Source organism: Cibotium barometz, chromosome 38, assembly GCF_041138505.1.
Source record: "Cibotium barometz isolate CiBa-2024 chromosome 38, ASM4113850v1, whole genome shotgun sequence".
NCBI lineage: Eukaryota > Viridiplantae > Streptophyta > Polypodiopsida > Cyatheales > Cibotiaceae > Cibotium > Cibotium barometz.
The window spans coordinates 26,150,385-26,222,473 of NC_141083.1; the positions used below are offsets into that span (position 1 = coordinate 26,150,385).

The 72,089-nt window shown below is 39.1% G+C and overlaps 2 pseudogenes; one reads left to right on the forward strand and one right to left on the reverse strand.

Moving 5' to 3' along the window:
* Positions 1-8,332: 8,332 nt before the first annotated feature.
* On the reverse strand, positions 8,333-10,131 carry LOC147616527 (AAA-ATPase At4g30250 pseudogene; annotated as a pseudogene).
* A 23,993-nt stretch (positions 10,132-34,124) lies between these two features.
* LOC147616528 (AAA-ATPase At5g57480 pseudogene) lies at positions 34,125-36,465 on the forward strand (annotated as a pseudogene).
* Positions 36,466-72,089: the final 35,624 nt, after the last annotated feature.

Sequence of the window (72,089 nt, forward strand, 5' to 3'; positions counted from 1 at the left end):
GGCTTGTTTTAGGGATTCACAAAATGGCTTGTTCCTATTCCAAAAATTTTGAGTACCAACTTGATTATATTTTGATGCGATATGCAAACGTCACAGAGCGATTTGCGATTTGCTACATCGAGTTGATGTAAAACATCAACTTTTCCACACAACTTGATGTTTTGCATCAAAGTTGAATCAAAACATCAAGTTTTATGGAAAATTTGATGTTTTACATTGAGTTGATGCAAAACATCAACTTTTCCACAAAACTTGATTCTTTGCATCAAAGTTGACGCAAAACATCAAGTTTTGTGGGAAAGTTGATGACATCATCTTTTGTGGGAAAGTTGATGTTTTGCATAAAGTTGATACAAAACATCAAGTTTTTAAAAAAATTGATCTTTTGCATAGAAAGTTGACGTTTTGCATATAAAGTTGATGTTTTGCATCAACTTGATGCAAAATATAAATTTTTCATAAAAGTTGATGTTTTGTATCAATTTGATGGAAAACATCAACTCTTAGCTGAAAGTTCTTACCCTGCATTAAGTTGGCCACAAATGTTGTAGCTAAAAGATCCTTACCATGTCTAGTAACCAATTTGATTCGAACCCAAGTCCCTGCCAGATATTTTATGTTGGTATAGATAGCAATGATTATGAGGAACCATAACTATGCTATAATCTATATGTTTAAACATGGCTTCTTTTTATAGTTGTATCATTTTTTTCCTGGATTGAAGATGTAAATAATAAACAATGTCTCTATTTTGGCATGTTTTTTGAAAACTTATTGTTAGATTTTCAATTATAATCTCAAAAAGTAAGCAAAACCAAGTCTTTTTTTTCATGTCAATTTCTGTAAGAAACGTGTAAAGTGCCCAAAATATTATCATTTTTTGGCAGTGTTGTACACATGCGTAGACCACTTTTCAAAAAGAGGTAAAAACTGAACCTTTTTTTATGGAATCTTTGAAAGATGCTAAATGTTTCTCATTTTCAAGAAATATTACCTACTTCATCTGCAACAATGTTTAAATGAGACCAAGTAGAAATCCTTATGTTATTGATACACCCTATCCAATTCTAACAAAGGATGCAAATGATAAGTTAGAAAATACTGAATAGTGATTTTTTTAGTATCAATAAACAAGAGGCAGTCAATTATGCTAAAATGCTTTACAAAAGATTGAAAGAACACATACATGAGGTGCAAGAACCATGCATTTCTATAATGTGAGCATGACATTTAATATTTCAACTCTCAAAAATAGTAAAATAAGAGAAGCTGTTTTGACCAATTGGAAGCACAACAAGAATGAGTCACTAGTAGCTCATAAGCTTCTCTCCAAACTCAAGTCTAGAAAATCATGAACATAAGGATTGGCCAAGAAATCCTTGATAAACCAAGAACATGAGAAGGAAAACAAAAGGACAATCTGAATTGGATATCCAAAAGTAATCTAAGCTATCTAAGTGTAGTCAAACAAAAGATAAGTCACAAGAGTCATCAAAGATAGTTTTGGCAAGGAAAGCAAGAAAAGGATAAGTATTAATGAAGGCTTGCAAGATTAGAGAATTTCTAGAGAAGTAGAATATAAAATAAACATACATGAAGGACATCTAGTGAAGCAAGTGCAAAAGGAAGATCCAGGAGCTAGCAGAGAAAAATTAAGAAAATGCCATGTTATAAGAAGAATTAGTAAAGCAATAGGAAAATTATCCAAAATAAATAGAGAAACAAAAGAAGCAATAGAAATAGAAGCTCAGCTTTGCAAGGGTGTATAACAAGTAGAGTAAAGAATAAAATGGAAAGATCAATAGTTGGACAAACCAAGATAGCAAAAAAAACACAAGACAAGCCAGAGGATAATACAAAAAACTCATGCCCTTAATTTTAAATTTTAAGGAATCATTCTTATTAAAAGTTTGGCAACACTTTTGAATCCCTAGGAACTAGAGGAGGACATCCAAAGATTAAACTTAAACTACTAGAATCACTCTTGTTGAGCAACAGCTTTGAATACCCAGTAAGGAGGACATCCAAAACTTAAACTTAAACTACTAGAATCAAGAGATTTGTGCAAGCAATCCTAAGTTATGAGGCTAAGGAAGGTGTAAAAATGACAAAGAGCTCATGTTGGAGAAAAATAAAATTGCAATGAATACCCTTACTAGACATCTAGCAAAAAGAATTTGAAGTCTAAAATAACAAACGAATACCCTTGTTAGACACCTAAAGACCATAATATTAGGAAGTTTGGGAAAATCCTAGCTCCCATTTTGGAAGATTAAAAAATGGGGGCACGGTGAACCCTTTTATGCTTTTATAAAAACTAGCTCATCTGAAATATTTTTGCAAATCTCTTGAAAGTAGGTTCTAAATCCACATTCTCGATAACTTTGGATTTGGTATACTGAAGATACACTAAAAAGTATATTGAAAAGCAAATTTTTAAGTAATGGGATTTTCCTAAACTCCTAATATGGTCTTCCTAGAAAAAAGAATTTGAAGTCTAATGACTCAAAGGAAAAATTATGAAATAATTTACACGCCAAAAAATAGCACAAATAGATTATAGAACTTTAAAGATGGATCCAAGAACACTATCACTTAATAAAGAAGATTCAAGAAACTAAGTCGAGAAAAACATAGTGCATGAGTGAAGAAAATAGAAAAATCAATTGAAGAAAGCCAGCAATAACCTTGAAGAGCATATTAGGAAAATGAAATAGAGAAATAAAAGATTGTAAGAACTAATGAAAGGCCAAGAGGAGCATAAGTAGTACGAAGATTGGAATAAAGGGGTGTTTATAGAAGAAGAAGGAATACCATACAGTAAGTCATGCAAACAATCTTTGATAAACAATACAAGTTAGTTAAAGAAGTAGAAAGGAAAGAAGAGTAACTGATGATGATGATTAAAAAAAAGAGAACTAGGGTAATTTAATGCCTATGATGTAGTCTACTGGTAAAGAAGCAACACAATACTAGTAGTGCACTAGGTGTGGTCATTGTCAAATCTAGTAAAACAAAGGTAGAATGATTGGATACTGGTAGTTAAGAGGAATATATGAAGCACTCATGATGTCAAATATTTCTTTATCGGTGAAGTCAAGTCCACTTAATAACAAGTCTTGGTAATGTTAGGTGGTGGGAATAATCCAAAAGCTACATGATCTCAAATTCTATAAATAGGGATAATTTTTAGTCACATCGTGCATGTTGGAATGTTGGAAGCAATGATAAGAGAGTGTATACAAATGAACCACGTTTCATTTTGTAAAATTATCATGACATGATTATAAATCTCTTTTGATAATCAATGGAAATCATTCATTTAGTTAAATTTATCTTTGTCTTCATGCACAATTATATAGTTGTCCAATCATTCCTTTAGTTAATTTTATCTTTGTCTTCATGCACAATATCGTTGTTGTCTTACTTTTTCTAAGTGTACTTTTTGGTGCACTTTCCAGTAGCTAGTGATATTACTACTCTTTGGTCGTGACCGTATATATTTCTTCTTGATCAACGGACCAAGTCGTCCCACCTAGTAGATGTATCTATTTCTGTCACAGAATGTCCACCCTTTAGCTAAATAGGGATGCTCGGACGCTAGTGTGCCATCCTAGTGAATTGGTATCATGGGTGACCCCACATTAAATACTAGTTACCTATAGTGTTATTGGTATAGCCTTAGACCATGCTTGATGGGTGTACGTTGTTTTGAGGTGTAACAAGTAGTGCTATGCTTGATGATTGTGTTGTGGGATTGAAGTGAAACAAATGGACTTATGCTAGACAATTACACGCGATCAAAGTGTAACAAATGGTTTATGCAATCAATGTGCCATGCTAATTGAAGTGTAACAAGTAGCAATACATGCCATGCTAGATGATGTGTATAATGATACTCTCAGTGTAGTGAAACAAGTTGTGAGTGTATAATGATACTCTCAGTGTAGTGAAACAAGTTGTGAGTGTATGTTGTGTTTGTGCCTATCAATGTTTCATATTGGGATTAATATTATAGAGAAGGTAATTAATTGGAACAACTAATGTGTTTATGTTTGTGAGATAGGTGATAAGCAGTGTGTGTGTTGCACATGGAGGATCTTGTCTATATCAATTTATCTCACATTACCATTATTTTGTATTATTATTTGTGATTTGATGATGAGTGCGAGGGTCACCAATTTAGGTGCCGCACGAGTTTTATTGATGTAGGTTATGTCATCTTACCAAAGACGAACACGATGTTGTTGAGGAGCATTTAATGTTATTCAATTTCTTCTACACAACTAAGGACAGTTGCTCTTCAAATGAGAGGATTGTTAGAGGTATATATTTTATTATATTTTTGATGCACAATAGTCCTAGAAAAATACACAAAAACTAGCTTAATAAATGGAATGCGCAAATGTGCACATGGTTATTATATGTGCGAATGCGCACAAGGTTATTTTATGTGCGAGTGTGTATAAAATTATTTTATGAGTTATTTTTGCTGGCCACATGCCAAATGATCGTACAAATTATTTATGCACGTTTGTACATGGCATTGCTATATCACTAATATATATGTTAGAAGAGTTTTGGTGGTTATTTTACACTTAATGTGTGAACAAGCTTTAGTGCTTGAGCTATTTTTTTAAAAAGTAAAAAATCAAGCTCAATTTTGTATGCACAACTATTAATAGCTCCTTGGGCTATATATTTAATACAATTCTCAAAATACTCATGTTGTGAAAGTAGAGCTACACACATGAGAGCGAGGAGATTGCACCCAATAGTGTGTTGATGGTGATGTCTACTCTATCTTATGTTTTGTTTTGCGCTATGCTCAATATTGTCAATTAGATTCAATTATATGGTTTAATCCTTGATGTATATGTGAGTTTTGATGATTAATTCTTCAAGAAGTACATGAGGTCCCATGAGACCGTGGTGAAAAATTCGTGTATCTTTTTTAGGGTAAAAAATAAGGACCATATCCTATAGTCAAAGTAGAGATGGGTTGGTGAATTTTTTTTGATAAAAGGTAGAGTCTGTAGGAAACTTTGGCGAATGTTTGAAAATTTTCAAGATATATGCTCACTTTTAGTATAAATTTGGTGATTTTTCCTCTAAAATTACCCAAGAATGCAACCTTGGGCTAATATATTAAAAAAGCCACCATTTTTAAAGGTCTAAAATAGCCCGACTTTTGGAAGACTGCGGCTAAATTTTGCCTAATTTTTTCCTTGACCTTTTTTAGCCATTATTCATATCCTTACGCTTCCCTCTTGTGCTCCAAGATTCCATCTAGGCTTCTTGAATGTATTCATGTAAGCATGGCCAAGGATTGAGTGAATCTTGGATGATTTACTCTCTTGAATAGTTCATGTGCATGCACTTTATGAATTTTTCACTATGTATTAGTCTTGTGGTATTGGGACACAAAGATTAATCCTGTGTAAAGGATACCGATGTATACTTATCTCTAGGTTTACGTGGGATAATTTCTGGTGGTATGGGACACTAGAATTTATTTCACATAGAAGTCCTTAATAAATGTCTTTTTATCATAATTAGGGAAGATACTAGAATTTGTATATTAGTAAATTGGAGTCGTTTCCAGAACAATACTTCCTAATAGCTAACACGTGTCCAACACATGTGGGAGGGATGTTACATAATGTCCACCCTTTAGTTAAATGGACATGCTCGGACACTAGTGTGCCAACCTATTGAATTGGTATCTTAGGTGACCCCACATCAAATGCTAGTTATCTAGTGTTATTGGTATAGCCTCAGACCATGCTTTACGGGTGTATATTGTTGAGGTGTAACAAGTAGTGTCATGCTTGACGACTATATTGTGGCCAAAGTGAAACAAGTGGACTATGCTAGACAACTGCACACGATCGAAGTGTAACAAGTGGTATATGAAATTTATGTGCCATGCTAATTGAAGTGTAACAAGTGGCAATACATGCCATGCTAGATGATGTGTATAATGTTACTCTCATCTTAGTGAGACAAGTGGTGAGTTTATGTTGTGTTTGTGCCTATTAATGTTTCATATTGGGATTAATTGTAGAGAAGATAATTAATTAGAACAACTAATGTGTTTATATTTGTGGGATAGAGGTGATGAGCAATGTGCATGGCACACATGGGCACACATGGAGGATCTTGTTTATATCATATCATCTCGCATTATTATTATTTATTATTATTATTTGTGAATGAGTGCGAGAATCACCAATTTAGGTGTTGTACAAGTTTTATTGATGCAGTCCATGTTCACCCAAGCCTATGAACCATGCCTTTGTGTCTCTAAGCCATGCTCGATGAGTGAACCTCAGAGCCATGCCTGATTGGCCTATAAGAATCTCATAGCCATGGCTGTTTGTGGTATTCCATGTCTATAAGAACCTCTGAGCCATGCCTGATTAGCCTCTGATCCATGTTCAAACCTCTGAGCCATGCCTGATTAGCCTCTGATCCATGTTCAAACCTCTGAGTTTACCTTGCAAGTTATGTCATCACCAAAGCCGAACACAATGTTGTTGTTGTAGCATTTTTTGTTATTCGATTTCTTTTACAAAACTGAGGACAGCTTCTCTTCAAACGAGAGGATTGTTTACATGTATATTTTTATTATATTTTTTATGCATAATAATCGTAGAAAAATATGCTTGATTAATTGTGTGCAGAAACTAGCTTAATAAATAGAATGTGCGAATGTGCACAAGGTTATCTTATGTGTAAATGTGCACAAGGTTATCTTATGTGCGAGTGTGCACAAGGTTATTTTATGAGTTATTTTTCTGGCCACATGCCAAATGATTGTACAAATCATTTATGCACGCTTGTGCACGATATTTCTATATTACTAGCATATATATTAGAAGAGTTTTGGTTATTTTACACTTAGTGTGTGAACAAGCTGTAATGCTTGAGCTTTTTTTGTAAAAAGTAGAAAAGCAAGTCTAATTTTATACGCACAACTATTAATGGCTTCGTGGGCTATATATTGAATACAATTCTCAAAATACTCATGTCGTGGAAGTGGAGCTACACACATAAGGGGAGAGATTGTACCCAATAGCGTGTTGACGGTGATGTCTACTTTATCTCATGTTTTGTTTTGTATACTATGCTTAATTTTGTCAATTGGATTCAATTCTATGGTTTAATCCTTGATGTATATATGAGTTTTGATTAATTCTTCAAGAAGTACATGAGGTCCCATCTCGATCTCGTGACAATTTGAGTACTTCATAGTTTACTTTTGAGATCGGTGATCCAAGACCCATATCGCAGACTAAACATGTTGCTCTTTTTGCTCATTTTGAGAAGATGTGAGTGATAGAAAGGTGAGTCATGGTCACTGGCAAAAAGGTAGATAATAACTCCATTAACTTTATTGTTGCTTTTTATTATTGCTTCCCAACAAAAAGCAAAGCCAATTGAGTGATCACTTTGAGACCACACCACTCACAACTTATGTAAAAGGTTAATAGCATATGCGATCATCCATATGCTAGATCACATCTTTTTGCCATCATAGATGAGAGATGAAATGACATCAACAAGACAAATCAATTAATTAGTGGGGCACCTTTACGATACCCTCTAAGGCTCACAATAATAATGTGGTGGCTTAGAAGAATGCAATGGTGTCTTAGAGGGATGATGTGGAGACTGACATAACCATTGACCCATAGACTATTCATGAAAATCTTCATGGACTTGATTTTCAAAGACAATCTAGTCCAAAAAGAAATTTATTTGAAGGTTAAGGCCCTTGCATTGCACGGACATCGACACTAGTTTAGGTAGATTTGAACTAAACAAGTGCCTAATTCATATGCTTTTTTTCCCCTACGCGCACAAACAAGCTAGCTAGGGACAAAGGGATGACCAGCTTATACAAGTTCTTGCGATGCATGCTTCTTTTTTGGGGGGAGGCTTCACGTATATGCATCACATGCATGCTTTCAGGCCAAAAGGTAAAGTACGAGGAACCGAAACATCTCTCTCCTCTTGTCAAACCTTGATTCATGTATTTCTTCAAGGGTTCTTGGCACTACGAAGTTAAAATACTCTTCTTCTTTTCACACTCTCTCACACACACATTGCACACACGAGGCTAGCAGTAGCAATTAGGGGATGACCTTATACAAGTTCTTTCGATGCATGTTTCTTTTTTTTTGGGGGGAGGGGATGCTTCACGTATATGCATCAAATGCATGCTTTCAGACCAAAAGGTAAAGTATAAGGAACAGGAAATCTCTCTCTCTCTCTCTCTCTCTCTCTCTCTCTCTCTCTACCGACGTTAATACCTCTCTTGAATCAAAGGTCTTGAGTTCAAATCTTGTCGGATAGATCAATTTGGTCTCTTGGGATAGTTTCCTACGACTTTAAAAAGTTCTCTTCTTCTCTCTCTCCCTCTCTCTCTCTCTCTCTCTCTCTCTCGTCAAACCTTGATTCATGTTTGCTTCGGATATTTCTTCAAGGGTTCGTGGCATATCTCTCACACACGGTACGCGCTAGCAGTAGAAAATTCAGGAGATCTTCACACCAGGGACTGATCTTCACACCAGTGACCTAACTCGAGCCTCTTCTTTGCAATCCTTCCGTTTGAATCGCAATCCTGTGCGTGGCGGCCTCCTCATCCTAAGCAGAGGAAAGCTCTGTAGAAATCAACTCTGCAGCAGCTGCTGGGCGTGTTGCCAAGCCCACGAGGTTCATTCAAAACCTGCTCCAGTGCTGCTGTGGGATCATCCCTATTGCGGATGGGAACCTCACTGACTTGTGCGGGAGTGATATTATATGCATCATCATCAATAATCTCTTCAATTTTGGGTAGCAGATGATGATCCTCCTCTAAGCCTACGTAATTGCTTGCTAGAATTTTGAAGGCCGCAAAGCTACAGTAAGACATAAGGATGTGCATGTCCATCCTCCCCGGCCTAAGCAAGGCCGGATCAAGCTTATCCAGGTGATTAGTAGTAAACACAAATATCCTCTCATCCCCACAGCAAGACCATAGGCCGCCATCAGTAAAATTGAGCAATCCAGAGAGTGTCAGCATGGAGTCCCCTGCATCGTCCTCATCCTCATCATGGCCATCACCTTTATTCATGCCTTTCCCTTTGCGTGATCCTTTTTTGCTTGATTTCTCCTTTTTGGCCCTCTTTGTAAGATTCAAGGAGCAGTCGATGTCCTCAATTACAATTAAAGACCTGCGTGTTGTCGGGGGGCCATGCAGGAGGTAGCCCCTCTTCCAAGCCCTGCCTGCATTCTTGTAGAACTGCTCACCATTGGCAAAAGCTTGCAAGTCCGCCATGATTCGGGCTTTGAGAGAAGGCAGGAGGGCCAAACTGTGGAAGGCAGATGGGTGGGAGAAGGTGACAGAGTCCCAATATGGGTTATAGGAGCTGGGGTCCTCGGATGAGTTTGTGTAGAGCAATCTCTCTCTGGTTTGGGCTTTGAATTCTCTAGCTTGCTTGAGGATGTGATCCATGTAAGAGGAAAGAACCCTCTCTCTGTCTTTCTTGTGCATTTTAAGGATGTACATGCGTTTCTCATTGTAAGGCCATCCATAGCGTTTTTGGAGGAGTGTAATGCTCCCACCACACCTTCGCATTGCCAAAGCTCATGGGGAGCCTCTCATCATTGGATGGACTGTACAGGAAGCTCTTTGAATCAGAACCTCTGCAGAGCTTCAATCTCTTAGCCTTGGTGTAGTCGGCCTTGCTGCTCAAGTAGAGCTTTATAGAGCTGTAGAGCTCGTTGGCGGTGGTTTTATCATACTCCGGAATCTCTATAAAACAGTAGCTGGTGAAATAACCAGCCATGCTATTGAAAATGGTGAAAATCACGTCTCGGAGAGGAGGTGGGAGCAAGCTTTGCAAGAGGGTCTGAGAAAAGGTGATGAGGGCAATGAGGGAGGCGAGGAGGCTCCATAGCTCAGAAGCTTTGATCTCCATGGACGGTTTCTATGAGGCAGGTTAGCTAAAGCGGAGGATGCGATGAGAAACATAGGCAATGGAAGCAGTTGCCGGGATGACGGCAGAGTTAAGAGCGATGGCATGGAGAGGGGGGAGGCGAGGTGTGTGTGTGTGAGAGAGAGAGAAAGAGAGTCTAAGGGGAGAGGGGGGGAGAGAGAGAGAGAGATAAGGAAAGAGGCGAGTGGGGGTGTGTATGTAACGTTTGGCCACGCAAAAAAGACACTTTCTGGAATGGGCGGGGCGCTGTAAGGGGGAGACTATGGGCGGGGGAGATCCTCTCCTTTTCTAGGCCTTTTCCTTTTTTCACTATCTGTATAGTATTTTGGACCTTTCAAACAAGAGGGGTCTCAATCTAGCCTAACTAGCTCCATTTTTTTAAAATTAATCTTTGAACATCTACACATAATTAAGGAGCAAGGAAAATCATGTAATAGAAGCAAGCAAGCTTCTATTCCTTATGTAACCCCACATGTGTTAAAGGAAGTTGGTACGGCCAATGGGCCCTACCCCAAGTGGATTGTTTTCTTTGCTGATGCACAGATGGTCGGTTCGAATCTTTGAAAAAAAAGGCAATACTCATGGAATACAAGAAAAAAAATGTTGGTATCCACCTACCCAGTTGAAGTTCTCACATAGACTAGAGCCCTAAAAGTGTATTGTTTAGTGTTTTTAAACACCACCTTAACCAAAAATGTATTTTTTCAAACGCCACCTTGACCATAAATTTGTTTAAAAGAGATGGTCCTTCTTTACATATGCACCCCAATTCTCTCATTCCAAGAGGGCTTATAACCTTCACAATTGAAGAATCATGGCAATGTACTTTTTATTTCATTGCATCCACTTTGACCTCATTTATGCTGTATGATGAACTATCAAAGCCAAAAGTTGTTTCCTTTTGTCATTAGTAACACTCACTTCTTATGTAAAACATATTATCACACTCATTGTTCAATATTCAATTCTTAAAAAGATTGCACAATAGAGGTCTCTTCTACCCAATTGAGTCCTGACTTGTTTTAAAGCATCTAAGAAAAATTTTCCATTCATTTTATGGTATTATCTAAAGTTGCACGTCCAAAAAAACATTTCATTTCTTACTTAATTATTATGATAAGGCATGAAAAAACTTATCAATCTCCACCTTCTGTTTTACGTGATAAAGCCTTTTGACAACAAGTGCATTCTCACTTCTGTTTTACACGGTAAGGCCTTTTGACAACAAGTGCATTCTCACTATATTCAAAAAAGAAATGCAAATGTCCAAAAAAGATGATGCCATGCATACCCAAATCCATCAATCAATAATAAATTATAGTACAACTATTGGATCAGTTGTGAAAGCATTAAGTTCAAGTCATTAGGGCACTTAAAGGGTTTAATAGCTCCTTAGGGGGTACACTTTATAAAAACCCATGTACAAGCATATAACACCCCTAGTTTTTCATCAATCAATAATAAATTATAGTACAATTATTGGATCAGTTGTGAAAGCATTACGTTCAAGTCATTTCAATTAGGGCACTTAAAGGGTTTAATAGCTCCTTAGGGGGTACACTTTATAAAAACCCATGTACAAGCATATAACACCCCTAGTTTTTCATTTTGGCATTTTAAACATAATTGTTCACCCTCCTTTGGTAAGTATATATGTTTGGATTTTGAATTTTAAGCCCCTCTCTATAAACTTACATAAATTAATTACATTAAATAAGTATTTGTTTAATCCTTATTGCATATATTCTACATGTAAACCCCCTCCATCCACTTAGGTGTTGTGTTACATATGTATAGGGTGACTCCCACACCCCACCCCAACGCACATACACACACACACATGGACATGCATGCAAGTGTACAAGTGTGTGGGAGGTGGGTGGGCATTCATCATATGTGTGTGCACGGTGTGCATGCATACTCTCAGGTGTACACACATGTCCATGAAGTGTACATATCAGCACATGTGGCCAAAAGGAAATATCCAAGCTATACGAAGCCCAACTACACCTCTTACACTTTGTTTATTTTTATTTACATGAATAGAAACTTTGAATTAATAAATAAATCTTAACATGAATCTAAGATTAACAAAACAATTCTTTGATCTTTTCTAAAATTTTTCATGGAAAAAGCATGTAAAAACTTGTTGCATAACACATTTACACTCAAGTATCATTGAAAAAAAAGTAAAAAATAATACATTTTGATGTGACATGAACTCAACTACTTTTGAAAGCTTCTTTGCTAATAGATACATCTATTTATTAACTTCTTAAGGCTTAAGAAGTTCATAGATCTCACTTTGGATCTTGGATTTACCTTTATTTTGAGTTTATACTTTAGAAAATTAAATAAGCATACATGTTTTTAAACATAAGTGCCCCCACCAATAAAAAACGCACCTAGGAAGAGGCGCTTATATTTGTAATCTTCTTAAGTGTCCTAATCTTGACTAAGGATGTCCATGTTGTTTGATCAACGTATGGATTTTTACAAATATAGATTTTAGAAATTTACGCAAGAAATATTCCATCCCCTTTCTTGATGTATTAAAATTTTGAAGCAAGAGAGATTCCACCCCCCTTGATGTACCCAAAAATGTTGCTACCCACCTACGCATCATGTAAATGTGTGATGAACTATAACCTCAAAAGTGCATCCTCTAAAATCTTTTAAATGAGTTGTTAGTTGCACCATAAAACTCATACATGAGATGATGTTATATATAGTCATATCTCGACCCAAAAACATTTTCTAAAATTATTTCTTTCAAAGAAGGTTGGATAACTTTTTACTATTAAGAAAATCATGTGAAATAATACCCCTCAAATTCCAGTGTATCTCCTCTTTTAAACTCATTTATTGTAACATACCCATCTTCACTAATAAAGAAATGTCCATGTAATAGATAAATTTATGAGTTTTTATGGTATAAAAATCAATGATTTTATTATTTAAGCCATTTCTACTTAGAATCTTCAAATTCTGAGCCCAAATTTGGAATTTGCGCACGATTTTACCCTAGTATAGGATTTTACACCATCCAAAACGGACACTGGATCAAGCTTATACGTAAATTTCAATCATTTTTAGTTAAAAAGCGATTAAACCTTAATAAATGCACGACTGAGCATCCGATTGATGAACGGTGTGAACCCTAACGACCAGGAGAACCTCTCGGACAAAAAACATTTTTGCCCCCGGGGGGTCCGACACGCAAATCGAGGCTGGCGTCCCAAATTTGGGGATCCCGTCCCAAAATTTGGATCGTACACACTTACCAGGGTGCCCGTATGATGGCCGTACAAGAACCAAAGGACGGTCGCCCACTGTGTGGTCCACATGTACCGTTACGTGAACACCCATGCTGCCCTCTTGACGAGATAAGGCACATGCGTACCACTCCTTTCCTTGTTAACCGACACCATACCTTTCCCCATAGACCCATGCAGGCCACTGATCTACAGCCTTTGTTGGTACACGGTCCTTTTGTCCTTGCTTTGCGTAGCGGCCGCACCCGTATCCCATAGTTATATAAACCCCCGGGGTGCTCCATGGGTAACACGCATTTCTGCGTAGCCTATGCTCTGCTGTGCCGCCGTTCGTACCGCTGTCCATCCCTGTGTAGTGTACTTGCTGTAGTACAGCCGCCCCTTGCAGCCACCCCTCTCACACCCCCTCATTTGCCCCTTTTCAGATAAGGCAATTTTCCTCTATCCCCCTCTTGCTAGGAGGCAGTGTCCTTAACTCTTCTCCCCTCCCCCCCAGTGTGAAGAGACTTACAGCAGCCCTCAGCCCTTCTCCCCTTTTGCAAAATGTTTTTGTGTTAAGGACATCTCACAATTCCCCCCCCCCATTTGCGTGGACTTTAGTAAGAGGTTTTATCCTTAAGAGAGGGTTCGTGCGCTGTGGTCTTTTACTCATATGGTGAGCAAACGATCTCAGAATTGAGATCCGACTAAAGCGTTTTGATCGCGACAGCGAGCCCTACAAGACGACATCCAAGATGACCCCTTCCCGGAAATGTCAGAATATTACCTCGGGAGGAGCGCACAACAACGAGATTAGGGAAGATGCTCCCAATGCGGCTCCAACCTTCCCTTTACAAGCTTCTCAAGGAAATGGTGGCTAGGTTAGCTTGGTTATCTTTTAAAAAAGAGTTTTTTTAAAAATATTAGTGTTAATAAAGGTGTATCTTTTCCTTTTAAAATAATGACATAAAATTGTATGAAGTTACGAATTGTGTGATGCTGTATTCAATAAATTGCATTGAAATTGTTATCTTTAAAGAGTGCAAGTTTTTCCTGGCTTCGATGCTAACTCCGTTCCGTGCTTGTGTAGCCGGGCGGTGTCGTTAGCAAAGCCCGGGAATGGCTTAAGGTATCCCTCATACCATTGGGAGAATAAGGTTTGTCCATTGAGGCAAGAGATTATGATGCTGCCTAGTTCTGAGGGCTCAGGCTAGTGCGGTGAATAAGCCCACCCTAGCGTGCAGACATTCCTCTCAGGGACGGGAGGATCGAGCGATGGAGCCTGAGAGGGCGATAGGCTGGCTTGAGTCCTCGCCCCAGCGGGCCGACGATGAGATGTATGGTCCCGTAGGGTTTTGCCCAGCATGTAAAGGCTGGAAGGCCGAATTCTAGATCATCGGCAGTATACAGGAAAAGAATAAGAGCCGGTTTGGCTTGTATGAAATTGATTCATGTATAAACTTTTTTATAAATCTTGTCTTTGGTATTATTGTACTGTGGAAAAAGGCTATTTTAACAAACCTTGTGAAAAGGGCCTTAATTAAGAAATATGTTTATTTATATCAAACAGTGTGGTAGGATTAATTAGAAAACAAATTGACGTGTGAGTAGGGTGAAAAGTGGGAGGATGGAATACCCCGACGGCACCATCCTACGGACGGGTGGATCCAATTAGTCGGGTAGCTTTCCAATACATTAAGTGAAAGCCCTATGCTAGATAAATAGGTTCTTGGGCAACTCTATTCTAGAAGACTAGGCCAGCGGCTGTGCCTTTCATGGATGAGGAAAAAAGCGTTGCCTCTAGAAATCAAGTCTAGTAGTTGCCTAATTTATGATCAATTACCCTATGGGTGATTTGATTTTTAGAAGATCACGCTCCCCCTGTGGGATAGGACTAGGTCTTACTTATGAGTCGTATCCTTAAATCTCTACATGGTCAAGGTGATGATAAATAGGAAATTTTCTCCAAGTTAAGACTTAGTGGACTATCTTAAGTGTTTCCCCTATTTTAGAAGGGGGGAACCTTACAATTGGTATCAGAGCCGATGTTAGCTCCTAAGAATTGCCATTTAAGGATTGTTTTGCAATGAATGTTTTACCTAACATATTGCTAATTAATAAAAACATCCTACTAAAACAAACAAGTTGAATTGATGTTTGAATGATTGTAGGAAGAGGAAGATGCCTACTCGAAGTTTCTAGTTTTCCAATGCATCTTTGAGACTGCTAGTCACTCCTCAAATTTCAAGTTCCGTGACACCATGGTGTAGATACTAGAGAAGATGTCCCTCCCTCATTTCTCTCGTATTGAAAGAGGATGGGGTAGAGATTTGTGGAGTCATGGGCCGAGATATTTCTTCATCCAAGAAGATCGAATTGGGAACCTTACCACCGACCTAAAGTAGATTCATTGGATTGAAAAGTTGAAGATGATCCATTTATTTTGGTTCGTCGGTACCCCCAGGGCCGACACCTCTGTGACTATAGATGGGATTCGTATACCTCAGGATCATTGGGTGTATGACCAAGTGATGCAGGTCTTACCTGCTGTGTTGATAGAGTAGCTGTGTTGGGACCTACCCCAATCCAGAGTCTACCACCCTTACCATCAGTTTTTAGAGTCTTAGAAACTACAGCGAAACCCCCATATTTCACCTATGTTGACCGTTTTACCCTTATGTCATAGTCAAGCCTAAGAATTTTCCTTGATGGAAAATAAGACTAATTATATTAGTCTCAGATCTTTGTAATAAAACTCGTCCTTGTAAATATTTGGAAATAAAATGATTTCAATGTTTTACTCTCCAAAATAAGCGTTGTGCAAATATGAATCTTGTAATCTTAAAATTGTTTTTACAATGATGGCCAGGACGATCACCCTCCACTTCCCAATGCACTTTACACTGATATCCAGGAGAAGAAGCTCTTACTCAAGCAAATGTATCCTCCCTCCTTTAAAGGAGAAGGTTCAAAGATTGAGAAGGATGCTGAAGTCTGGATTGAAGCGATGGACGATTATTTCTCTGCCGCCGGTACTGGAATAGCAAATCAGTCTATGCTTGCATGGTTTTGCATCATCGAAGATGCTAAACTCTGGTGGAAACAGTGGTGCCGTGACAAGGGAGTCACCGAGCATTCTCAAACATGGGAAGACATCAAGCAAGCCGTGAAGGAAAGATATCTTCCCCCATTCCATGAATCCATAAAGATGAATGAGTTTTTTAGTCTTAGGCAGTGCAGCTTAACTCTTGAGGACTACTATTCCAAATTTATCACTCTTCGAAAGTATGCCCCAGCTATGACTACTTCCCAGCAAGTGGCTCGTTTCTGCCAAGGGTTAAATGAACCCTTAGATTCTCGCCTTGAAGCAATGAGGCCAAGCACATTACAGGATGCTCTCATACAAGCAAGGCCCCTTGTGAAAGAAATGAGGACTAACAAACCTAAGCATCAAAAGAGATTTTACCCTGAGGCAAATCCTAAAGATCAACCCTACAAGAAACCCCAACAAAATTTCCCCTACTACAACAGAGGGCGACAAGGCAACTCTTTTGTCCCCCGCTCGTATGCTGCTTCTTCCAGAGAAGGCCCTCTGTGTTTTGAGTGCAATGAGCCGCGACACTTTAGGGCCAACTGTCCCAAGATGGCAACATCATTTCCCCAAGGTGGCAGAGGAAATCAAGGCCGTGGAACCCCTATCCACCCCCCAAGGTGCAAGTGGCGGTGGACGTGGCAGAGGCTGCGTAGGAGTAGTTGTTTTAGGACCGCCTGTATTATAAGTGAAGAACCGACCTTGGAAATGGCTGAAGAAGAGCACGCCACCGTCCATGCGACAATAGAACACCAAGGTCCGAATAAACAATTTGGTATAATCCAAACCCTAGCCAACCCCAGCCACTCATCACGGTAAGCCATTTCAGCTTTTGATTGATTGTGGCAGTACCCATTCATTTCTTTCTCCTAGGTGTTTGCAAAAATTAAACTTGGGTCAAAAAACAACTAGAAGAATGACTGTAGAGTTAGCCAGTGGGAAAGAAGTAGTATCTCGTCACTCTATAGGAAACCTTGATTTTGAGCTGGGTAATGAGCAAACTCATGGCCACTTTAGAGTCTTGCCATTAGGAATTTATGATGGAATCCTTGGGATGGATTGGTTAATTGCAAACAAAGCTAACATTCATTGTAACCAGCGGAGTATCACTTTTGAAAATGAGCATGGCCAAGTAATATCCGTTTAGGGGATAACAGGAAAACCTAAATCTAGGGTAGTCAAGGTAAAACATCTCCTCAAGGGAAAGGGTCGGCAAGTTTTCTTAGTCAAGCTCAACAAATCCATTGAACCTAGTAAGGAGACAGAACCCTCTTGGCTCCAAGAATTCTTTGACATCTTCCCTGACGATCTTATAGGGCTACCACCTCCTCGAGAAGTCGATCATGAAATCGAAGTGATCCCTGGGCTCAACTCGTCTCAAAAACGCCCTATAAAATATCCCTTACTGAAGCCATTGAACTTAAAGAGCAACTTTCCCAACTCATTAAGCAAGGATTCGTACGCCCCAGTAGCTCTCCTTGGGGGGCACATGTTCTTTTCTAAAAAAAGAAGGACAGAACTCTCCGCCTTTGCATAGATTATCGAGGACTAAATCAAGTCACTGTCAAGAATAAGTATCCTATCCCTCGCATTGACGAACTTCTTGAAAGGCTTCATGGGGCCAAAGTCTTCTCAAAAATAGATTTAAGGTTTGGTTACTATCAGATCAAAGTCAAGGAAGCAGATATACCCAAGACAACCTTCAATACCCGTTATGGCCACTATGAGTTTACTGTAGTGTCATTCGGGTTAACCAATGCTCCTGCAGTGTCATTTGGGTTAACCAATGCTCCTGCAACCTTCAACCGCCTAATGCAAGATATATTCCATCCTTACTTGGATGAATTTGTGCTTGTTTTCTTTGATGACATCTTAATCTACTCCAAATCAATGGAAGAGCATGAGGAGCATGTGCCTAGAGTTCTACAATTGTTGCGCAGACACAAACTCTATGCCAAGAAGAGCAAATGTACCTTCTTTACTCATCAAATTGAGTATCTTGGGTTCATCGTCTCCAAAGATGGCATTTCAGTAGACCCCGCCAAGGTCAAAGATATTCTGGAGTGGCCATCCCCTAAATCAGTTCGTGAAGTTCGTGGGTTTTTGGGAATCACGAGATGGTATAGGATTTTTATCAAAGATTATGCCTTGGTAGTTGCACCTTTGACGGATCTTCTTAAGAAGGATTGCAAAATAGTGTGGGTGCCAATCCATCAAACTAGTTTTGATCAGCTCAAGGTCATTACTTGTGCCCCAATCCTGAAACTTCGTGATTTCACCAAGGAATTTGAAGTGGTTATTACTGATGCCAGTAGTCTAGCACTTGGTGGTGTCTTAGGCCAAGAAGGAAGACCAGTCGCTTATACTTTCCGCAAGCTGAAGCAATATGAAGCAAATTATGCCACCCATGATTTGGAGCTCTTAGCAGTTGTTCATTGCCTCAAATTATGGAGACATTATCTCTTGGGGGACAAATTCTATCTTGTAACTGACCACAAAAGTCTAAAGTGGATCTTTACCCAACCTAACCTCAACATGCGGCAAAGGAGATGGATTGAAATTCTACAAGAATATGACTTCGACATCAAATTCCCCCTGGGAAAGATAATGTGGTAGCAGATGCACTTAGCCGCAAATCTTTCTTGAGTGCAATTTCAATGCCAAATAATCCCATACTCGTCAAGGTAGAAGAAATCTCATCTCATGATCTAGATTATCAGAGGATGATGAAGTTAGTAGAAGAAGGGAAAAATTTAGAGAAAGAGAAGAATCTTATCAAGGGATACTCCACTCATGAAGGAAGCCTCTACTTCAATCCACAGGTTATGTATCCCTAAGGATCCTGCTTTAAAGAAACTAATCCTCCATGAAGCTCATGATAGTCCTACTGCGGGACACCAGGCTATGAAAAAACATTAAATGCCATAAGAAGGAGCTTTCATTGGGCAGGCTTGAAAAATGATGTCCTTCGGTACTTGAAGCAATGTCTCTCATGCCAAAGGATCAAAGCTGAAAGGGTCAAGATGCCTGGGAAACTTCAACTCTTGGATATTCCCCAAATGAAGTGGGAGTGCATTAGTATGGATTTTGTCACAACTCTCCCCAGTGTTCAAGGAGGGTATGACTCCATTCTAGTAGTAGTGGACTTACCAAAGTAGCTTACCTTATACCACCAAAGAAGACCTTCAAAGCTTCTGATGTTGCTCGAATATTCATCAAAGAAGTCCTCAAACTTCATGGTCTCCCAAAAAGGATAGTAAGTGACCGGGATTCGGACTTCACTTCAAAGTTCTGGCAGTCCTTATTTCAAGCCCTGGGAACTCAACTTTGCTTTAGCATAGCTTATCATCCAGAGACCGCCGATGGTGGCCAGACTGAGAGAGTCAATCAAGTAATTGAAGACATTCTCAGAGCATATTGTGGATGGGAGCCAAGAAGGTGGATTCAATACCTTCCTCTGGTAGAATTTGCCTACAATGCATCTTATCATCAGAGCATAGGAATATCACCATTCAAAGCACTCTATGGGCAAGAATGCTTGTCTCCTCTAAATTTCTCTGATCTGACCATAAGAGTTGAGGCATCCAGGAAAATGCTCGAAGAGATGGAAGAACAAACCAAGGCAATCCAAAAGGATACTAAAGCTGCCCAAGATCGACAAAAGCATTATGCTGACACCAAGAGGTCTGAAAGGATCTTCAAGGAAGGAGACAAAGTTCTTCTACAAGTGTGACCCAAACGAAGTTCTCTATCACTTGGGAAATATAAGAAGCTCAGCCCTAGGTATTGTGGTCCCTATACAGTTATCAAGTGTCTAGGTAAAAGTGACTATAAACTCCAACTCCCAGCCCATATCAAAGTCCACAATGTATTTCATGTAAGTTTGTTAAAACCTTATGTACCCAGTCTCGATCATATTCTTGATGATCGAGACTGGGTAAAAGTGCCTATAAACTCCAACTCCCAGCCCATATCAACTTCCACAATGTATTTCATGTAAGTTTGTTAAAACCTTATGTATCGAGTCTCGATCATATTCTTGATGATGAACAAGTTGTAATCCCTACTCAAGGAGTCCTTGAATTACAGCCCAGCAGCATCATAGATTCTAGGGAAAGGCAACTCCGAAATAGAGCTCTTGTAGAACATCTAGTACAGGGGGAAGATTACCCTGAAGAGGATGCAACTTGGGAAGATGAAGCTACACTCTTAAAGGATTATCCCCAATTCATGACGAGATGAGGACATCTCGATTTCTTTAAGGGGGGAAGGATGTAACATACCCATCTTCACTAATAAAGAAATGTCCATGTAATAGATAAATTTATGAGTTTTTATGGTATAAACATCAATGATTTTATTATTTGAGTCATTTCTACTTAGAATCTTCAAATTTTGAGCCCAAATTTGGAATCTGCACACGATTTTACCCTAACATAGGATTTTACACCATCCAAAACGGACACCGGATCAAGCTTATACGTAAATTTCAATCATTTTTAGTTAAAAAGCGACGACCTTTAAACCTTAATAAATGCACGACCACGCGTCCGATTGACGAACGGTCTGAACCCCAACAACCAGGAGAACCTCCCGGACAAAATTTTTTTCGCCCCCCCAGGGCGGTCCGGCACGCAAATTAAGTTCGGCACCCCAAATTTGGGGACCCCGCCCCAAATTTGGGAACCCGTACACACTTACCAGGGTGCCCGTACGATGGCCACACAAGAACCAAAGGACAGCCGCCTAGTGTGTGGTCCACACGTACCGCTACGTGGACACCCATGCAGGCCCCTGACCAGATAAGGCAGATGCGTACCACTCCTTTCCCTGTTAACCGACACCGTACCTTTCCCCTAGACCCATGTAGGCCACTGATCTACAGTCTTTGCTGGTACACGGTCCTTTCGTCCTTGCTATGCGCAGCGCCCGCACCCGTAGTACGCTCGCACCCCACAGTTATATAAACCCCCGCTCCATGGGCAACACGCATTTCTGTGTAGCCTATGCTCTGCTGTGCTGCCGTCCGTACCGCCATCCGTCCTTGTGCAGTGTACTTGCTGTAGTACATCCGCCCCTTGCAGCCACCCCTCTCACACCCCCTCATTTGCCCCTTTTCAGATAAGGCAATTTTCCTCTATCCCCCTTTTGCGAGGCAGTGTCCTTAACTCTTCTCCTCCCCCCCTGTGTGAAGAGACTTTCAGCAGCCCTCAACCCTTCTCCCCTTTTGCAAAACATTTTTGTGTTAAGGACATCTCACAATCCCCCCCATTTGCATGGACTTTAGTAAGAGGTTTTAGCCTTAAGAGAGGGTTCGTGCGCTGTGGTCTTTTGCTCATATGGTGAGCAAACGATCTCAGAATTGAGATCCGACTGAAGCGTTTCGACCGCGAGAGCGATCCCTACAAGACGACATCCAAGATGGCCCCTTCTCGAAAATGTCAGAATATTACCTCGGGAGGAGCGCGCAACAACGAGATTAGGGAAGATGCTCCCGATGCGGCTCCAACCCTCCCTTTACAAGCTCCTCAAGGAAATGGTGGCCAGGTTAGCTTGGTTATCTTTTAAAGAAGAGTTTTTTTATATTAGTGTTAATAAATGTGTATCTTTTCCTTTTAAAATAATGACATAAAATTGTATGAAGTTACGAATTGTGTGATGCTGTATTCAATAAATTACATTGAAATTGTTATCTTTAAAGAGTGCAAGTTTTTCCTGTCTTCGACGCTAACTCCGTTCCGTGCTTGTGTAGTCGGGCGGCGTCATTAGCAAAGCCCGGGAACGGCCCAAGGTATCCCTCATAACATTGGGAGAATAAGGTTTGCCCATTGAGGCGAGAGATTATGATGCTGCCTAGTTTTGAGGGCCCAGGCTAGTGCGGTGAATAAGCTCACCCTAGTGTGCAGACATCCCTCTGAGGGGCGGGAGGATTGAGCGATGGAGCCTGAGAGGGAGACAGGCCGGCTTGAGTCCTCGCTAGCGGCAGCCGCCGACGATGAGGTGTATGGTCCCGTAGGGTTTTACCCAGCATGTAGAGGCTGGAAGGCCGAATTCTAGATCATCGGCAATATAAAGGAAAAGAATAAGAGAGCCGGTTTGGCTTGTATGAAATTGATTCATGTATAAACTTTTTTATAAATCTTGTCTTTGGCATTATTGTACTGTGAAAAAAGACTGTTTTAACAAACCTTGTGAAAAGGGCCTTAATTAAGGAATATGTTTATTTATGTCAAACAGTATGGTAGGATTAATTAGAAAACAAATTGATGCGTGAGTAGGGTGGAAAGTGGGAGGATGGAATGCCCCGACGGCACCATCCTACTACGGGTGGCTCTGATTAGTCGGGTAGCTTTCCAACAGATTAAGTGAAAGCCCTACGCTAGATAAATAGGTTCTTGGGCAACTCTATTCTAGAAGACTAGGCCAGCGGCTGTGCCGTGCATGGATGAGGAAAAAAGCGTTGCCTCTAGAAATCAAGTCTAGTAGATGCCCAATTTATGATCAGTTACCCTATGGGTGAATTGATTTTTAGAATATCACGTTCCCCCTATTGCGGGATAGGACTGGGTCTTACCTATGAATCGTATCCTTGAATCTCTACATGGTCAAGGTGTCGATAAATAGGAAATTTTCTCCAAGTTAAGACTTAGTGGACTATCTTAAGTGTTTTCCCTATTTTAGAAGGGGGGAACCTTACATTTATGTTCTTTGATATATTAGAAAAGGTAATGGTGGTTTCCATTTGTCCTTTTTTCCTCTTTCATAAAATAGAGTGTCACTCTTAATTGTGCAAAATCCCCTCCACAAGGCCTCACTATAGACAAACTTTATTGCATTTTGCAATCTTTCCAAAATGTAAATTTTCAATCTTTGAAGGCCATCACTTCTATTTTTAGTGTGCACATGTATAAAATATTTGGTAACAAGCATTAATACTTATACCTAAGCATGATGCTGATTAGCACTTTAACATATTATTTTTATAGACTCATAGCGTTTGGTGGAAGCACAATCTTAGCATTAAAAGAGTTTCACATCTTAAAGCTAACTTCATGTGTCAATCATCCAATGTTTACATTGCTATATAATTATGCTTTTAGAATTAAGAAAAGCTTCATTCACAAATTTCTAATGTTAACTAAGACCACAATGATGAGCCTATTGTGTGGTTTTTGCTAAATATTAATTCACAAATGATTTTTTCTCTTATTGAAACTTCACATTCTAGATACTACTATATTAAATAATATGAGATGATTAAATATGACATGAAAACATGTTATTAATGTGAGGTAACAATGGTTAGAATTCCATTGTAGTAAGGATAAAGCTTGTACATAGGGACCAATAGAATAGAGTGTCAAACAATAGAAGCAAGATCTATTGGAATACGTTAGAAAGTTAAGAAATGCAAAAAACATGAACTTGTAAGCTTCACATAATGTATATAAACTTAACTTATACTATTTATACATTTAGGTTATTTTATAAAGGATACTATAGTCTAAATGTATAATTGGAGAAATCTACTTCCAAATACTTTATTTAATCCCAATAATGTAGCTAATACCACTAATTTATATATCTACTGATGGATAAATCCCATGCATGGGCATTCTTCTGCAAAACCATCGTGAAAGCATTCAACTTTTCTGTTGACATGTCCTTCCCCGGTGGCATAAGACATCTCCATATTCTCTAAAAAATCTTCCGCATCTTGGGCCGCCATAAAATAAGGGGTACCCATGGAAAGTGGGCATCACATGGGCTTGTTGCATAGTCATGTCCAAATTGTAATCCACTTGTAATATGAAGGTAGTTGATGAGAGAACTCCTCAGTGGGGGCACCAAATGAGAGAAGCAAAGGGAACCAGCCTGCATAGTACCCTTATAGTTCCTCATGCAAGAGAAAGAACCTTGGATGATCACCAACACATATTTGAAGCCAAAACACACACCAATAATTCTTGATATAATAGATAATAAACAAATGAGGAAGAGAGATATCAAAAGATGAGATGTTGATATGAGGATTTAGTATGATGAGAAAAAGATTTGAGTTGGCTCTTAATGCTTCAGGGAATTCACAATACACACACCCGATTAACAATTGCACTCTTAGCCTCACTATGATCACCCACATGCACATAAAAAACATAAATCAAACTCTCTTTTCTTGTAAATACAAAACTCAACTTGCATTAAAAATTTCTTTGGTGACAAAATATTTCTATTTGAGAAAAGATAACAAGAATCTCTAACAATAGGGAATCCAAAAAATGATCCCTTACATGTAAATAATCACAAGAAGATCTTGATCAAGAATTCTACGAAGAATCTACTTCTTCTGCTGCATCATCAACCATGCAACAAACATATATATTGATATCCACAAAATGCCGAGAGCACATACAACAAGTCACTCGTAAGGGCTGAGGAGACTCCACACACAAAGAAATTTCACCTTCATTGGGATAAAGGTTATCCCGCATCAGGAAGACATGAACCTTGTGGTCTACACACCCACGAAAATTGTAATATAGTTGAGATCTTCTCCTACAAGTTGCATCTAGCATAGGTGCATCCAAGAATGGTCCTAAGGCCTTTCTTGTAAGAATGGCCCTAGGGCCATTTTGTTCATGCACAACATGAGGAAGAATAGCCCTAGGGCAATTCTTGCATGACCCCAAGGCCTCAAGGTCATTTTTGGGATGGCCATGGGGCAATTCTTTTCATGTACAACAAGCAAAAGAATGACCCCAAAGGCCATTCTTGCATGACCCCAAGCCCTCATATATCCCAAGGGGCCATGGGTGCATCCAAGAATGGTTATAGGGAATTGTTACAAGAATGGCCCTAGGGCCATTCTTTTTCATGCACAACATGAGGAAGAATGGCCCTAGGACTATTCTTACATGACCCCAAGGCATCAAGGTCACTTTTGGGATGGCCATGGGGCATCCAAGAATGGCCTTAGGGCCATTAGTTTCATGCACAACAAGTGGAAGAATGACCCCAAAGGCCATTCTTGCATAACCCCAAGGCCTCAAGGTCATTTTGGAATGGCCATGGGGCATGCAAGGATGGCCTCTTTTCATGCACAATAGGTGGAAGAATGGCCCTTGGGCCATTTGTACATGAACCCAAGGCCCCAAGGTCGTTTTTGGGATGGATATAGAGGCATCCAAGAATGGCCATAGGGGCATTCTTTTCATACTCAACATGTGGAAGAATGGCCCTAGGGCCATTCTTGCATGACTGCAAGCCCTTAAGGTCATTTCGGGATGGCCTTGGAAACATCCAAGAATGGCCATAGGGCCTTTCTTTTCATGCACAATAGGCGAAAGAATGACCCCGGCAAAGGCAATTCTTGCATGACCCCAAGGCTTTAAGGTCATTTTGCAATGGCCATTGGGGCCTCCAAGCATGGCCTCTTTACATGCGCAACATGTGGAAGAATGGTCCTAGGGCCATTCTTGCATGACCGCAAAGCCTCAAGTTTATTTTGGGATGTATATGGTGGCATCAAAGAATGGCCCTTGGGCCATTCTTTTCATGCACACCATGTGGAAGAATGGGCTTAGGGCCATTCTTGCATGACCCCAAGGCCTCAAAGTCATTTTGGGATGGCCATGGGGGCATCTAAGAATGGCCGTAGGGCCATTCTTTTCATCCTCACAACAGGCGGAAGAACGGCCCTAGGGCCATTCTTGCATGACCCCAAGGCCTGAGGGTCATTTTAGAATGGCCATTGGGTCATATAAGAATGGCCCAAGGGCTATTCTTTTCGTGCACAACAATTGTAAGGGTCATTCTTGCATCCTAGAGCATGAAATTGTGGCCATGGAGACATCCAAGAATGGCCAAATGGCCATTATTTTCATGCTCAATAGGTGGAACAATGGCGCTAGGGACATTCTTGCATGACCCCAAGGCAACAATTCACACGATCATCAACGCCCTCAAAACACAACCAATCAACACCATCCACTAATAATGAAACCATACCGTTGGGCCCTAGCTATAATGCTCGAACCTCTAACTATCAATGGCTTCTCCCCCTAACATGTTTCTGCACGCATTGTGCTTTTTCTTGTTTAGGAGACTCAGTAGCATAATTTGAAGAAAAACTCACTCCCTTTCTCTTTCTATTTTCTATTTGCTCAACTTACTGCGCCTTGTCATGGCAGCCTGCCTAGAAAATCCTTCAAGAAGCGTCACCCAACCACTCTACTTTCTATTTGGCCATGGACTACAAAGACCGTGAGCTGCCTCTCAGTTATGTTTCTTCTTGGCCCCCTCCTTACAAAACTGAATCACTTCATCACATAGAGCATGCCCAAGCTTCTTCCCAGCACTATCACATGCAATTCAGTCATTGCTAGAGGTCTCGTAGTGTTATGACCCATGTTATTTGAATAATAATCATGGTCATTTAAATTTGTATATATTTTTTATGATGCCTATTTCTCATCATGAACACGTTAGGATTGATTGATGTGATGTCAATTGATTGTTACTACTGACGTGGTTTATGTTTATGAGTTTAGGTGATGAGGTGTGCAAGGGTACCGATTTAGGTGTTGCACAGTGCGAGGGTACCGATTTAGGTGTCGCACGGATGGTGGAATGAGTCATGGTGTGTGGACCAATCTCATAATGTTTTGTGGCTGTATTATGGCATTTGATATTATTTTGACATCAGTGTGATGTATGTGTGTGCACGCGTCAATTTATTGTACAGTGTGAGTACGAGCATTAGTTGATTTATTTTGTAATGTGCATATGTGCACAAGTTAGATTATTGAATTAGAAAAATAGTGCAAACCTTAGAAGGTTTGAGGACAAAGGTTAATTGAGGACAAAGGCTAATTAAATGGCAAAGTCCAAATATGGATGTGTACTTTATTTTTGGCTGAAAGCCTACTTTTTGGAATATATAAAAATACCCACGCGAGAAGAAGCCACTCACGTTGGGGGGGGAAGATTGCACCCAGTCGCCGGGATACGAATTTAATTTTCTTGAAGGCGATCAAAAAGAGGTGAAAGAGACAAAAACAGAGGTGAAATTAATTTCTTTTGCCTCTCTCTCCCTCCTTCGTATCCCGGCGGCAGCGGCAGCGGCAGCGGCAGCGGCTTCTCCCTCCTCCTTACCCGACGGCCTGCGCATCCCGACAGCCTGCGCATCCAAAGCAGCTGCATACATTTTAAAATATATATATATAAATTTTCAATTGATTTTTTTAAAATCTTTCTCTCTCCTTCATACTCAGCGGCGAGCTGCAATTTCAGGGGGGAGGAATTTTTCAGGATTGCGCTAAATTCAGGGAGGCGCTGAAGGATTTTCAGATTTTACGCTTATTGAAGCGCTTATTATCAGTTTTGCCCGAAATAGAGGCTGATTTTCAGATTTTACGCTTATTGAAGCGCTTATTATCAGTTTTGCCCGAAATAGAGGCTGATTTTGCCCGAAATAGAGGCTGATTTTATTATTATTATTATTATTAGTCTCCCTTTTTAATCGTGCTGGCGTTACTTGCTGGCGTTGTGGGAGAGGTTGAAAATATAGCTTGAATAAGCTTAATTAAAGACTCATTAACCAGCATAATATATGTATATTTTTTGTTGTAATTTTTTTCTCCCTCATACCCCGGCAGCCCACTCCTACCTCCGGCCGACGGCGGCGCCCATGGCTGCGAATTCAGGTTGGAAGGAGGAGTTTTCAGATCTCAAATTAGCTAATTAGCTTTGATTATTACAAAGCTTAAATTAGCTAAAAGCTTTATGAGCTTAAAACGTTTACTTTTATTTTATTTTTTTTATATTTTGATGCTGTTGTGGGCGACTTTTTTTCTCCTTTGGCATCGTCTAGATTACAAGTTTTAGTAAAGCTTTCATAAGCTTTTTACTAAGTTTAATAAGTTTAATTAAAAGTTTATTGATCAGCATAAAAGCTATATATATATATATATACAAGTTGTAAATATTGAAATCATTATGCACTAATTATAATTTCCTCCAAAGCTTTTTTTTAACAAATCTGTCCTGAACTTCATGAATTCCAAGATGATTGAATTTACCTAATCATTTCGTTTAAGCTTTTATTAAGCTTGGGTTTAACTGTGTGTTGGATTTAAATTAGTAGAAAATCATGTTAAGCAAAGCTTTTATTAGTAAGCTTAATTAAGAAACTCTTTGAGCTTTAATTAATAAAGGTTTAATTTTAAAAGTACATGGATTATTTCTTGAAAAAAAATTATGCATTTGTGTATTGAGCTAACTTGGCAGGACTCATATCTAGCTCGACATTCCATATATGAGATAAGAAATCCTATCTTTTCTCTTGTTTTTAATTTTTCCTATTTCTTTTAATTGTTAAGAAATGGGTGAATATCCGCACCATTGTACTATTCATCGTACTATTCAGGAACAGCTTGACACCGAAGAGGTTAACACACGCGACACACTAACCAAAGGTGGAGGTATGTGTTAAAAATTATTTATTGTACACAATTTTCTGTTTGCTTTTGTTGTATCTGTTTTCTAAATATTCTTTGTTTCTAGACCTAAGAAAACTTTGGCTCCTGAAAAGAATTTTAGATGCAGTGACCTAACTAGAAAGATCAAGATAAGATTATGAAAAGCTATCTTCAAGATCTAGTTGTCCCAAATTCAAGTAAAAATGATTGCTAGACATTTCATAGAAGATTAAGACCAATCTGAAGATTCAAGAACCAAGCAAGTTTCTCAAGTCTTTGATTCAAGTTATCAATTGCTTTACCATCGAATTTAGTGATGATGAGAAAAGTAAAGAAATAGCTCTCAAGTGATGAGAAAAGAAAAGAAATAGCTCACAAGTGACTAGAAACCAAGCTTAAGTTGTATGCCAATCACAATTACGAAGTTTATAACAATTCAAGTAAAGTTTTATCTAAATTTTCAAGTGTTCTAGTTTAAGATCTATCCAAGTACAAGATTTTGTCTAAATTTTTAAGTGTTCTAGTTTAAGATCTATCCAAGTACAAGATTCTTTCTAGACCAAGAATTGCTCTAAGTCAAAGATATATTCAACCACAAGATTTAAACCCCTTAAGAACAAGATTTATTCAAGAATTATTAAAGACTAATCTCTCAATTTTCGTCCATTCAAGTATTACAATTACGATTTAAGACTAATCTCTCAATTTTCATCCATTCAAGTATTTTTAATCTAAGTCAAGATTCATTACTAGTATATCAAGTTCTTGCTATCAACTAGGATGCAAGATGTCTAATTTTATTCAAGTTTTGATTTCAAGTATAAGATTAAGATTAAGATCAAAAACAAATCTCAAGAATTCATCTAGATTAAGATCAAAAACAAATCCCGAGAATTTAGTTAGACAATTACAAGATGAAGATCAAGAACAAATCCCCAAAATTCATCAAGTTATTGACAGCAATGTAAGTGATTATTTTTTAATCTTAAGCTGATAAGAATTTCCATTTCAACCTAATTTATTTTTGGAATAAGACTTGTAGACTGATTTTGAGGATAGAGAAAAGTTATGTCGGAATGAAAGTTTCAGAGGGAATTAGCTACTCCGTCTCAAACTTCTATTCTTAAGGTAGTGTCGTGTGGAATTAATCTATGGTATGGGACATTAGATTGGTTTTACATACTTACCCCAGACGTATCTATGTCTTCTATCTTTCACCAGCGAGTGTTTGTATGTGGAAGGTACCTAAGTGGTATGGGACACTTAGATCCCTTTTACATGCGTTCATTTGTTTGGTTTTATTTTCAGAAATTGTTTGATGTGTTGATCTTGTCCTCCACTTGTGCCATGAAGCCATCCACTCATTGATTGTACAACTGAGGACAGTTGATTCCCAATAGGGAGGACTGTTATGACCCATGTTATTTGAATAATAATCATGGTCATTTAAATTTGTATATATTTTTTATGATGCCTATTTCTCATCATGAACACGTTAGGATTGATTGATGTGATGTCAATTGATTGTTACTACTGACGTGGTTTATGTTTATGAGTTTAGGTGATGAGGTGTGCAAGGGTACCGATTTAGGTGTTGCACAGTGCGAGGGTACCGATTTAGGTGTCGCACGGATGGTGGAATGAGTCATGGCATGTGGACCAATCTCTTAATGTTTTGTGGCTGTATTATGGCATTTGATATTATTTTGACATCAGTGTGATGTATGTGTGTGCACGCGTCAATTTATTGTACAGTGTGCGTACGAGCATTAGTTGATTTATTTTGTAATGTGAATATGTGCACAAGTTAGATTATTGAATTAGAAAAATAGTGCAAACCTTAGAAGGTTTGAGGACAAAGGTTAATTGAGGACAAAGGCTAATTAAATGGCAAAGTCCAAATATGGATGTGTACTTTATTTTTGGCTGAAAGCCTACTTTTTGGAATATATAAAAATACCCACGCGAGAAGAAGCCACTCATGTTGGGGGGGGGAAGATTGCACCCAGTCTTGTGTTGCCTTGTGTTGATGGTGAAGTATTTCTTTCTCTTGCTCTATGTTTTGATATGTGCTTTTAATTTTCAATTTAATTCAAGTAGTTGTTTTGATATTTGATATAATTTTTATGAGTCTTTTGATTATTCTCTTCAAGAAAATTAAGGGTCCGATTGCACGTAGTGATAGAGCTTAACCAAGAAACTTGGCCTTTCTAACACTCTAGATCTGTCATATTAGACCCAAACAGCAAACACTCACATTTCCTTCACACACACACACCTTCATCACCCCAAGCAAGCTTCTTAATTAGTAGAATAAACGAGAATCATAATTCATTTTCTTCCTCTTTTCAATTCTTATTATAAAAGCTTCTTTTATAGAGAGAAGCCCTCTAAAAATAAAGTAAAGGTGTATGCCATGCAAAAGGTGAGGTTGGGAGGAAAAGGTTCTTTAGAAACATTGTGCGGATGCATGATGCCAAAATAATCCCTATTTGTGTTATCGCTCGCCCCTTTTGGAGTATGTAGAGTGGAGAGGAAAATTCTGTATCATATAATGACTATATATAACATCATCTCACGTATGACTTTATGGTGTAGTCAAAAGCTCTTTTAAAACATTAGAGGTAAAATATTAGAGGATGAACTTTTACGGTTATATTCCGTCACACATTTACATGATGTGTAGGTGGGTAGCAACATTTTTTGGTACATCAAGGGGGTGATCTCTCTTGCTTCAAATTTTGATACATCAAGGGGTGGATTCTTGCTTAAATTTCTAAAATCTGTATTTATAGAAGCCCATAGGTTGATTAAACAACATGGATGTACTTATTCAATATTAGGACCTCAAATTAAGACCCCCATGAAGTGGTTAAGAAGATTACAAATATAAGAGCCTCTTACTAGGTGCTATTTATATTAGTGGGGTCCACTTATGTTTAAAAACATGTATGCTTATTTAATTTTCTAAAGAAGGATAAACTTAAAATAGAGATAAATCCAAGATCCAAATTGAGATCTACAAATTTCTTAAGTGATAAAAAGATTCAATGAATAGATGCATATATTTGCTAATAGATGCATCTATTAGCAAAGAAGCTTTAAAAAGTAGATGTGTTCATGCCACACCAAAATTTACTAATTTTTAAATTTATTTAAATGTCACACCAAAAGTAGATGTGTTCATGTCACACCAAAAGTAGATGTGTTCATGTCACACCAAAATTTACTAATTTTTAAATTTATTTAAATGACACTTGAGTGTAAATGGGTTCTACAACAAGTTTTTACGTGCCTCCTCCATGCACAAATTTAGAAGAGATCAAATAATTCTTTTTTGAATCTTAGATTCATGCTAAAGCCTTTTATTTATCAATTCAAGTTTCTATTCATGTAAATAGAAATAAACAAAGAGTAAGAGGTATATTTGGGCTTGGTATAGCTTGGATATTTTCTTTTGGCCACATGTGCACTGATAGGTACATGTCATGGACATGTTAGTGTATGCATACACACCACACACACATATGGATGAATTCCCACAACATCCGCACACACACACACACACACACACACACACACACACACACACACACACACACACACACACACACACACACACACACACAAACTATGGATGTATACCCACAACCCAATCCCCTACCCCATGCATGCACGTACACATACACACACACTTGCACACATGCATGCATGTGTGTGTGCATATGTGGGTTAGGGGGTCACTTTATACATATGTAACATAGCACGTAAGTGGATAGAGGGGGTTTACATGCAAAACATATGCAAGAAGGGATTAAACAAATAGTTGTTTGATGTAATTAATTTATGTAAGTTTCTAAAGAGGGGTTTAAAATTCAAAATCCAAACATATATACTTACCGAAGGGGGTGAACGATTATGTTCAAAATGCCAAAATGAAAAGTTAGGGGAGTTACATGCTTGTACATGGGTTGTTATAAAGTGTACTCCAGAGGAGCTATTAAACCCTTTAAAGCCTTAGTTGAAATGAATTTAAACCCTTCAAATGCCCTATTTAAAATTACTTTAAACCCTTTAAATGCCCTAGTTGAAATGACTTTGATATAATGCTTTCACAATTGAGCCAACAAGTGTACTATAATTTATTGTTTAAGTGGTGATTGATGGACTTAGGTATAACTCCAATGCATAGCATCATCTTTTCTGGAAGTTTACATTTCTTTTTTGAATCTTTACATTTCTTTTTTGAATAGTGAGAATGCAAGTGTTGTCAAAAAGCTTTATCGTGTAAAACAGAAGGTGGATATTGATAAATTATTGCATGCCATATCATAATAATTAAGTAAGAAATGAAATGTCTTTTGGACGTATAATTTTAGATGATGCCATAAAATGTATGAAAAACTTTTCTTACATGCTTTAAAACAAAATAATAACTTGAATTGGTAGAAGAGACCTCTATAGTGAGATCTATTTAAGAATAGAATGTTGAACAATGAGTGTGATAATATGTTTTACATAAGAAGTGAGTGTGATAAGAGGAGAAAAGGAAACAAGTTTTGGCTTTCATAGTTCATCATACAACATAAATGATCAAAAGAGGATGCAATGAAATGAAAAGTGCATTGCCACGATTCTTTCAACTGTGAAGGTTATAAGCCCTCTTGGAATGAGAGAATTTGGGTGCATACATAAAGCAAGACCATCTCATATAAACAAATTTGTGGTCAAGGTGGCGTTTGAAAAATAGATTTGTGGTCAAGGTGGTGTTTAAAAAAAGCAGACAATACACTTTTAGTCTATGTGAGAACTTCAATGGGTAGATGGATACCAAATTCAAAGTTTCTGTATTGCATGAGGACTCTCTTTTTCTTTTAAAGATTCGAACTAGCAATCTGCTCGTCGTGGTGACAAAGAAGACAATCCACTTGGGGTAGGGCCCATTGGCCATACCAACTTTCTTTTAACACATGTGGGGCTACATGGGGGATGGAAGCTTCCGTGCTTAGATTATATGGTCTTCTTCCTTTCCTTGCTCCTAATTATATGTGTAGAGGTTTAAGGATAGATAGGAAAAAATGGAGCTGGTTAGACCCCTGGAGTTTGAAGGGTCAAAAATACTTAACAAAATGAGTGAAAAAAGGGAAAAAGCCTAGAAAAGGAGAGGATCTCCCCTATAAAATTCCTAAAGTCGCTTTTTTGGCTGGCCATTCTCTAGCCACCACAAACGTTACCATTCTCTCGAAGGAAGGAGGGAGTCTTTGGGCCAACTGCCCTGTTTTTTTTGGTTAAAAGGAGAGGTGCTGCCTCCCCTCCCCTCCCCTCCCCTGCCCTCCCTCTCTCTCTCTCTCTCTCTCTCTCTCTCACTCACACACACACACACACACACACAAACACCTCGCCCGCTGCATCTAGCCAGAATTACTCCATTAATTATGCAGATCAAAGCTACCATCAGCCCTAGCCATTGCCTGTGTTTCTCATCGCATCCTCCCTTTAGCTAACCTGCCTCATAGAAACCGTCCATGGAGATCAAAGCTTCTGAGCTATGGAGCCTCCTCGCCTCCCTCATTGCCCTCATCACCTTTTCTCAGACCCTCTTGCAAAGCTTGCTCCCACCTCCTCTCCGAGACGTGATTTTCACCATTTTCAATAGCATGGCTGGTTATTTCACCAGCTACTGTTTCATAGAGATTCCGGAGTATGATAAAACCACCGCCAACGAGCTCTACAGCTCTATAAAGCTCTACTTGAGCAGCAAGGCCGACTACACAAGGGCTAAGAGATTGAAGCTCTGCAGAGGTTCCAATTCAAAGAGCTTCCTGTACAGTCCATCCAATGATGAGAGGCTCCCCATGAGCTTTGGCAATGCGAAGCTGTGGTGGGAGCATTACGCTCATCCAAACCCTCAACTTAAAATCCACAAGAAAGACAGAGAGAGGGTCCTTTCCCCTTACATGGATCACATCCTGAAGCAAGCTAGAGAATTCAAAGCCCAAACCAGAGAGAGATTGCTCTACACAAACTCATCCAAGGACCCCAGCTCCTATAACCCATATTGGGACTCTGTCACCTTCTCCCACCCATCTACCTTCCAGACTTTGGCCCTCCTGCCTTCTCTCAAAGCTGGAATCATGGCGGACTTGCAAGGTTTCGCCAATGGTGAGCAGTTCTACAAGAATGCAGGCAGGGCTTGGAAGAGGGGCTACCTCCTGCATGGCCCCCCGGGCACTGGCAAATCCAGCTTGATTGCTGCCATGGCCAATTTTCTACACTATGATGTGTATGACCTCGAGCTAACCGAGGTTAGCTCAAATGCTGAGCTGCGGATGCTGCTTCGGACGACGACACGCAGGTCTTTAATTGTAATTGAGGACATTGACTGCTCCTTGAATCTTACAAAGAGGGGCAAAAAGGAGAAGTCAAGCAAAAAAGGATCACGCAAAGGGAAAGGCATGAATACAGGTGATGGCCATGATGATGATGAAGATGAGGATGAGGACGATGCAGGGGACTCCATGCTGACACTCTCTGGATTGCTCAATTTTACTGATGGCCTATGGTCTTGCTGTGGGGATGAGAGGATTTTTGTGTTTACTACTAATCACCTGGATAAGCTTGATCCGGCCTTGCTTAGGCCTGGGAGGATGGACATGCACATCCTTATGTCTTACTGTAGCTTTCCGGCCTTCAAAATTTTAGCAAGCCATTACCTAGGCTTAGAGAATCATCACCTGCTAACCAAAATTGAAGAGATTATTGATGATGATGCATATAATATCACTCCCGCACAAGTCAGTGAGATTCTCATCCGCAATAGAGATGATCCCACAGCAGCACTGGAGCAGGTTTTGAATGAGCTTCGTGGGCTTGGCAACACGCCTCCACCAGCTGCTGCGGACTTCATTTCTACAGAACTTTGCTCTGCTTAGGATCAGGAGGCCGCCCACGCACAGGATTGTGATTCAAACGGAAGAATTGCAAAGAAGAGGCTCGAGTTAGGTCACTGGTATGAAGATCTCCTGCATTTGCTACTGCTAGCCTCGTGTGTGCGTACTGTGTCTGTGTGGTGTGTCTGAGAGAGTGTGAAAAGAAGAAGAAGAAGAGTATTTTGACGTCGTAGCAGCTATGCCAGGAACCCTTGAAGAAATATCCGAAGCAAACATGAATCAAGGTTTTACGAGAGAGAGAGAGAGAGAGAGAGAGAGAGAGAGAGAGAGAGAAATTTCCTGTTCCTCGTACTTTACCTTTTGGTCTGAAAGCATGCATGTGATGCATATACGTGAAGCATACATCCCCTCCCCAAAAAAGAAGCATGCATCCCAAGAACTTGTGTAAGGTCATCCCTTTGTCCCTAGCTCGCTTGTTTGTCCGCGTAAGCATATGAATAAGGCACTTGTTTAGTTCAAAATCTAAGTAAACTAGTGTAGATGTCCGTGCAATGCAAGGGCCTTAAACTTGAAATATATATAAAAAATTTTGGACTAGATTCTCTTCAAAAATCAAGCCTATGAAGATTTTTGTAAATAGTCTATGGGTAAATGGTCATCTCATTTCTTGTGGCTAAAAGAAGAACTTGCTCCATCATCCCTCTAAGACACCATTGCATTCTTCTAAGCCACCATTGCATTCTTCTAAGCCACCACATTATTATTGTGAGCCTTAGAGGGTATTGTAAGGTGCCCCACTAATTAATTGTTTTGTCTTGTTGATGTTGTTTCATCTCTCGTTTGATGGCATAAAGGGTGTGACCTAGTATATGAACAATCACATGCTATTGACATTTTACATAAGTTGTGAGTGGTGCAGTCTCAAAGTGATTACTCAGTTGGCTTTGCTTTTTGTTGGGAAGCAATAATAAAAATCGACAATAAAGTTAATGGAGCTCGTATAGTAAGTCTTTCTGCCTTCCCCAAAAACTCACTTTTGCTCCATGACTCACCTTTATATCACTCACATCTTCTCAAAATGAGTGAAAAGAGAAACGGGTGTGGTCTACGATATGGGTCTTGGATCACCAATCAACAGTAAACTATGAAGTACTGAAATTGTCACGGGACCTCATGTACTTCTTGAAGAATTAATCAAAACTCACATATACATCAAGAACTAAACCATAAAATTGAATCAATTGACAAGATTAAGCATACCATAAAACAAAACATGAGATAAAGTAGACATCACCATCAACACACTATTGGGTGTGCAATCTCCCCCCTCATGCGTGTAACTCCACTTCCACAACATGAATATTTTGAGAATTGTATTCAATATTAGCCCAAGGAGGAGCTATTAATAGTTGTGTGTACAAAATTGGGCTTGTCTTTCCACTTTTTATAAAAATAGCTCAAGCACTAGAGTTTGTTCACACACTAAGTGTAAAATAACCAAAACTCTTCTAACATATGTGCTCGTAATATAGCAACACCATGCACAAGCGTGCATAAATAATTTGTACAATCATTTGAAATTATAACTTCAATACCTTAAAATCTGACGTGGTATAACTCACGACAATGAAAATTAAATGGCACATATTCCTTCATGATGGCCAGAAGGGTGCAAAAATGCCCTATGCGGGGTCCAGCCCTTATTCACACCCTTCTGGCCCTCCTCTTTTCTAAATTACAAATCGATCACATGTATTCAAATTTTTGTATGTTTTTTCCTAAAATTTGAAGGTTTTTATCAAACTTTAAACTCAAATCCCTTAAAATCTGACGTGGTATAACTCAAACTTTAAACTCAAATCCCTTAAAATCTGACGTGGTATAACTCAACCCAACGAAAATTAAATGGCACATATTTCTTATGATGTCCACCAGTAGGGTGCAAAAATGTTCTATGCCGTGCTCTTGAACAGCCGTTATTCGCACCCTTGGCCCTCCTCTTTTCTAGATTACAAATCAATCACATGTACTTAAAAACCACTTTCAGCATTGTATTGATATAAAAATTTACATGTGGGATTTGGAAAAATTTATATTGTCTAGCAAAGAGAGTGAGTAATGAAGATGTAAAATGCAAGATTGGGGATTACTACCACATGAACGATGCACTTTGCATTACAGCATGGGGAAAGAAGAAGACTGCAGATGGTAATGTTTCATTCGAGTTCAATGAGTTCAGTAACATTATTGTTGAAATGCAAAGCTACAAAAGTTAATAATATTGTTCTATGGGTTGCCTTTTAGAACATTGCACGCATAACTTCTATGCTTGGGGGCATGTGGCCAACAAGAATAACTCATAAAATAACCTTGTGCACACTCACACATAAAATAACCTTGTGCATATTCACACACACAATTAATCAAGCATATTTTTCTACGATTATTGTGCATAAAAAATATAATAAAATATATCCCTGTATAACAGTCCTCCTGTTTAAAGAGCAACTGTCCTCAGTTGTGTAGAAGAATTTGAATAACACAAAATGCGGCAAAACAACAAGATCATGTTTGTCTCTGGTGACGACATAACTTGTAAGGTAAACTTAGAGGTTTGAAAATGGATCAGATGCTGATCAAGTATGACTCATAGGTTCTTATGGACATGCAATATCGCAAATAGACTCAGAGGTTTAGTGAGCGAGAATGGCTTAGAGGCACAAAGTCATGGCTCAGAGGCTTGGGTGAACATGGACTGTATTAATAAAACGTGTGTGACACCTAATTGGTGACCCTCCACTCATCATCAAATCATAAATAATAATACAAAATAATAATAACACGAGATGATATGATATAGACAAGATCCTCCATGTGCAACATGCACACTTCTCATCACCTATCTCACAAATGTAAACACATTAAGTGTTCTAATTAATTACCTTCTCACAAACGTAAACACATTAAGTGTTTTAATTAATTACCTTCTCTACAATTAATCCCAATATGAAACGTTGATAGGCACAAACACAACATACACTCAACACTTGTTTCACTATGATGAGAGAATCATTATACACATCATCTAGCATGGCATGTAGTGCCACTTGTTACACTTCAATTAGCATGGCACATCAATTACATAAACCACTTATTACACTTCAACCGTGTGGAGTTGTCTAGCATAGTCTACTTGTTTCACTTTGACCACAATACAATTGTCAAGCATGGCACTACTTGTTACACCTAAACAACATACACCCGTCAAGCATGGTCTCAGGCTATACCAATAACACTAGGTAACTTAGTATTTAAAGTGGGATCACCCATGATACCAATTCACTAGGATGGCACACTAGCACATCCAGGCATCCCCGTTTAGCTAAAGGGTGAACATTACGTAACATCCCTCCTACTTGGATAAGTAACTGACCTCAGTTGCATGTTCGCTTGTTGCAAGAAAGGAGATCATTACTTATCATATACAAATTCTAGTATCTTTCCTAACTATGACAAAAAGACATTTTATCTAAGGACTTCTATGTGTAATAAATTCTAGTATCCCATATCACTAAAAATTATCCCACTTAAATCTAGAGATAAGTACGCATTGGAATCCTTCACATAGGATTAATCTTTGTGTCCCATACCATAAGACTAATACATAGTAAAAATTTCCTTGTACATGAATCATTCAAGAGAGTAAATCATCCAATATTTACTCAATCCTTGGCCATGCTTGCATGAGTGCATTCAATAAGTCTATGGAATCTTAGAGAAGAACAAGAGGGAAGCGTAAGGATATGAATAATGGCCAAAAAGTAAAGATACATAAATTTGTCACCACTATCATAGGACCTCATATATAAATCAAGAATTAAACCATAGAATTGAATCAAATTGACAAGATTGAGCATAGCATAAAACAAAACATGAGATAAAGTAGACATCACTATCAACACACTATTGGGTGCAATCTCCCCCCCTCATGTGTGTAACTCCACTTCCACGGCATGAGTATTTTGAGAATTTTATTCAATATATAGTCCAAGGAGCTATTAATAGTTGTGCACATAAATTGGGCTTAAAATTTTCCACTTTTTACAAAAATAGCTCAAGTACTAGAGCTTGTTCACACACACTAAGTGTAAATTAACAAAAACTCTTCTAACATATGTGCTAGCAATATAGCAATGCCATGCACAAGCGTGCATAAATAATTTGTACAATCATTTGGCATTTGGCCAACAAAAATAACTCATAACATAACCTTGTGCACACTCACACATAAAACTACCTTGTGCATATTCACACATATAATAACCTTGTGCACATTCGCACATTCCATTGTGTATAAATGCAGACAAAAGGGGGTTAGTACCAAGCGATAAGGGGCTTACACGATGCCTACGAGCCCCTTGTCACTTGTTACTGATGTGGAAAATAAAAGAAAATAAAAGGGTGTCAATATCAAGTAATTAGGAGTTTATGCGATGCTTGTGAGTTCCCTACTGCTTTGTATTGACCCCTTGTGTATAAAAGGAGAGAAAAGGTGGTAAATATAAGGCTATATGGATCATGGGGTCAGTACCAAGCAGTATAGGGGGCTAACATGATGTCTCTAAGCCCCTTACTACTTGGTACTGACCCTGATAACAAAATGCAAAAAAGGGGGTCAGTAAAACAACAAGATTTAAGGCATTACAAGAATAGCTTCTTAGGTGATGGTGGTGACAAAAATGGCGGCAGGGAAGCTTGACACCAAGGAAATGGCAAGGGAGAGGTTAGATGATGGCCACACATAGAGCAACGATGGCAATGGGATGGCGATGGTAATGGAAATGTAGAGGGGGACGATGCGAAGGGCAGAGAGCTTGACACCACGGGTTTAGGAAAGGCAGAGAGGTCAACACAAATGAATGTCCCCAAGGAGATTTGGGCCATTATAGACCCAGGTGGTGGTCTTAGCACCATGCATGTGGTGTGTCCTGATCATAAGTGGCATTATAAGGTCTCACACATTTATAAGCCATTTTAACCTTCATATAAGGCCACCCAATAAAAACAAGGGTAAATTTTTCAAAATCCCCTTGTTACATATAGGGAAAAAAGGGCATAATAGAATTAACTCTTCATATAAAAGTTTGGGGACACCCTTCAAAAATGAGCCCTATATCTTGTGTACGCATCATAGTTTACAAGGCTATTGTGCATTAAAACATCATATAATTTTTTCTTTCTATAAGGTTGTTAGAGACAAAGTAGATTTGTCTTCTTTCTGTAAGGTTGTGTGTGTTCAGAATGAATTCTATGAGTGTTTTTGTGTGTACATAAGAGATAGAGATAGAGAGAAAAGCATGCCCAAATATTTGATTAAAAGCTTCAGTTTTCTTGTGGAGGTAGAAATAGAAGAAGAAGGGGCGATGGAGATGGCGATGCGCAGAGAGACAACACAAGTTTTTGTGTGTGCATTAGAGAGAGAGATAGAGAGAAAACATGCCTACAAATTTAATCAAAAGCTTTAATTTTCTTGGGGAGATATAAGAAGAAGAAGGGGCGATGGTGATGGTGATGACGATACAGAGGGACAACATGAAGGGAAGATAAGGCGATGATGAGACAAGGAACTCGACGCGAATGAATGAAGCTCTGAAGGGAGATAGGGATTGTTATAGACCAATGTGGTCCCATATCACTTGGTCTTAGCACCACTCCTATGGTGTGTACTGATCATAAGTGGCATTTATAAAGTCTGGCAAATGAATGACATGTTAATATGGTAGGTACTCACTCCTCTCTTGAATATGTTTGATTTATTTTACCTCTCAAATGTTATCACGGTGCCCTATTGCTTTTTCCTTGTGAAGTCCTGCATCTTTGTGACTGCATCTGTGTCCTCATCGACCCCCCAAACTCAGCTACAACACCATCGCCCTCTACATCCATCACTTCTGCAGGTATTTTGAGAGTTTTGACCCAGGAATAAGGGTTCACTCAGGGATCAGTACTATGCAATAAGGGGCTCGCAAGCACTCCATGAGCTCTTTATCGCCTAGTAATGATCTTATCTTAGCCTATTGCAGTCTGTTTGGGTAATGTTGGTAACAGGTTCTACACCAACCGATATAGGGCTCATTGGCATCCTATTAGCCCCATATTGCTTAGTACTGAACCCTCTTAGGGTCATGTTGCTCACAGGGTCAGTACCAAGTGATAAGAGGGTCGTTTGGAATCCTACAAACTAATATCATTTGGTACTAACCCCCTTAAGGGCATGTTGCTCACGGGGTCAGTACCAAGTGACATGAGGCTTGTTGGCATCATGCTGGCCTCGTGTCACTTTGTATTGACCCCCTTGCAGTCATTTTTCTCACAAGGTCAATACCAAGAAATAGGAGGCCCCTAATCTCTTGGTAATGACTCCCCTTAGGGTCATGTTGCTCATGGGGTCAGTACCAAGAAACAGGAGTCTCGTTGGCATCCTGCATGCCCCATATCACTTAGTATTAACCCCTTTTGTGGTCATTTTGTGCACGGGGTCAGTACCAAGTGATAGAAGGCTCGTTGGCATCCTACAAGCCCCATTTTACTTGGTACTAGCCCCTTGTAGCCATTTTGCTCACAGGGTCAATACTAAGCCATAGCAAGCTCGTGGGGGATCCTACATGCTCGTAATTTCTTGGTAATGACTCCCCTTAGGGTCATGTTGTTGACGGGGTCAGTATCAAGTAACACGAGTCTCGTCGTCATCTTGCAAGCCCTAAATTGCTTGGTATTGACCCCCTTTTGTGGTCATTTTACTCATGGGGTGAGTACCAAACAATAGAAGGCTCGGCATCCTACAAGCCCCATTTTGTTTGGTAGTGACCCCTTGCAATCATTTTGCTCAAGGGGTCAGTACCAAGTGATATGAGACTCATTGGCATCCTACTAGTCCCATATCACTTAGTAGTATTGACTCCTCTTAGGGTCATGTTGCTCACGGAATATACGATAGATTTTGTTAGCGGGGATCAGTACCAAGCGTTTAGTTGCTCGGGCATCTCGCTAGTCGATTATCACTTGGTACTAACTCCAAGTATTTTCTCCATTGTCATCTTACTGAGTTTATTTATTAGATGGCGCATACTAGTTAAGCGAATTTCTCTAAGGCTAGAAATAAGTGAAAGGCCTACGGAGTTGCTGCACGTGCAAGGTAGGAAGAGAAGATATCAAGCCCACACAGAAATTCTGCAAGAGCTTTGAGAGATTGAGCGACTTATGCAACCTGCAATAGCAAGGCTACCATTTCAGAGGCTTGTACGTGATATTTTTGAACACTGGAGTAATGGAAGGTGATGGCAAGCATCTGCAGTTTTGTGTCTTGAGGAAATTACCGAAGACTGGCTTATTGAGTTTATTGAAGATGCATACTTCCCCACTACCCATGCCCATAGGCTTACAATAATGAGTAGGGATTTTGATACACTCCCCCGCTGATTGAGGTATACATATGATTATTTATTAGAACCTATTTGTGTTAGCGATTGTCGCATGCGGAATATCCTGACGGTCCCGCCCATACATCCTCATGCAAGACTAGTTAAGAAAATCCATGTTGCTCATGACATGGACACCCACTCTCAGACAAGGAGAAGAGCAGAAGCACAAGATTCCGCACAACCAGAACCTGACGCACAACAACCAGAATCGTAGGCACAACCACAACCGGAGGCACAACCACAACAAGAGGCTACTGCCGCACATCCACAACCCTCCAGAGATGTCAGTGAAAGTGATAATTCTGCTAAAGATCTAGCGGATTTTGATGCCAGCCAGGAAGCCAACATGATACGAAGAGAAATTAGCGTAATTGTCGTAGAGAATATCAGAGAATTAAGGGATTTGGAGAGTATTGCGCCCGTTAATGTGGCATTTACAATTCGGGGCACAAGGCTTACCAACTTTGATGTAGTTGATTTATGTGTTTGTGGTGTTACGGGATAATGGAAGTTACAGACAGAGTTGTCAATGTGGCACTATGGTATAATGCATGATTGTGATGTATTCTATTTTCTAATTCTAATTCTATTTTTCACAAATCCTAATTTTATTTTCTATTCATTGTTGCCTTTAGGTATTGTTTATCACTTCTACCAAAAGAGGTACATAATTTTACATATGTTGATCCCCTCATATCAGGTCAATTACAAAATCACCAGACATCATTTTGGACCTCATGGTCTTGTTTCAAATGGTCAACCTTGATCTCGCAAGAATTATTGTCACGGCTTATAACGAAGAGTAAGATATAGATTGACAACATATATTAGGTAATTTGTATGTGTTTTTTTTATAACACCTATGTCCTATTTGTTTTTCAGCCAACATTGGAGTTTTCCTCTATATGACATTACCCAAAATATATGTTACTTTGCAAACTCTATGCAAGGATATCATGGTCATGTTAGAGAGTAAGTTCCTATTAACATTTCTCTCTTCTACGAGCATATAGATTTATTTAAGTAGGATAAACTAATGCTTGTTTTGTCGACCTCTCGGATGTGCTAGAAAGTTTCATGCATTGTGGAACATCTTTTATTGGAGCCAAATCTAGTTCAAAATAAGAGATATCAAAGGATAAGGGTGCTAGTCCAGCCTTCAGATGTTATCCGGATGGAGGACGTGCCTAAATGCATTTCTTTTGTTAAAAAATATTTTTAATATTCCTGATATGTAAGTGATGTTTATAACATACATCTCCATCATCTAACATAGCTATGAGGTTGCAAGGGAAGGTGAAGAGCAACTGCATCAGCAATATGAGAAACAGTACCAAAGGGATGTTGAAGCGCACCAAGATGCTATCGAAGAATATGAGAGGTGCATAGTTGAGGTGGAGGAATGGATGGAATCTAGGAGGAAGGTTGAGATGGAGGCCTAGAGGCAAGCACACGAGGTCGAGAGGCAAGCATAGGAAAGATTGTGGGAAGGCATGGAAAGAGTGAAACAGAGTCTTCATCCAAGGCCACCCCAGTCACACTCACATTCATGTTCAAATTCACGTTTTCAATTAGAGTGTACTCAGTCAACTCTTCATCTTATGTAAGCATTTACTCATTTTTGGGTGTTTTTCTTTATTCTTTTGGATTTATCTCATCCCAACACTCGGATTAATCCAATTGGCCCATTGGAACCTTAATTGGACCATAATCCAACTTTTTTTGAACATGTAGACCCTTGGGCTAAGGTCCCTTATACCATTTTCAATTAATTTCTAATGCACATTGGAAAGTTCATTTTAAACTTTTGTTTTAGGGGAATCCAATTTTAGACACTAGGAGGATTTTTATATCCAAAGATATCTCAATTTTGGATTATCTCTCTCTAGGCTAAAACAAGGTAGAACAAGATCTTTCTTCTATTTCAGAGAGGGAAATAATTATAAGAACAGAAGGGGAGGTTCTTATACCTTTACTCCTCAAAAGATGGAGGGAGGAATCTTACACCAGTAGCCCCTTATGATTTGGAAGCTCTCACATTTGAACAAGTGGTAGGCCAGAGCAACCAGAACCAAACAAATCTTGAGGCAAACAAGCAAAGAACCCAAGAAGAAAAAGAAAGGAGCTAACAAAAGGAGAAAGAAGGAAGAAGAAACTTTTGAGTCGGAATCAGACTCTAGTAAAGGTTTGGATGCCAAAGAGAAGAAGCCCAGGAAGCAGAAAGGAAACAAGCAAGAAGTTTAAAGAACTGAAGGTCACCCCCTAGCCAAGCTTGCCAGAGGACATGCAGGATCCGAGACTGAGATGGGATGTCTAGTGCACGAATTGTAATAACTAGGTTCACACAAAAGAAGAATGCCAGATGAAAACCACCCAGCAACTCTATTCTATTTGTAATAAGAGAAACCACACCACATGGATACATGCTTTTATAACACTTAGAATAGGAACCTGAGAGTAGTAGAAAGATAACAATGTGAGCAAACAACAGGTTTGAGCTATCAAAAAATCAAGCCACACCCATTGGGCTTCAAAAGAACAAAGCGTATGGAAGAGGAGGAGGTGGAAGATTTGGACAAAGAGGAGCTGGGCTGATATGCTACTACTGCAACACCCCTCGGCATAGGAAAACTACCTACCCCATACTACAATGCCATCAACAAAAACTACAAAGAACAAGGAACTCAAATTTAGGAATTTTGGGAAATATGCACAATTTTGGGACAATTCTGTGTTAGATCCAATACAATGTTTACTGTGCGATATGCAAGATTTATTATTGGATGTTCTCAACAAGCATTTGAATAATGCGATATGATTTATGTACTATTATACATTTGTAACAAGTATATATGATGTTGGTGGGATGTAAATTTGCCTGCACACACACACACACATGCACACCAAGAATTAATTTTGTTTATATCACATAGCCTCCAGTTGACCATCAAACACAGAAACTTTAACAAAGAAAGGATATTCAATGTAACTTTAAGTTGTAAGAAAGTCTAGGTGATAGAATTAAAAAGATCACCATCTGTATTGAATCAAAATTCTTGAACAATGGGTGAACCATAAATCTAAAAGCTTAAGAAAGCCTTACAATCTGAATAATGATTGAACTATGAGTTTGGTAGCTTCATACAACATTGCTAAAAGATTACGAAGCTAGTTGCCCATGTGCTAAAACAAATCATTCTTGCTCATCTGCACTGACATGTGATGGTGCCTCACTTTCATGTTGATTCAATTGATTCTATTTGATCTTGAGTATTATAGCCTTTGGAATCTTGATTTCCTCTGGAAGTCATCCACCCTTGGGATTCCATGCCCAAATGATGCAGCTAGTGTCTTCCCAGCGCTGAGGATTATTTCTGTTCTCTCGCCAATACTTGTTCCAGTAATCCTTATAAACCTCCACATCACTTGCATTCTTCTTCTTTGAAATCAGTGCCCAATATTGTATTTGAACTTGTAGTAGGTAGTTTATTGAGTTGTTGTTTTGATCAACATCACTTGTTGTCACTCCCAACCATATTGGGTAATTTGCATCACAAGGTTGTACAAGCACAAAATCTCCTTTAGACACATCAAGAGTCGGGTTGAACTCTTCAGCACGTCTGTTCCGCATTGGACCATAATAATGGTCCTCATTTACATCAAACCTTTCATCTACATCATCCTCCACTTGAAGGTTAAGAGGCTCAACTTTTTTGCATACACTCCTTGGCCAAAAGTCATGAAATCCAATGTCTTCCCTTGCACTAGGGGTTTGCATGTTTAGCATAAGATTCTCCCAATAGGCAAGGACCCGATTGATCCACTTAGCATAATCACTTTGGTCTCCTTTCTCTTGCAAGTGCTCTTTCCACCAATTGACATGTTTTTTTAAGCCCTCCACAACATTCTCATTTTCCTCAAAGGGTGGCAATACTTTTGGAAAACCTTCAGAAAGCTTGGGTCCTCCCTGGTCATTTCTCTTCCATAACTCTATACCACTTTCTGGTAACCAATCAACATTTTTGGGGTGTACTTTGTATTGCATCAAAGGTATTCCATCACTCATATAAAACCTGAATTGCAATGGCTTTGAATGTCCAATCAAGCTATCGGCTCCATCATGTAAGCATCCCTCGACAAAGCCTTTGAAGTCTGCCACCTTTTGTAGGTGAAAGGGTGCTGGATGCATGCTAACACACTCATTAAAGATCATCAAATGTGGAAATGTGAAAATGGTTTGTTTCCTCAACTTCTTAGAGAAGAGACTAAATAGTGCATCAATATCTTCATGAGTATGACCAACCATAAGAAACCAAGCTGCACCATGTCAAACACTCCTCGTACAACCAATAGGGATAGATACGCAAATACATATAACGATTCTTATTTTCAGAAAAGTCAAGTTGCAACAATAATGTCCTTGGCAATCTCTTGAAAAATGTCCTTGAATTTGATGGCATTAAAACTTGAGGCATTGACATTGCCCCTATCCTGCACATGTGTGTTCGTATGAAAGACTGACTCCATATGTGAAGAACAATTTCCCTCTGTATCCACATTTGTTTCTACATGTGTCTTTGCATCTGCATCCTCAGTGCTCTGCTTGCAATATGTGTTTCTCTCCTTTAGCACTTCCATATAAAAGACTGACTGCATATGTGAAGAACAATTTTCCTCTGTATCCACATTTGTTTCTACATGTGTCTCTGCATTTGCATCCTCAATGCTCTGCTTGCAATATGCGTTTCTCTCCTTTAGCACTTCCATATGCTGATACAGGGCCATAGTAGACAAAACACAATCAAAAAGATCTATTCATGGTTCTACATCTGAGTTTTGTGAGCTCAAGTCACCATACATGTGTTGCTCTCCTCTTTCTAAGTTTCTTAAACATTTTGAGAGAGATGAAATTATGAAGTTGGGATCACCTGGCCATAACCCCAAGGCAAAGTGACCATAAGCTGTTTGTCCATGTCCATGAGTGAGCATTCCTGTTAAGGATACTGGAAGCCTCTCAACCCCATTGAGAGATTTAGGAATTGGTTTAATTTGTGGTATGGTAGTCTTGCTCTGGTCCATCTTATCATGTATAATACACAAATACCTGTTTGGGTTCATTTCGGAAGAGCTCCTCCAAGCGTAGTATAGATTTCTACAACTCATTTGCTGCAACATGTGTGCCCTTCTTTGTGCCGCCATGTATCTGACACGCTCCTCTTGATTTTTTGTTGATTCCAACTTGACCTTGATTGCTATACAAATGTCGCATTTTGAGAAGGTGCTGGTTTTTGATAAACTAGCTGTCTTGAACTCTGTGTTCCACAATCTTGAGAATGATGGTTGTGACAGTGTGGCCGGAATGAGACAAGTGTGTCATTCACTTCACGCAATATGTCCACCTGTTTGTACATTGCTGGTAGAACACGTTGGGTCTCGCGGGCTCCATGCATAGTTGTCCTTGACCTATGTGGCATTTGATCGGCATTATTATCTATGAAGCCTTGTATGATTGATTTTGCCATCTCAACATGTGTCATTGTTCCATGGAAACACTCACGGGAACACGGATTATGGAAGGAGGCAGCGGAAGCAATTAATGCGAGAGAGCGGGATTATAGCCATGGGAACATAAAGACGCATATAATTTTTTCATATTTTTGTGCCGAAGTGCAATGTAAATCTTGAGTGAAGCTCTTGAGCTCTCAAGCTGTGGCAACTCTCTAACTCTCTCTCTATTGTACTCTAATGAGCATCAAGCTCCAATGAGTATAACTCCACTTCTTTCTCTTAATCTATTTTAGCATCATTGAAGTAGATTAATGTATGATTGGTTGAATGCTTCTTTCTTTCTCTTGTGTATGCTGCATGCTTGTAGTGTGTGTGTGTGTAGTCTCCATTGATGTAAGCTCTTGCCCACTTCATTTTGGCAATGAGTTATTCATGGATAGACTCTCTCTATGAGCTTGTGGGTTTGTGAATGTTACATTCTATGCTTGCTTAAGCTTGTGGGTTAGTAGATGCACGCTTATGGGTTTGCAGGCATTAGGGAAAGCTAAGATTTAATCAATGTTTGAATGGGATTAAGAGATTGCTATGCATTGCTTGTTCTCTTGATTAGTGTAGTGGATTTAAGGGATTGAGAGATTGATTGAGGTGTTGAATGGTTGAATCGTCAAGTGGTGGTTTGTGTATGTGAGCTCTCCCTCATGGGATAAGCCTTCATGCACTAATCGGGTCGAGTCCTCGGATTGACATTGTGTTTCTTAACACATTTGTTGATCGGTAGTACTCTATGAGCACTAAATTGCACGGTAGAGAGAACTGCTCTACAATGGCGCCGCTGCCGGGGAGCGAGTGCCTACATTAGTTGAGCACCATACACACACTACCACTCCTTGTTAAGCTCCAATCGGTTTGCAAAACTGTTGGATAGGAGAGCAGACTTTGGGACTAATTTTGGTATTTATTTAAGACTAATATGTTGTTAAATTCTCTTTATTTGTCTTGCAATTTGAGTGCGATTGGCTAGCTACGCTTCTCCCTTGAGGTCAAGACAAGGATTCAACACACGGGAAGGATTGGAGGTAGGCGCTAAACCTGTAAATTTCAATTTGTGTGCGAAAGAGAGAGGCCTGTTTTTGCATTTCTATCATTTTGTTTTTGAGGATAATTTTTGCTGTCTGAGGTTAATTTTTATAGTTTCAATTTTTTGCATGTTCGTTTTATTTTTTGTTCTTAGCTTAGTTTAGTTTTTTGCATCTTTAATTTTGTGCATTTTAGTTCTCTGTTAAACTTGCATTTTAGTTCTTTGTGTTAAACCTACACCTGTAGAGAAACTGAAATCTATACACACATGAAGACTGAACATTTCGAATTCGCTGCAAATCTCACAGCTACACACGCATTGAGTTCACTGCAAATCTCACAGCTCCACAGGCATTGAGTTCACTGCACACACACTTCAAAGAAGAAAAAATAATAATAAAAGAAGGTGGCTGTGCGTGAACAGCGCACCACTCGGAGAGACCCACACACCGCACCATAAATACCGCCACCGCATCGGATAAGGGGGTGCAAAAAAAAAGTTAGAAAAATTTTTCATTTTTTGCCCGCAAAAAATTGGGAGGTTATCTAACTTTTCGAGAGGATTTAGAAAACACCCATCGTCGAAAGGCACTTGCTTTGAACACACTAAACTAACAATATGAATATATTCTTGTGTGTTTTGTTGATTTCATCACCATTGGAATGCTTATCGAAGGGATTTCTAGCCAGTCAACAAAGGTGCACTATGAATTTGGCGTGAGCGGCACAAAAATGCAAACACTAGATGATGCAAAAAAAGAGAACCTTCAAAATCTTCACATTGACGACCCGCCAAGTACAGAGGAGGAAGACGAAGGTGATGATATTTACAACAAAAATGACATAGATGATGATAAAGAAGTTGGGGATGCTATAGACTTTAAAGATGCAGGGCAAAGGAATGAAGAGGACCAAGGGAATGATGCTCTATTCAATGAGGATGCCGAAGACAATTTTGAAGATATTGGAAGGCATGAAAATGATGATGATGAAGGTGGGAATGGTGATGATATATTGGATACTACAAAAGCCATGGAAGCTTCAAATGTTGGGGTCGCTATGGCTGTTGAGAAGATTGGGGATACAGATGTCAACAAGGCTTTCCATGCTCATAGCCCATCAAGCTCTCAACCAAAGAAAGGTAGAAAAGTGCATTGATAGTGCTTATGAATGTATAACGAATGGTGATCATTGAAAGGAGCTTATCAACAACTAATATTAACATAGGTCTTGTTCAAAGTGTGGATTTATTGAAATAATTATTAGTCTTTTGATTAATACATTGGCTTTTTTAACATTTTTCTATTAAAGTGAATATTTCTATTCTAATTATCCTTTATTCCATGCCAACGTCTCCTGGTACAAATGATGATGCACACTTACTAAGAAATTACTCCATATCCTAATGTAGCAGTGAGGCTCAAAATTAAGTTTGAGTCTAATACAAATGATGACGCACACTTACTGTTAAGAAATTACACTTACTCCATATCCTAGTGTAGCGGTGAGGCTCAAACTTAAGTTTGAGCCGTACCTCCACTTATGTCCAACCTTGGGGATGTCTTCTAACATAAGGCACAATCTCACGTTGAGCGATCTTTACTTTGCCCTTGTAAGTGAGGCTCAAACTCAAGTTTGACCCTTATGTGAAAGTCTTGGCATGTAATATGGTTCCTAATTCATTATGACATCACTCAATGTTGAGTAATCTAAGTTTGGATACAAAGTATATGTGTACATATAAAAATGACTAGTATTATCCTTGGTGTATTATTTAAATCCTAAAAGTAATAGCATTTTATTTTAATCTTACAGATATATGCAAAGAAGGGAAAGACAAAGATAACATTGCTCAACTAGAACATCATCATGAAAGCCCTACTAGAGAGATCAACTCTCATGATTCAAATGCTAGAAATAATGAAGACAACATGGTGGAGGTAGATCACATCGATGATTCAGCTTTGCAACAAACATCTTCAAGGCCTTCAAGTGATAGGACTAAAGAGACTAAGGACATTCCTGATTCGCAAGTTAATGTTGAGGTTAGTGAGAATAAAGATAAAGTTAATGAAGAGCTTCAAGAGACTTTTGCAACCAAGGAGAGACAAGAAGAGATTGTCGAACAAATTGATGAGGCTACATATGCTACGAATAAAAATAGTTGAAATCAAGGACTTTGTGGCGGCAGAGGGTGTTGAAGAAATTGATGAGGCTACATATGCTACGAATAAAGAGAATAGTTGAAATCAAGGACTCTGCGAGACAGAGGGTGCCAAGAAATCTAAAGGTAGATCTTTTTCAATATGATGTTATTTAAGATGATTTATTCAGTAATTTTGTGTGTTAAAAAGTATGTTTCTTAGCGAGAGTTATTTTTGCAAGTACAGCTGCTTCTAACAATCACAAGTTAAGTGCGCAAGAAATAGAGCAACATGTTGAGGAGCTATGTTCTGATACACAAAAGAGTAGGCCTCTAGGAAGTTTAATGTTGGTATTTGGTCCACCATGCTACACAAGAATGTTTGTGCCTATGTAAACACTCTTGAACCGTATGCACATAAGAAATATCATTTCTTTATGGTATGGGGACAAGAAGAATGTTATATCCATAATCTTCAAAAAGTGTATAGGCCAGATAAGCCTACTGTTGAGGCTATGTTTAAACCTTTACTCAAGGTTTGGAATCAGTGCCAAGATATTTGCAATAAGAAGAATACATTGCTTATTGATGATAGCCCTTTCAAGGGATGTGTTAATCCAAAAGACAACTGTCTCTTCCTTGAAAGTTTTCAAGGAGGGCACGACTATGTACTGTGCAATGACCTTTTACCCTACCTTTTAAATCTAAATAATACAAATGACATTAGGTCTATTATTTTTCTTAATTGTCTAGGTCAATCTCCTATCACACATGGTCATAATTTATTTATCGATTTTCAAGATGTACTGGAAGAATGGCTCCAATTCACCTCCCAATTTTTGCGAGAAGAGCTCAACGAATATTCAGATGAAGCGAAAAACTCATCTTCACACTTACCATTATATGGTGATAAGCTAAAGTATGTCTAATCAAGAGGGAAAAAAGAGAAGTAGAATCCATAAGCAAGGATCTAGCAATGTTGGCATCCAAAGTTGGAGTACCATTACTATCCAAAGACTAGCTAAGCTTGTTAAAAGTGTGTTATAAAAGAAGGATTTTGAGTGATCAACACGCTATTGCTTATGCTACTCGCTTGGGATATGATCGTGGTCATCTCATAAGTGGAGTTGCAGCAAAAGCATACATATCAAGGCTACAAAAGGCTTACTTGAGCTTATGGTGGGTAGGATAATGTCTAGTTTCATTAAACATTGAGTGACAGTATAATTAGATTCTAACCTAACCCATACTAGTTGTTGCTTTCTGCAGGTCGAAGGAAACCATTTTTGAGGTCTAAACGTGCAGTTTGAAGTATGGGATCTGCACAAATATCAAGCCTTGTTGGGTGCAGAATGTTTGGAGCCATTTTGTACTAAAAGCCCCATAAGATAGACTTAGGCTTTGGCCAAAACAATGTGCTTAGATGGGTTTAATTTTTGGATTGTACGAGCCAAATCTTTACACTATTGTATCAAGCAATCAAATGCCTCCAAACTTACTGTCATTTGATTATCTCTTTTGTCAATATTTGCAATTCGATTGCAAATGAAGATGTGTTTGTTTTTTACACTATTGTATGCAATCAAATGCCTCCAAAATTACTGTCATTTGATTATCTCTTTTGTCAATATTTGCAATTCGATTGCAATGAAGATGTGTTTGTTTTTTATTGAAGATATTGCCTTGTCAAGGTGTAAGGCTATGAATATTATAATTTAATTTGGATAGACTCAATTATCTCAACAGTGAAAATCTTTTATACATCATATTCAGTAAATTTGATGTGAAATTTAGCATTGACAATATACTCGCTCTTTTATTTTTTTGGTTGAACTTCTGAGGTATTGGAGTGTTTGTCTATGAAGGTTTAAGACCATCCATATCATGGATGAATTTTTGTTGTTGGCACATAATATATTTATTTAAAATTTTGAATGTCCATTAACCATACATTTTGTTTTCAACAGGATATGTTGAAGCATATAGCTTTGATTTCAAGTGTACAGAAAACTTACTATTGAGGTGGCATTGGTGACTCATGTACCTAAAAGCAAAAGAGATCCACCACCCCCAGATACAATAAGGAAACAAAGAAGAGTATTGATACTTGAACTCAATGGTGTTTTACTTAAGACCATTGAGATGTAAAATGGTGATGTATGTCCAGACTGGGCCAAACATATGCATCTTGTGGAAGAGAATACAAGTGTTTGGCATTTGATTTGCAAAGATGCATTCACTTTCCTTGATTTTTGTATGCAATGGTTTGAGGTATGGATTTGGAGTACTAATAGACTACAAAGGACTCGACGCATTCTTGAGTTGTGATTTCCTCGGCACCACAAAAGTTTAAGGTCGTAGCAGGGCAGGCAGCATGTCAAAAGACGGATCTTCTAATTGGATATCGATTTGTATACCACAAAAACTTGGATGTAGCATGGAGAATTTTTCATGACCTAGATGGAAATAACACGCTAATTTTGATGATACCCTCTACAATGTAATGTGGAATATGCTTGGAACCTACTTGATTTTTCCAAAGATGTGGAATCAAAATATAGAGGAGCTTCAAAGTTTTTTGGAGACAACAATCAGCGCATGGTAACTTGGTTGGATTTATGCAAAGAACAAACGGGAGTATACTTGCAACACTTTAAATGAAGCAGCTTATGATAGAGAAACTTTGTATGTATTAGAGCAATACATGAGAAAATGCTATGTTTGAGATACAATTTGTACTCAATTATTATCTTGACAAAGTGTCTACGAAGGGTTTTTGTCTTCGGATGAATTGTAAACTTGAATGTAACAATCTTGATTTCTTCTGGTGTTTCTAAACACCACACTCTTTGGAGATCCCTCAATTCTAAGGTTCCTTTTCCAATTGTTCTTTGGCATTATTATCCCATTCTAAACACCACACTCTTTGGAGATCCCTCAATTCTAAGGTTCCTTTTCCAACTGTTCTTTGGCATTATTATCCCATGTGGATCAATCATAAACTTAGCACATTGTTACTGTCATTGAGATTTACTTTTTGTTTTGTTGTTTCTAACACCACACCCTTTAGAGATCTCTCATCTCTAAGGTTCCTTTTTAAGTGATATTTAGAATTCTTTTGGCAAATTAAATAAAGCTCAAGTTTTTACTTCAATGTCTCAAAGTGGAGATAGTATTTCACATTATCTTCTTCATATGAAAGGTGTTGTATAATCTCAATTAAGTTTAGTGTCATGTTTCCCTTGTCCTTCCAATATTGTTGCATTGACGTATGTATCTATACAACTACAAACAAATATGCCAAATAGTTGTGTCAAGATATAATCTAATGGCACAAAGAGTGCACCAACAAATAGATGTTAGCTCAAACTACACAAAAATGCCGAGTTTCCAACCAATCCTATAAGAAATGGGACTCGAATAATTCCCAAAATTCCTAAATTTGTCTTAAGGCTACAAAGGGAAGAAAACTTAGTAGGAGCTAATGCAACAGTAAACATGGTGAAAGTGGATGAATGGGCAGTAAAACACCAAGAGAAGCCACCAATCGTGAGGGTAGTGTGTGAAAAGGTCGCAAGGATTTGTGAAGACAGTGATAGGAAAAAACCCTTATCTGGAAGAAACATAGAAGCCATAATAGTGCAGAGGGTCCGAGAACAAATCACTAAACTAGTGTAGAGTGCACAAGGAATGGTAAGAATGATGCAAGAAAGCATGCTCCTCAATGAGCATGCTGACACACAGGACAAGCTTGGTTAGGAAGTGAGAAGACATTACAACAGGCAAAAAGCCACTAGGCAGTGTAAAGATGACTGAATAAGAGATGCAAGAGTTCAACTGGAGCCTACAAAAGCCTAGAGAAATCAAAGCATCTTGCAAAAGGAATTGGAAAAGAATCCAGAGTAAGTCTAGTTAAAAGAATTGATAGGAGAAGGTCAAGAAAAGGAAAGAGAAGCCAATAAGAAACAAGGAAAGGTGAACTGAGGCCAAAGTATGCCAAGTCAAGAAGTGAGGAGTAGAAACCATGAGGAGGAATATGACCTGTGGGAGGATCTCAACAAAATGAAGCTAGATATAACACTAGATCAAATGTTGAATTTGGTACCCAACTACAAGAAAACGTTACTCGAGGAAATAGTGCCAAGTAAAAAAGTGGTTCAAGTGCTTGTTCAGGAAATGGAGAATCCAGTATAGTCATTTTCTCAAAGAAAAATGGGAAGCTAAGAGTCTTCATAGACTATAGAAAGTTGAATGCCTCCACATAATCAGCTCCATTTCCTCTACCATTCATGGACTCAATATTGGATGCTGGAAGAACAAGAGATATACTTATTTCTGGATGGATTCCGTGGTTACAACCAAGTGTGCATGGCTCTAGAAGACAAAGAGAAAATATCCTTTGTGACTGAATGGGGGGCTTTTGCCTATAATGTCATAACCTTCGGACTGAAGAATGCTCCAGTCACATTCCATAGAATGGTGCAAGAAATATTCTATTGATATTTGACCACCTTCATGAGGGTTTTTATAGATGAAGTTAGTGTGTTTGGGAGAAAAGAAAACCACATTAAGAACTTGATGATATGTCTACAAAAATGCAGAATAGCTAGTCTAAGTCTTCAACCTAGCTAAGTGTGCCTTTGCAGTCAAGTGGCTCTTTGTTGGGACATATAGGCTCTGCAGAGGGATTGGTAGTGGACCCAAAAAAAGCAAGATCATAGTGAAGTTGCAACCACCTAGGAATAATGAGGAGTTAGCCAAATTCTTAGGATTAATCAAGTGGCACAGCAGTTTCATGAGTTTCTTGGCAAATGTAGCAATACCTTTGTAGAGTCAACTATGAAGGATGTGGAATTTGTCTGGTTAACCACATGTTAGGAAGCCTTCCAAAATCTAAAATGGATGCTATCTTCAGCAAATTCTGTAACAACTGAACTTTGAGCTAGTGTTTCATGTTTTCATGGATGCCTTTGACTTGGCCATAGGAAGTGATTTGCAAGAATCTGACCAGTATATTATACAAGAAGAAGACTATCAAAACCAAAGAGGAATTATTCCACCACAGAGAAGGAATCTCTAGAGGGAATGATCTACTCAATCAAGAAATTCAAGCACTATCTATTGGGAAATGTTTTTGAATTTCATATGGACCATAAGGCACTCTTGTATCTAGTAAATAAGCCCGACTTAACTGAAAAGCTAGCTAGATGGGATGTTGTTGATGTGCAGGAGTTTCAAACATACCCCACGAAAGAAACATGCAATGGTGCATTTCCTATCCAGAATAGAGTCTAGAAAAGCTCCAAAAGGGGTGGAGGATGATTTCCTAGAGACATATCTCTTCATCGTAGAGATGGGGAAAGACCAAGTTGGTATGATGAAATGCTACAATTCCTTTCCAATTTGTCTTTTTTGGAGTACATGTCAAGAGATCAAAGGAAAAAGATAACTCTCTCAAGCAAGTCATTCATGGTGGTGTGGTAGGACAATTATACAAAATAGGTAGATTAAATTCTGAGAAGGTGTATTTCTAAACATGAACAACGAGCTATGCTGGTAGAGGCACATCAAGGAATGAATGGAGGCCACTTTTCTAGAGAAATCACAAGAAAAAAGTTTTCCAAGTAGGACTATGGTGGCTAACAACATTAAAAGATACCCTCACATTTGCAAAAGAGTTGACATGTGACAAAGGCTAGGGCAGCCGAATGATTCAAATAGGATGCCTCATAACCTTGACATTGTGAATGGTAGAATGGCATTAGGGCCATTCTTGTAAAGCACAATGTGCTATAGAATGGCCTAGGGCCATTTTACCTACATAGTGTGCTTGAAAAAATGGCCTTAGGGCCATTCTACCATCCATGATGTGCTTAGAATGGCCCTAGCACCATTCTTACCACATTGTTCTTTCAAGGGTGGCCCTTTGTCCATTCAATCTTGATGTTTTATACATGCACATGTAGAGAATGGACCTAAAGCCATTCTAATATACACCATAAGTTGGCACAAGAGGGTAGAGAATGGCCCTAGGGCCATTCTTTCAAGCACAATGTGTTTTAGAATGGCCCTAGGGCCATTCTACCATCCATGATGTGCTTTGAAATGGCCCTATGGGCATTCAGGATGGCCTACAAGAAGGACTTACACCATTTATCATATTGTATGGGCTAGAAGGAGTAGTGCCTATGGAATTCCTCACACAAAGTCTTAGAGTAGGTGTGGTAGAAAGATTATTCTTGGAAGAATCAAAGATTCACAGGATCAAGCAACTCCTTCAATTAGATGAAAAAAGACCATTGAGTACATGGGACAACTGAGATTGTGTAGAAGAGAAGGAAGCTCCAACAAGTGTGGACAGGAACACGAAATTCAAAATCATTGAGGAAGGAGATGTAGTCTTGTTATTCTCCTCAAGGATGGGACCTCGCCCAAAAAAGCTAAAAATGAGATGGACAGGTCCATACTACAGAGTGGACAGGAACCTTTGAACTGGCAAGCCTAGATGGAGAAAGGTTAAAAAAAATAGTGAATGGATATAGGCTAAAGCCTTATCATGGAAGGATGCCAGAATGGGAAAGGCACAAACAGGACAAGTAGGTTAGGAACCGAAAAGCATCCAGTTGGTAGGAGAATTCGAATCTAGTCAAGACCAAGAATTGGGATCGGTACACAATTCTGGAAATAGCAAAAAGGGAGAAGCACATGATCCAAAATTAGAAAATGTCGATGTAAATGTAATTTTGGCATGCATAGAAAGCAAAGAGCGAGTTGTCACTTGCATGGAGGTGGTGGGAAAGTCAGTGGTGGTGCCCCATAAAAGTGCATAGATGGAAGGGAAAAGGTGTCACATCAATTTTGCCCCACCACTCCCCGGTTATAAATAACCTTGTGGCGTGTGCAATAGGCACTGAGAAATAATATCTAAAAAGTATTGTGGAAAATCATGAAAACATCAAGCAATTATGGTTGTACTAAGGGGAGACATGCACCTCACGATAACAAAGTAGGGTGTATTGCAATTTCTCACTCAAACGCCTGCCTTGCTTGGTTTGCATCTCTCTATTGTTCAAAAGTTGTGTTCCGTGCTCTCTCTTCACTAAGCTTCATTGTGCTTCATGCCCCATCTTTACTAAACTTTGTTGTGATCCTTGCTCTCTCTTACCCTCCTCTAGCTACTGTTGAATGGTAGGATGGTCGAGTTTGAGTAATTGTCATTGACCCTATGTAAAGAAGCAGGCAAGCACATAGAGTGGCTGGAGAAGATGGGCTTGAAAGAATTTGCAAAGCTGCCTTGGGAAGAAGAGCACCAACAGAACTTCAAGGTAGGAGAACAGCTGGAGAAGCTTCAACATTCCAATATCATGATGATGCCCTCTAGATAAAAGAAGGGGTTCACTCCCATGTATGTAGTAGAGGTGTTCCGCTTGCTGACATAAGGGGATGTTGAAATCAATCCAACACAGGAGGATATCTCATGGTAGAGTTTGATCCACTCAAAGGAGAGGAAAAGGAGTTAAAAATAACTAGGAACATTGATGAGGACAGGCCAAAGAAGATGAGATTATCGTGGAAATGATCCCTACTGTGTGTCTAGGAAAACATTTGGATTGGTGAAAGTTGAAGAGGCAGGTACATGGGTGGCATGGGCAGAGGTGCTCTACCACAACCTCAAAGAGAAAATTGGAAAGCTCACCAAGCCAAACACCAAAACCAAAATTGGGTCATACCTTGACACCTTGTTCAAAGGCAGAGTTTAAACAGGAGCAAAGAGGGAAAAGGAAGAAGGTACAAAGGACCATGCCCCTGCAAAACATAAAATGTCTAAGCTGTTTGGAAAAACCCAAGCACTAGCCACCACAAGTTAGGGTAAGAAGAGGTTGTTTGAGTTTGGAGAAAAGAAAGTCAACACAAGAAGGGGAAGATCCTTTAGGAAGATTCTTATGGAGCATTAGGAAGTGAATGGGGTCTTCTTGGGCCCTTTAATTTGCCCAAGCCTAATCAAGGTGATTAAGGAATAGCCAAATGGGGGGTTGCCATGTGGACTGAAATGTTGGGTTTGTAAGAGAGGTGTAAGTGGTCAAAGGGTGCACTTTTTCCCCCCAAAAGGGGGGGAGGCAATTTTACAATTTTCGGACCTCCATAACTTCTACATACAAGCTCCGATTTGAGCGGAGATTATAGATCCGTGATCTACGCATCAAGAGCTTTCCATAGATATGCTACATGATATGGTTTTGTCCGCTAGATTTTAAATTCCATTTTCCCTCCAAAATTCAAATTCGAATAAAGCTTCTAATTAGAAAACGTTTCTTCTTAAGAGAAAAGGTTTGACTCCTTAAACTGCCAAATAAAAGGGCCCAAGAAGCCTTCCATTGAGGTCGTAATGGAGTGGAGGTCCCAAATAGCCAATAGATGGAGGAGGATTTGGCTGCACTGGGCCGATCCATGTCGAAGACCCAAAGGATAGAGTAATAGAAAGCATGAAGCATTTGTGCAAGAAACATCAACCCATCACATCAGTTTCCTCTGATGGGCCTTACTGTTCCGATGTCCGCTCTGCCACAATGCAATTGGAGATGGAATCCACCATGCCTGAATCAGCCCTAATTGTAGTGAGCCCACCTAGTTTCTAGGAGATAATAGAAATGGACTTACCAGTACACACAGGGAGCTTTAAAGATGCATGACTAATGGGATCAAGGAAATGACCAAGCGATAAACAATCATCAGGGAGAAAGATGCAGCTTGTGCCCAGAGCACAATTGAGGAGCCAATAAGAGAAACTGCAAGAAGACCTACGCAAGAGGAGAGTTGAAGCTAACCAAGTAGGGAACCTACAAAGGAAGCTAGCAGCTCTTCAAGAGGCCAACAAAAGGCTAGGATAGGAGGTTGCAAAAATAAAAGAAGTATGGCTAGACAAGACCTAGAAGCCTAGCATATGCGTAGGAGGAGATGAATAGGGCCATAGAGAGGCAAAAAATCATTGAAGCACAAGTTGTGCTGATCAAAGAGGAACACCTGACAATAATAATTAATGTCCAAAACAAAGCAAAAAAGGATAAATTGAACCTGTTGAAGGAGGAGGCATGATTGGCAGTGTTGGATGCCAAAGAATATCCAAAGATCTATGAGCTAGAGGCGAAAATGATGGAGCAATGGGAGACACATGCATTGGAGGACGTCAAGGAGGTGTGGGGGGCATACTTAGAAAAAATGAAAGTAGCAAATAGAAGCACCCACACCTCCCTATAAACAAATACTTTTGTATCAACCAGGAGACAAGAATCTAGATGGGGGGTCAAGACATCCGGATCTGGATACATCATTGGGACAAGAATTTGGAAAGGCTTCCGATGCCCCAACATTGAGTGGACCTAAAAAGATAGCAAGAGGTAGTAGTGGAGGAAGAGGCTCTAAAGAACTACAAAAAGAAAATTTGAAGTTGTGAGACAAGAATTGGACATGTGGAAAAAGAAGTTTGCAATCATGAAAGGAGAAGGAAAGAAACCAGCAGAAGCAGAAGGGAAAGGCAAAGAGATAGTGATGTGGACTGGCTCAGCATTGGATCAAATCCAACAAATAAACTAAAAGAACATGCATGGGTGGCCATAAAGAAATTGGAAGAGAAAATGAACGATGACGAAGCACTATAGGTCCAAATGGAAGAGCTCAACCATCTCATCAAGGAATACAAGGAACAATAAGAGTAAGATGGCCAGACCATCAAAACTTTAATGATGACGGAAGTAGAGGCAGCCACCACGCCCATAAGGATGACAAGGGACAAAGCAAGAAAACTGAGCATTAATGAGCTTAACATGGTTGACAGTTGCTAATGTTGAAATCAAGAACAGAGCAGAACAACTGGATGTTGTGAGAAAATCTCATGCCAAGGAATTGTAGTCCAAGGACAAAATGATTTAGGATTTCCAATGTTAGGCCAATCGTGATAAAAAGGCTAAGGAAGAGTGGCAACTTAAGATGCAGGAAGAGTTGGCGCAAAAAAGCCTAAGTGCTTGGAAGGAAACAACACTACAATGTATGCAGCAGCTGGTGTACTCTACACAAGCAGGAGCCCTAAGGCCTTCCAATTAGGATGATATAGCAAAGTTCATGACTAAGTTGGAAGAACCTACAAAGGCTGGACCAAGCCACAAGGACACAAGCCCATCCTCAGGTGCAGAATGCAAAGCTGGATCCATATCCGAGTATGGAAGTGGGGGTAAATTATGACTAACGGATCCGAGTAAGGAGCCAGCAGCTCAAGCAAAGAGAGACACTGTTAGTGCCCCTCACCAACAGAGTAAGCTGACAGAAACATCAAAGGGGGTGTCAAAACTAAATCAATTCAGAATACCGCCCTATGGGTGGAAGTGGAGCCAAGGTAGAAAAAGGGGCACAAGAGAACCAGAACAGACAATCTTTGAAGATGCCACCATCTATCCGGTAGTGGCTTTTATGACAGTTATGACAAGAGCAAAGACCAAGTATCCAAATGCAGGTCCTATTGAAGTGAAGTTCAGGAGGACTAATGAGAGAATAGGGCTAGGACATGCTCTAGTGAGTAGTTGGAAAAGAGCCTACAAGCCCAGGTACAGCCAACAAAGGACATTTCAATTTGTACCAGAGGGCACTACCGCTTAGCTCGAGTTGGAGGGAGGGTGGAACTGGTCATGAAGCATCTAGAGAACATAGTCCGAAGACGAAGACACAATCCGGATCCGGAATGTTTTCAGAATGCCAGTAGGCAAAGGTGAGCTTCGTTTTGTTGATACAGCATCCACCATGATCGCCAGGTGTTGTCGATCGATCAGCCCATCTGGTCATTCGTCAAAGTTCCCCCCTTAGTAACAAACTTATCATGAGTCAAGTCTTCTTGTTTTGGTAACAACTTTGTAACGGTTTCTTGGAAATGCGTAGTACCTGAATGGATGTAAGGAGAAAAAGGGAACCTCCCCAGAGTTATCTAAGGATGCGAGAGTAGTGTATGTGGGAGAGTCTGAGCTAATGTTAAAAGAATGCCTTCTAGGTTGGTCTTCTCTCTTCTTGCTACTCTGTATTGCATAATTCTATCTCTCTCTATGTTACATGAATGTCCTTCTTGTGTTAACCACCATCAGGAAGCATGAATGAACTGAGAACTAATCCGTGTGTTATCTTGGTTACCTCCCCTGTGCATGGGTAGACTGGCAACTCAAAGCTCGGCATTGGCTTATCGCATTGGGCACAATAGAATTAGTTGTCGTTCTTTAGGAGCCGACACTAGTGGTCTAGCACCACTGAAGTGTTGGGTCTTCACCAAACAGCCAGCGTCGAAAGGGACAATTCTCAAGACTTGCTTATGGAAGATGAGCAATATTGACATGGAAGCAATATTAGAATGTTTTGAGGATGGTTCTATACCTATGGCTTTGAGAGAGAAGCTGCTGAGACAACACCTTTAAAGATTGTGCATGTAAGGATGGGAAGCATGCAACTAAGGAGCTCATGGTTACCATATTAATGGTTCGTTAACCTCATGAAGAGGGTTAAGTCAAAGCAACAAAGTAAGTAACAGCAGCCATTCAATCTACAAATGCAGCAATGAAGTGTCCAATGTTTACAATAAATAGAGAGAGGCGTCAACTGCCAATAGTATCAAATGTCACCTAGAAGAGCCGGCAGCAGCAGACAGTAGCTAGTAAAGAGATATTGAGCAATGCACAATGATTAAATTAAAACAAAAGCTACAAAGGCCGCAAGAGAAGAGCATTTTTCTGTGGTTGTTGTAGCTCTCCCAGCAAAGAAAATGGCGGCCAATGGATGGCCCAAAAACCCAATAAATAAGCTGCAAGAGCATTTATCACTGGCAACCCAGCAAAACTCACTATGGTGAGTTTCGAGTGGTTGGGCATGACATCTTTACAATTAGATTCGCTAAAGAAGCAATTTACGATAGCTCAATTAGCGCAGGTGTGAGAGCTCAACTAAATAACAAGTATAGTGTAAGGATTGGAAAAGGGAAGGCAGCAACAAGGACAAGGCCTCAGAGCTCTAGGAAAGAATTATTTGCGTTCGGACATGCCTGCACACCTTCTGTAGAGCAGAAACTAGAAGGCGTGCAGAAAATGTATCCTCTATGGGGCTCAAGTGTCTGAAAGAATGTCGAAGCAAGGTTTCTACATAGGCAGCCAACTGAAAGAAAAGAAAGCAAATGGCAGCGAGAGAAGAGCAAACGCGTGCATATGGAGGCTAGTGCTGTATCCCAGAGTAGAGAAGCATAGACGATGATTGCGTAGAAGAAAACCAACGCAACGCTGTGGTATATCTTGACAATAAGATACGGGTTTAAACCCTAAATTATTAGAGGTGATTCACACCTTAAAGCATGGAGTTGTTTCGAAAGGTTTTGATATAGTTTTTCTTTTTTTTGAACTCTCTCTCTTTTGCCCTGAGATAACGGGCAACCATCAGTTTTGCAAAAGCCATGGTGTTTTTTTAAACCAAATTAGACAGGTTCCCTTGCGTTAGCATGAAATGGTTATATTTTTTTCTCTTGTATTTTTTTCTCGCACGCCCGAAATTATCAGGGTACCCTGTTCTATCTTGGAGAGCTCAAAATGGATGTATTTGTGGTGTGCATTGAGTTATGCACGCATGGGCAATGCATATTATGGGTTGGTTTCTTTTCCCGCGAACATGGGTGTCCAAAAAGTACTTGGGTGGCTCCACTCGAGTAAAGTGATGCTAAAAAAGGATGTGAGGTGTCTAGATTAGCTACACACACACACACACACACACACACACACACACACACACACACGTGTTGAACACTCTAAATTTGCATTGAGGAGTGTTGAGATTGGCAATGCCAAATTTTTGGGGGGAAGACATGAGTTTGTCAAATTGATTGAAGAGATGGTTAGTTCATACATCTAATTTTATATTGAAGAGGGGTGTTGAAATGTGCAATGTAAAATAAAGCTTGGGGTATTTGGTTGAGTCACGAGTGTGTGAAAGCAACACCCTAGAGGCGCAAGATATTGTGGGAAGATAAGAATGCCACATAAGACATTGTGTGAATGGTGAGAGCCACATAAAAGAATGTGGAAAAGGGATTACCACATGGCATGATGATGTGTAAAGAAGATAAGGTCAATGGCTATCTATATTAGAAGCCTCTCATTGTATGGTTGAGAATATGAGGCAATTGAATTGGCAGTCTAGTGTGCAACACAGGCAAGACAATGACATGAGATCTCACATGCTCCATTGACCTTCTACCTACGAGAATCCCAAGCTCAAGCCATCACGAGGTAAATGGCATACCTCACCTATGCATTTGTGTACTTTCTATGGTATATTCGTTCTCGATTTGGGCATTGTGTACTCTTGAGTGCAATGTGGTGAAATATCCACCACAAGAGTGACTCCTATCTTTCCCATGCAAGGGTTTATCTTAAATGGTGGAATATCCCCACTGCATAGCCATAGTGCCTTTTGAATGCTTGTGAATAGTTTAGTTCTATTGTATTTTTGGTTTTTTCAAGAATGGAGTAGAAATAAAATAGAAAAAAAACCTTTATTTTGCTACACTATTCTTGTTTTCTATTGCATTTTCTTGTTATCTTTAGAAATCTATGTTTAGTTTTTCTTGCTACCCTTAAAACTGTGTGTCTTTTAATTTCTACAATTCTTGTTTTGGTCAATTTCTATGTTTTTGTTTTTTGTTCATTTTTCATTTTTACACACAAAAAAGTAATAATTTGGGCTTGAAATCGAATCAATTTGGTTAAACAGACTTGAAAATTGGTTTCTAAGCAATGGGGTTTATCCCAATTTTGACTCCTTCCAAAGAGAAAATATGATAAAAACAAGGATTTGGGTAGGATTTGCAAAACGGATTATTTTTTGTGTTTTGCATGTTTTTTACATTTTTACATTACTGCTAATAGAATGGATTGACTTGGCTTAACCCTCTATAAGTTGGGCCACTAGTTGTTGTTAGCCTTAATTGGCTGGCTGCATTTAATGCGTGTAGGCTCTTAGACCCTAGGGTTAAAGTGGGATTCTAGGAAAAATTTGAAAATCCTGACAACACTCCTTTTCAGGTAATTTGTGAAACTAAACCTAAAATTGTAAAAAATAAAAAAAATAGAAAGTAAAATATGAAAAAAATAAAAAAAGAAAAGAAAGTTTCCACCCAATAGTATGGAAAATTTTCGAAATACCCATTTTAGGCCATGAGGGAACAACGTTGGTATAACTTATACATCCCAAAAAATTTAAAATCTACATAATAAACTTACTATACAAACTTTTCACATTTAATGTGTGAAGGCTTTTAGGCCCCAAGTCAAAGTGGGATTCTAGGAAATTTTTGAAAATCTTGACAACACCCCTTTTTGGGTAAAGCTATGAGATTGAAAATTGAAACCAAAGCATTAAAACTTAAAAATTAAAAAACAGAAAAGAAAAAAAAAGTTACCTCCCAGCATGGGAAAGTTTGGAACATTACATGCTCAAACTCTCTAGATAGCCGTTTTAGGCTGTGGGGATCATGTTAGTACAACTTAAACAACACCCTCAAAAAAATTAAAATTTACATAAACTTATATAAACTCGCACTTGGGCACTCTGAAAAAAATGCATGCACAACCCTTCCTAAAGTGTTCAAAACTCTCTAAAACACATTTGAACAAGTTTCCTTAACACAAATAATAATAATAATAATATAAAAATAAAAAATCGATCATTCAATTTCTTAGCCCCTCGACCAGCCCAAAGTCACATACATTTACGATCTAGACGTGTTTTTAAAAAAAAATAGAGAACAATAGTTGGGGTCGACTCTAGAGAAACACCAAATGTAGCCTCATTTCAAGGAGGAAGGATCCACATTGATATCCCTATCTAAGCAACTCTTACTAATCCTGCTATTACTTTATCCATTGACCCACCTGTTATTACTCTACCCACCGCTGACCCACCTACTGTACTCTACCATTGACCCACCTATTGTTGTTACTCTATCCATTGATCCACCCGTGTTACTCTACCCATCAACCCACCTCCTCTACAAGCACTTATGCTTTGATGAAAAAAAAATGAATGAAGTGTAGGCAGTATGGCACTAATTCAAGATGCTAGAGCAAACAAAGAATAAACTTTATGGTTTGCACAATAACGATTAGCGGCCCACGTAGCTCAATCTGCCTAAAACTTGTCCCTAGCTAGGACTACATAGGTAATACTTGATAGCCAAGACACCAGTTATGTTGACAACATTGCAGATGCCTCTAAGAGGGAACTAGGCATGCAAATCCTAGACTAATGTCTAGTCATGGGAAGACTAGGACTTTGACGAAGTAACAATAGATACTCTTATAGATTTGGGGACTGCCCAAACCTATGGTGTTAGTTGGGAAGAGATTGTCCAAACATTCTTGGGAGCCATGACTGAGGAGGAACATTTGCAAGGCATCTCTAAATGCATATATTGGACCATTAAACATGAAAGGATCGAAAGACCTATGGAGCAAGTTAGGACAGCCAAGGCTAGAGCCCCCATAATGAGAGAAATGGTAACACCTCCTATAAGCCCACAAGATCCTACAAGTATTGTAGTTTCACCTAGCTATACCCTGGACTAGACTACACCCTCTATCCTGCAAGGCCTACAACCGTCACCCACAAATGTTACCCGTTCACACTTATTATTATAAATAGTGATGTGCAATAGTATATTGGTTTTCCCATGCAACGTCCGCGTGTCCCGGGCATTACTAGCATGTAAATATTACATAGTAGTATCAGTGTGCTCATCCCACGTGTTTTCACATGTAAGGGTCGTAACATTCTTTCCCACTTTTTAGGAATCATCATCCTCAATGATAAATTGAGGATATTGCTTATGGAACTGAAACTTTGTATCCAAAGTTGCATTTGTCAATGGATGTCCTTTCCATTTTATAAGAAACTCTCAAAGAATACGATTTCACAATCCTCTTTCTCTTCATTCTAGGATCTATTCTAGTCCATGATGTTCTTAATTAGGTTCCTGCAAAGCAATCATACCTTCAACTAAATTATCACCATTGTGAAGATAACACTTTATTTGACTCACATGAAATACTGGGTGGACATGATAGTCTTGTGGTAAGTCTCTTATAAAACACATCTCCAACTTGTTTTAAAATCGACCATGTCCCAAAATATCTACGCAACAACTTAGTAGATTCACCCACATGAAATGTCTCAGTCCTCCAAGGAACAAGTAGAGATACTTTCTCCCCCTCTTTAAAAGAACGATCTACCTTCTTGGGATCAACATACTTAACCACTTGATCCGTAGCCTGATGGATATAACCTCAAGCTCTAGCTAAATGTAACCGCATTTGAGACATAAATTCAGCTACGCTTGGTGTCTTTTGAGGTTATCCAATTGTACTAGGCATCAATGGATTATACTAATAATTCAATTCAAATTGAGAAAATTTTATAGAGGAATGCTTTGAAGGAATTATATGCAAAGTCCAATAAAGGTGTCTCAATTGCACTATCGTTCCCCAACATAAGGTCTCAACATATCCTCCAAGACTTGGTTGACTCTCTCGGTCTAACTTATCAGTTTGTGGATAATCACCCTGCTACGCATGTAGAGTTATGTGCCAAGTTTACTACAAACATGCTACCAAAATATCCTGTAAACTACAAATCTCTATCTAACACAATGGATTATGGCAAGCCATGTAATCTAAACCGATGGTAATAAGTACTTTTTCTACTTGTGGAGCTTTAACTTTGTTCGTGTAGGAGTAAAGTGTGCCATATTAGAGAATCTATCCACAATGACAAAGATAGCATTGTAACCTTTCCTGGTTCTGGGTAAACCAGGAATGAAATCCATGGAAATACTCTGCCATTTCCTCTCTATAATAGGCAATGGATGTAATAATCTAGGTGACTTCACATGTTTGAATCTAGTAACGTGGCACTGTAAGCAAGGTATCACATAATGATTAACATGTTTCTTTAACTGTGGCCACCATTAGAAATGTTAAATGAGCTCAATTATTTTCTTAACTCTTGGGTGTCCATCACATGGATTCTTGTGTCACTAATACCCTCATACTATCTATGTCTAAAACGCATATCTTGCCATTCCTCTTGAGAATTCCACTCAATGGTAAATCTATGTTTACCAATAATAAATCAGATGAGGATGATTCCTCATCTACTTGGCTAGGCTTATTCCATAGCGACTAAACATACAGATTTGCCTTTTGAGCTTCATGTATTTTATGATGATCTCATTCTTGACTATACTAAAACTTATGTGATACATTATATGAGTCAATGCATCAGTAACAAAATTATATTTTCCTCATCTATACAAGATTTCCATATGAAACTCTTGCATCAATTCAGCCCATCTTACTTAATGGGCGGCCTCTTAAATCTTGCTGGTTTAAAAAATACATCAGTGTATCATGATCTGTGTATACCTTAAACTCAGCTCCATACAAATAATGCCTCCACACCTTGCGTGCATGTATAAATGCATATAGTTCAAGATCATGTGTGGGCCACGTGTTACAAACTACTAAGATTCTTACTTTCAAAAGCCATTAGTTAGCCTTCGTGGCTCAACACAGCTCCTATGATCTTTCTCAATGACAAAAGTTAATGATCACGAATCCACAATCTTTAACAAAGGTGCAGCTGTAACCATCTACTTTAATTTATCAAAACTTTGCTATTGAATGTCATTCCAGACATAAATAATGGTAACTTGCAAAAAAAGTTAGTCAATTGCATTGCTATTTCAGAATAGAAAATAATGAACTTTTTCTAAAAACCAAATAGTTCTAAGATTTGAGCACAATAATGTGTTGTGGAACACGTCAAGCAAATATTACTACTACTTTCTTTGAGTCCATCTTTATGCCCAGCACACCAATATAATGTGTCCCAAATATTCAACTTCCTCTTAACATATGAAAAGCATTTTTTTGGCATACAACATATTTTCCCTTCAGGAGCACACTAAATACTATAAACAAGTGTGGTTTGTGCTCCAATAAAGATTAAATACTATAAAGCAAATTGTAATCAATAAAATCCACTACAAATTTACCCATCAATAGCCTAAAGACATTATTGATTAACATCATAAATGTGGTTGGTACATTAGTAAGCCTAAATGGCATAACAAGGTACTCATAACTTGACCAAAACGCGAGTACAAAAAGTAGTCTTAGATACATCTTCATCTTTCATACAAATATGATGATACCCACTTTTTCAATCTATCTTACTAAAGACCTTAGGTCCACCTAGAGCTTCTATCAAATAATTGATCCTTGACACTGGATATTGATGTTTTATAGTAAGTTATTTAAGGCTCTATAATCAATACACATTTGATAAGAACCATCTTTCTTCTTAACTAGAAAAAGTGGAGAAGTGAATGGTGAGAAACTGGATAGAATGAGTCCTTTTATCTAGGTACTCGTCAATCACCTTTGACACTTGGTTCTCCTCAACCAAACTCATCTGGTATAGAGGTTTATTAACTGCAGTTGCATCAGGCATAAGCTCTATTCGATGCTCCACATGTCTACGTGGAGGCAAAGAAGAGGGCATGTTAGATTTGAAAATATCAAAAAATTATGTTAGATTTTTCACTTACAAAGATTTTGTGGCATTACAAGTTGGAGTTCTACTTTCATGCGTTTCTACAACACTTGAAACTTTTTGAAACCAACCTAAAAATAGAGACTTACAAGATATTTTAAGAATTTTGTAGCAATAATTAAGGCATTCTTGCATAGATTTGGCTCACCTTTAATGTGATGCATCCTCCGCTCATGCAAAAATTGATAGACATGCACTTCGAAGAGTCGATAAGATGCTTCTTCCATGCATGCCATTCAGATTGGGCTGAAAGCACAAAGTTATAATAAAATAGTGTATGAAATAAAGGAGATGTAAACAACTCACGACAATTTCAACCATTCATTTCTTATATCAAGACATACCTCAATGGTGGTTTCCTGGAAGCCTTTGGTGCCATGACTACTTTTATATTTTCAATCTCTCTATGAAATTGTATCTGGAAGGCATATATAAAAAATTAATAAAAAAGTTATAAAGAGCCACTAGGAAAAAAGATATGAAAGATCTCTCTCTCTCTTTGGCCCTAAACAGGGCACGACGCCGTGCCCTATTTAGGGCCAAAGACTCGAGAGAGACCCCGGGCTCAACGCCTGTGCTGGCTGCTTTCTGCTGCTGCTTATCCCCATGCAAATACACACACACCTCAAGCTTTGCTCCACACCTTAGCACATATGCACACACACTAAGTTGCCCCATGCCACACACACACACTCTCAATATTCAAGGTACACACACCCACTTACTAGCTCAACACACTCACGCGCTAGCCGGCTGCTGCTGCTGCTGCCCCTTTGTTTAACACAATCTACGCACGCACAGTCTTTCTCTCTCTCTCACAGAGAGTTTTTCTCTCTCTCTCTCTCTTTGGCCCTAAACAGGGCACGGCACCGTGCCCTATTTAGGGCCAAAGAGAGAGAGAGAAAGACTCTCTATTCTCTCTCTCTTTGGTTAGGGCCAAAGAGAGAGAGACCCCGGGCTCAACACCTGTGCTAGCTGCTGCCTGCTGCTTATCCCCACGCACACACACACACCCCAAGCTTTGCTCCTCGCCTCAGCACATACGCACACACCCCAAGCTTTGCTCCTCGCCTCAGCACATACGGTACAGACACCCACTTACTAGCTTAACACACTCGCGCTAGCCGGCTGCTGCCCCTTTGTTCAACACAAGGCGAAGCAGAAGCAGAAGCAGATTTTGAGACAAAGGATTGTGCCCTGTGCATTTTGACTATGAACACAAACAACATGCCCCTGCTCTGTTAAGGTAAAAACAGAGAGAGAGAGAGAGAGAGAGAGAGAGAGAGAGAGAGAGAGAGAGAGAGAGAGAGAGAGAGAGAGAGAGAGAGAGAGAGGAGAAAACTTGGATTTGAGACTGTAGGCAAAAGCTCCAAGGCTCCAACCAGATGTTCGACGGCTCCAATGGTTGTAGCGATGGTGTCAACAATGGTGTCTTGCAAACACCCACACACACAAACACACACACACACACACTCTCTCTAGATCTATCCTTGGTTTCG